This window comes from Dendrobates tinctorius, unplaced genomic scaffold (genome assembly GCF_039654945.1).
Source record: "Dendrobates tinctorius isolate UK_male_01 unplaced genomic scaffold, ASM3965494v1 ptg000054l, whole genome shotgun sequence".
NCBI classification, from domain to species: domain Eukaryota; kingdom Metazoa; phylum Chordata; class Amphibia; order Anura; family Dendrobatidae; genus Dendrobates; species Dendrobates tinctorius.
This window is the reverse complement of record NW_027361722.1, coordinates 16,945,544-17,017,632: the sequence shown is the minus strand read 5'-3', so window position 1 is coordinate 17,017,632 and position 72,089 is coordinate 16,945,544. Positions and strand designations below refer to the sequence as shown.

Genomic DNA, 72,089 nt, shown 5'->3' with positions numbered 1-72,089 from the left:
AATGGCACTGCGCAGCTGTACTTAGAGTTTTCTTCTGGACCCCACCCGTTCCAAGGTGGGGTCACCTCCGGCCGCTCCACCCATTTCCTTACATTAGGTAGACAGGGGCGAGGTCTTTTTCTCTTCATCTGCACCCACCAGGGGCAGACCGGAGGATGTAACCCAGCCTGTTTTGGCACCAATTCAGCATCAGCACGGCGAGTTGAGTTAATGCCAGAGAGCTCAATTTTTGTCTCATCTGACCACAGCACCTTCTCCCAATCACTCACAGAATCATCTAGGTGTTCATTGGCAAACTTCAGACGGGTCTGCACATGTGCCTTCTTGAGCAGGTGGACCTTGCGGGCACTGCAGGATTGTAAACCTTTACGGCGTAATGTGTTACCAATGGTTTTCTTGGTGACTGTGGTCCCAGCTGTCTTGAGATCATTAACAAGTTCCCCCCGTGTATTTTTAGGCTGATCTCTCACCTTCCTCATGATCAAGGATACCCCACGAGGTGAGATTTTGCATGGTGCCACAGATCGATGTCGATTGGCAGTCATTTTGTATTTCTTCCATTTTCTTACTATTGCACCAGCAGTTGTCTCCTTCTCACCCAGCGTCTTACTTATGGTTTTGTAGCCCATTCCAGCTTTGTGCAGGTCTAATAACCATGTATAAGTATATAAGGGGACAATACAAATATCTCTCCGAGGATCTGTTTATACCAAGGAAGGTGACGCTCACAAGGGGGCATTCTCTGCGTCTGGAGGAGAGAAGGTTTTTCCACCAACATAGAAGAGGATTCTTTACTGTTAGGGCAGTGAGAATCTGGAATTCCCTGCCTGAGGAGGTGGTGACGGTGAACTCAGTCGGGGGGTTCAAGAGAGGCCTGGATGTCTTCCTGGAGTGTAACAATATTGTATCTTACAGTTATTAGGTTCTTTAGAAGGACATAGATCTGGGGATTTATTTTGACAGAATATAGACTGAACTGGATTGGCACATGGCTTTTTTTGGCCTTGCTAACTATGTTACTATGTTACTATGATCTCATCCCTGAAATCCTTATAAAGCTCTTTGGTCTTGCCCATGTTGTAGAGGTTAGAGTCTGACTGATTGATTGAGTCTGTGGACAGGAGTCTTTTATAAAGCTGTCTTTAATGCAGGTAACGAGTTGATTAGGAGCGTCTAACTGGTCTGTAGGATCCAGAACTCTTAATGGATGCTAGGGGACCATATCCTTATTTCTCACTGCAAAATGCAAATAAATTTATATAATTTAAACAATGTGATTTTCTGGATTTTATTTTTTGATATTCTATCTCTCAATGTTAAAATTAACCTACCTTTAAAATTATAGACTGTTCATGTCTTTGTCAGTGGACAAACTTACAAAATCAGCAAGGGATCAAATACTTATTTCCCCCACTGTATATATTCCAAAGGATGAGACCCTTGGGTTTAGCACAATCAAGTCATGATGGTACTTACTAGATGTATGCATTCCTAGTGTCATTTCTTCTGTGCTGTATCAGTGTCTGAGATTCTTTTTTTGGAAGATGTGATGTCTGAAGCTATATAAGACACCGCAGCGCTACATTAATTCTGCTGATACCGGTGGAGTAGAGATTAGTGAATCCATTCATATCAAATCAAACTGGCAACAGATTTTCCAAAAATTATGGCAAATGATAGGAATCCCTCAAAATGTATGGTGTAGAAAATGAATACAAAATTATGCTCACTTGTCTGCCACCGCAGCTTCCCAGCAGGTTCTCCGCTTGCTACTTCCGATCTTCATATCTTCCGGTGATAGCTAGGTTCCATGGTGGCCGTCATTGACATCAATGACATATGTCGTAGCCTACATGACTGTGGCGGTCTAGTCAGTGCCGGAAAATACAAAGGCCGGAGGGAGCGAGCAAGTAGCTTAGGAGCTGAGGAGGCAGCACAGAGGAGGTTGTCGGTCTAGGACCTAGAACAGTTGAGTATAATCTTTTATTATTTTTTTTTACCCCTTCCGCCTCCTCTATTTATTACAGTTTGCGGTTTTAAAGAGACCTGACAGCATCTTTTTGAGAACAGTACACTTTGGATTCGGATCCAATTTATTTAGACCAAATCAAATCTGATGGCCGAATTGAGAAAATATGGCCAGGAAAAAGAGTTTAATAAATGACTCCAAATAAGAAGAACATTTAGGGAAAAAAAAAAAGAAGTTTGCACTTAGATGGAACTTTAAGAACCGCGCAGACTTCCTGTAACCTGAGCTCAACGCAAATATCAAAGACTCGCTGCAGCCCCGCCCAGGATGGTACCAGACCACATCAAGGTGCGTTAAGAATTCATATTCTTCACCCACAATGACACCATGCTATATTTCTCTGAATACATCCCACTCCCCACTCTCGTGTCATCTGGTCCTAAACAACATGCAGTCAAAATTATTCACCCCCCCGCCATTATAAATTTGATTTCTTAGCAAAATGTACAAAATTTTCAACTGTTTTCAATAAACTAATGAACAAAAAGAACAACATAAGCAACTCAAACACAACTAATATAACAAGTGGTTTCTCCAAATGTCACTTTTACTGACTCCCGCAGTCTCAGAATTATTCAACCCCCTAAATAGAGTCCTTCATAGGAGAGCACATTTGGAAATCAGATTTCATGTCTTGTTGCATCAGAAGCTTGAAAACAACCGGGCTGGCTAGGTGCTTTGTGGAATTTGTCATTTGAAAATAGGTATGTTTTTAGTTTTTTTGGGGAATTTCATTAATTTTAATGGGGCAAAAGAGGGGTGAGTTGAACTTTTTTACTTTTTTATTTTTTTTATATTTATGAAAACTGTCATGATACCAGTGCTGGGTGACCGGCACTTCTGGGGTTAATGTTCTGACCTCAGTGCAGACTCTCACTTGCACACCTGGGACCTATTATGGTGGCCTCTCATTGGTTCTGGGGAGGCTTCTTATAGCCTCAGGACGCTCCCATCCCTGTCAGTTATACTTTCGCCCTTGGCATTGTGTGGTGACCCCTGAGTGTGTTAGTGCTGTGTTCTGGTTACTTGATTCTCTGTGTATGACTCGGTCGGTTCTCTGGATATCGCTTTGGATTCTGCCTGGTACCTTATACGTCTGTTTGGTTTTGATCTCTGCTTGGCCCTGACTATCCGTTCTGTCTCATCCCTGGTACTGTACTGATATCTTGTGTATGACCTTTGGCTTTGTCTGACCTTCCGTCTGTTTATTCCTCCTGTACCTCACTTGCCTGTATTGTGCTTGACCTCTGCTTCGCCTGACTCTGAGTTTTTTTACCTTCTCTGAAAGCAGGACGCTAAGCCACGCCCCCTTGCAGTCACATGACCGTTCACATGACCGTAGGTCCTGTGCCAGCTTGCTAAACTTCTACATTCAGGTCCAGTGCATCTTTATTTTCCGGCTGTTCTTGTCCCCAGGGGTCCCTAAGGTGCAGGTGAGTCCCTGCTTAGCGGAGGCTGTACGCCGGCACTGTCAGGACCCTGACAAAAACTTTTCACTGTATTTGTTAGTCCTCTTAGGGGACTTGAACCTGGGGTCATCACCTGGGAATGCCATTGTAATGATGTATATAGCAAAAATCACAGTCTCCTATAAATGCCACCTACTAGATGGCTTTCACAGGATTACCATCATGACAGGCTTGGAGATCTTCAGCATACTCCTGGCCATCATGTCAACTAATCATCGCACCGCAATCACATCACTGGAGCACTTTTTGACGCATAGAATGATGCACCCCCCTCACAGCTTGCTGTAAATGCTGATGTTAGAGATTGTCGGCGGCATTTAACAAGTTAACAGCCGCGGGTGGATCTCCATTCAATGCACAGCTGTTAGAGGAAGAAGATGGCTGAATATCACAGCCATCATCTACCAGGAAAGATGCAAGCTCAGTTTCTGAGCCCGCATCTAAGTCAGGGAGCCAGGATATGACATAACTGTACATCATATGTCAATAAGGGATTAAGGAAACTAAGATAAAAATGTAAGAAACATTTTCAAGAAATCTAAAAAAATTCAATTACCTCCTAAAGTATAAAAGTTAAAATCATCTACCTTTTCCCCACCCATAAATAAAAAAAAATTAAACATGTCCAAATGAATAAGATATAAAATTATTTATCCCATAAGGTGAAAGGTAAAATGAATGAAAATTTAAAAATAACATATGTACCCCAATTCAATAAAGCTCGGAGCACAACAATCAAATCCTCACACAACCTCATTGATAGAAAGATGAACAAGTTATGGATCTTAGAAAATTACGGTACGTTTTACATTAAATCTAAAAAGTTTGATATTGTTATTATACTATCCTGGAAAACCCTTTTTGCAATGTCATTTTTACCATATAGCAAAAGCCGTAAAAACAAAATTTAAAAAACAATGGCAAAACTGCATTTCATTCACCGTTTCATTGTACTTTTTTTCCCTCTTTTTCTATACATTATGTGATAAAGTGAAAGTTATAATTCAAAACTACAACCCTCGCTTGATAGCACAATACCCTCAGAAAGATTTAGCAGACTCTGGAGTTGTGATACACTGTTCTATTATTCAGAGACAACTGCACAAATTTGGCCTTCATGGAAGAGTCATCAGAAGAAAACCTCTCCTGCGTCCTCACCATACAATTCAGCTTCAGAAGTATGCAAAAGAACATCTAAAGAAGCCTGATGCATTTTGGAATCAAGTCCTGTGGACCAATGAAGCTAAAATAGAAATTTTTGACCCCAATGATCAAAGGTGTGTGTGGGGAAAAAAGCAGACCCCCAGCTGTCATGACAACCCATCGGTGCCCTGTGATCACATGATTTTCTGGTGTAAGTGCTGCTGTTCTCCTGAATCCTGTGCATTTTTTTTTTGTTACTGCTCTCTCTTTTCCTGATATATGACCATCTCTTCCTTATATGCAAATCTGGATTTGTTAGGCAAGTGGGTGTGGTTCTCAAGAAGACGCCCAAGAAGAAGAGTTGGGTATCACGCCCACTTGGCTAAAAAAGATTAGAGGAAGGAGGCTGCCATATCTCAGTAGCAGAGGGGCGCAGGAACAAAAGAAAAAAAAGGAGAACAGCGACATTTATACTTCTTTCAAAAAATGACATATTTATGGCACGTTGTATGTCTTTTATTTGGAATCAGGCATTAATATGTTCCTTTGCGTTCCTCCAAACATACAGTAATTACCCCCGGACACCATTTTTTGCCTTTTCTGGGTGATTATCACTTACGTCCTTAGGCTGAAAAGCAAAACAAGGGAGATATTTAGAAATTTTGCTCTGAGGATTAAAGTCGAAAACGACCCGCGGCCATGAGCCTGTTAATAATGTATGTGCATGTGTTCTGCATGGATGTGAGGTGGACTCTCCGCGTCATGTGCCAAATGGACCCTACTCCAATATCAAAAATTGGTCCTTGTTAGATTTATGGCTGAGTAATTCTTGATCTGTTTAGATAAAACTTTGAGCGTCGGGATGACATTGTTATAATGACTCGTTTATATGTATTCCGCACGTAACGGTGGAAGTGCGCCATCGTGTGGCCAATCTAAGGACTGCTGATATTTTTAATATTTCACTTTGAGATGAATTCTCTGTACTCAGTGAGGTGCAGCGGTGCTCGTGCCTCCACTCAGCAGCCAATCTGAAGAAGCAGAGGTGTAATGTCAGGGATGGGGAAAGTGGGAGATTTAGAAATACTTTCTACTAGACATTGTCTTTCAGCGAGGTCAATAACTATATCTGTGGCCCAGGACTTGTGTGACTGTGCCCACCTGCAGAACACGCCGACGTAACATCATTACACAGCCATCTCCTCAGGCACGGGCGCTTGCGGACCCCTTCCTCTGAGACCGTAATCGATACACCCCTGATGGTAGTGTAAGGGGGAAGACCGGGCTGCAGGTTCCTGCTTGTCGGGTCCGGAACTGTTGAGGCTGCATCCCCTGTGCCTGGGGGAAGAAATGAAAGGCCGGACCAACCTCGTGACCTGGGTAGGCGGGGTGAGATGAAAAGCAGCAGGGAGTTTAGCGCCTACCCGCAGCAGCGCGCAGTCAGGTGAGCGGCACGCTTCATCCCCCCGAGTCCCGGCGCCGCGACAGGCCACATTGGTTTGGCCCCACCGTCTGCAGAGGGACCGCTGCGCTGAGAGGTGCCGTGCATTCTGCAGTAGCCAGGGAGAGGAGTGCTCTGTCCCGCGAGCACCGGCATTGCGCAGACCAGCGTCCGTTGACTCCCGCCGCCAACAGCGAGGACTTGAGTGAGAAAGGTGAAATGTACCTGGTGACTACCAGAGAGCAAGGCGCCGTACACTCCGTATCCGTGAGTACACCGCACGTGCCACATAGGAGAGACCGGGTGCGGGACAGACACTTGCGCCCTGATTTGCCAGTTTTTACTTGCCGGCCTATGTTGGACCCGGACAGCGCTGCTGCCTTAATTGTCTCGGCAGCATCAATTTATGGACTAGGGGCTCAGCGGAAGGTACCGGAGACCAACCGCTGCCACCAGAAGACGGATCCTCATTGTTTACAGGACCTTCCTGGATAAGCACCGCACCAGCCGTTGTTGGCGCTATTGACTTCCCTGCAGAATTCACACTCTGAGGAACTTCTGACACGTTAAGTGATTCACAAGAACTGCTGTTACCTGATTCATTGTTCCTTTACTCTGCAGATCCTTTGCAAATTGACCTGTTTATCTCCCCCCCCCCATCCTTTGCCGTCCAACCCTTGTACTTCCTGCAGAATGTCAGTCTGTCTTTGATATTTTTCTTGGAGAAAAGTGGCTTTGCTGCCCTTCTTGACCCCAGGCCAGTCACCAGCTGTGAAGCTCACAACTAAGCCTCTGTCTGAGGAAAATCTCATCATACTCAATTTGGATCGCACTCGGCCATGCAATTCAATGAGTCCGTGGAAATCATTGGACTACACTCGGATGACATCCGAGTGCAGTCCGATTTTCATGCACTGACAAAATGGAGAAGATAGGGAGAAATTTTTTTCCATTTTCTACTCAACCAAGAAAAAAAGATCACACTATGATAAGAGCGTCCGTTTAATAATCGCCCCAATACTCTCAGATGAGTGAATACACGGTTGTCTGCACCTGCCCTTTTAAGAGGCTCCGATTTTCACTATACAGTATACTGAAATACTGTTATATTGTAATACACCGTATTAGAAATCAGACTTCAAAAGAGCTGAGAGAGAAAAAAGTTTTAAAAATTTTTTAAAAAATATATAAAAATTAAAATCTCTCCTCTTTTTCCCCCCAAGAAATGCTAAAAAGTATATATATATATTTGCTTTTGCCATGTCTCTAAAAGTCAAGTCTAGAAAATTATAAAATTAAATAAACCATACAGTAAACACCCTAAGGAGAAAAAAAAATAATAATGCCAGAATAGCATTTTTTTTGTCACTACACTTCCAGAAAAATACAATAAAAATGATCCCAATGTTGTACTTACGGCAAATTAGTATTAATAAAAACGTCAGAAAAATAAAAATGTTACAAATTTCCGAATATGGTGCGACAAAAGAAAAATTTTTTACAGACTTTTATATTACAATTTCACATCATTCTGAAATATCAAGTTAAAAATGCCCTAAAAAAACATAATGAAAAATCCCAAGTAACTTAATTAGCTAATTGATGCTGAAATGCTGAACAAAATCTGCAACATCAAAAACTCAGCAGATTTTTACCGTGGTAATGAAGTGCAACGTTTTCATCTCAAAAATTTACCCAGGGACTTTTATTTTTGGTAGAAGTTGCTAATAGCTATAAATAATAATATGATTTCCTGTAAGAAAAAAAAAAATCTCCCAAAGAAAAGCCTTATTATGAAGATTTAGTCATGGTGACATTTGATATTTGATTTTTATCTTGTGAGTCATGAAAGAAAAAAAAACCTCATTCGTTTTGCCATATAAATGACTGCACTGCATATCACTACCACTAGGTGGCAGTTGGGTAGAGTCACATTAACTCTACCCAACTGCCACCTAGTGGTAGTGATATGCAGTGCATTTCGCAATTGGAACCAAAGTCATCAGTGAGTGGTTCCGAAACATTAAAAACAGGATGTCTGTCAGTACAGCCGACCGCGAGAGGAGGGGACCTGCTCTATCTGTATCCTCTCCTGTTGTGGTTGAAGATCTGCAGCCATTAGCCCTTTTGATTCTGCATGGCATGTGTGTGACCAAAACAAAAGGGAGGAGACTCGGTCATCAGCTCAATATTAGAGATGAGCAAATTGATTCCTAACAAATAGAATCTATTAAGCATGACCGGAATTTTTGTTTGTGATTTGATTCATTCAAGTCCGAGCAAAATTGCAGCCAGCCGGATGTCACTTTGCTTTATTCTGAGGGTAGCGAAGGGATTAAAGAAAAAAACACAAACAAAATACTGTTATACTCACCTTGGCTTGCCCCATACATTTCCCACCACTTTCAGGGCATTTGGAGCAGCCATTCTTCAATAAACCCCCAGAGGACACATAGGGCGAAACACGTCATTGAACAGGAGCAGCAGAAGCCCCTGAAGAAGGAGCAGACAGAAGATAGAAGATAGAGGAGCCGATTGGAGCACAGGCAGAGTCAGAGAGGTGGAGCTTAGTATAGTACTTCTTTTTAACCCTTTGCTGACTTTCATAATCCCCAAAAAATAATGCACGGCACGTCGCCATTTTGCTGAAAATTACGCAAATTGCTCATGGGCTAAACATATCTCTCATTATCCTCTTTAGTAAATCAAACCCATTCTATATCTCACTAATTCCTACGCCGAGAGCCCTGTTTCATCCGTCCAGAGATATCTATTTTTTAATACCGTCCATATTTTTGCAAATATATTTTTGCATTTTTATACTGCATATTTTTGTATAATTTACGTTCATTTTTCGTGGTTTTTTTTTTAGCTTTAGTTTGTAGTTTTATTTTTTCACCTAACACATTTACAAGCAACGTATCACAACAAATGTAGAGATCGAGCACCACGGACTGAGCCATGTTCACGTAAAATTACAAGTTAGTTTTAGTATATTTTTAGAGATATTTTTTATGTTCCTAGGAGAAATATGAATCTTTCATTTTTTTTCCAGTTTATAATTTTTTTTTATGTTATAAAATCTTGGATTTCTGCTGTTAAGTGCACCCATAGGAGCGGAAATCTAGGACACTGCTGTCTGTTGTGGCGGTAACATGATTTCTTCCTCGTGTTCTCACGCTCTCAACATTTCCCGTGTCAATTATTAGAAGAGGCTGACAGTTCCCGCGTCACCGCTGGGTTACTGAGGAGCAACGGACACGAGGTCTCAGACTCAATTAGGAAAGTATTTTAAAAGTTTTGTCTTGAGACACAATGGTGCTGGAAAGTCTAAAGTGTAAAGTTTTATTTTTTTTGTTTAATGTTTTGCTCAGATTGGAAAGTTATGAAACTTTCCAAATCACTTTATGATGGGATTTGTCTTCATTCCTGTAAAGAAAATTGCATGTAAGTGGCTCCCAAACCTCGGCTTTTCCGAAGTCTATTTGCTGTATCAGTGAATTTCATCAGATATTCATTAGTTTTATCGGAGTTTGGTGCAAGATTCATCAATATTTCTCCATCTCCTCCTATATGTCGCTCTGTGAAAAATGGACAGCACTCAATCGATGGCATTTTTCCAATTTTTTTCCCGGACCCATAGACTTGCATTTCCGATTTTGATTACTCACATGTCTCTGAAATTTTGCTAAGAAAATTATGGACTGAACAGAAAAAGGAGTGGGTTCAAGATGGAGTGGATTCAAGAAGGAGTGGGATCAAGAAGGAGTGGATTCAAGAAGCAGTGGGATCAAGAAGGAGTGGATTCAAGAAGGACTGGATTCAAGAAGGAGTGGGTTCAAGAAAGAGTAGGATCAAGAAGGAGTGGGTTCAAGAAGGAGTGGGATTAAGAAGGAGTGGGGTCAAGAAGGAGTGGATTCAAGAAGGAGTAGGTTCAAGAAGGAGTGGATTCAAGAAGGAGTGGATTCAAGAAGGAGTGGGTTCAAGAAGGAGTGGATTCGAGAAGGAGTGGGTTCAAGAAGGAGTGGGTTCAAGAAAGAGTGGGTTCAAGAAGGAGTGGATTCAAGAAGGAGTGGGATCAAGAAGGAGTGGATTCAAGAAGGAGTGGGTTCAAGAAAGAGTGGGATCAAGAAGGAGTGGATTCAAGAAGGAGTGGATTCAAGAAGGAGTGGGATCAAGAAGGAGTGGATTCTGTCAGGAACACCGCACTGAACTTGCTCACTGAGCCAGTGCGTGTGTCCTGAGTAAAGCGAACTGTGCTCAAAGATACCTGTGGAACGGGCAGCAGCCGAGTAGATGCGTACTTCAGAGCAGCAGGACCTGAACCACGTGACTGCTAGGGGCATGGCCTAAACTCCAGAGAGCTAGGAGCTGCAAGAGAACTCCTAACAGGGTAACTGCGAGACAAAGTTACCAAGGGGCATAGACAGGGAGGATAGTCAGGACGTAGCCAATGAGTCATACACAGAGATAGCTGCAGGGTACAAGAGGGGCGAGCAGAGAGTAGTCAGCTCACAAGCAATGAGTCATACACGGAGAGGGAGGCGCAGTACAGAATCAACAGGCAAACTCACCACGGGGAACAGAACCGGGTCAGAACCATATAATCAAGCTATAACAACAAACAGGCACAGGCACACAGAGGTCACCACACTCGGCCAAAGGCAAAAGTATAACTGACAGAGACTGGAGCTTCCCAGGGGTTTAAGAAGCTCTCACAGAACCAGAAAGAGGCCACAATCATTAACCCCAGGTGTGCAGGTCAAAACCTGCACTTAGCTCCAGACATTAACCCCTGACGTGCAGCTCAAAACCCTGCACTGGGATCATGACAGATTCAAGAAGGAGTGGGATCAAGAAGGAGTGGATTCAAGAAGTAGTTGGTTCAAGAAGGAGTGGGTTCGTGCAAACACTGCCTAGCCATGGACTAGGGTAATAAAACAGTTACAGAAAAAAAACACAAAAATGTAATTAAAAAATAAGAAAAGCAAAAATATCCGTAACCATAACATATTGGTGGCAACTTGTGAGATATCACAGAGTGATCTGAGGTGAGCAGTCATCCCTGTCACTAAAAAACTTGCACAATCCCTGCAAGGTTTCTGTGCAGAGTTTTGAGGATCGGACTCAGTGTTTATTTATACCTGGGACAATATTGTGCATATAGCAATTACATCCCTCCCCCTCTTTTGTTTTTCTGTCCTGTCTTTTATTTGGCAGTCATGGCTACAGCTGGGAAGGCCTGGTACAACCAGCTGAAGAAGGATGCACTTGCTGCCATCTGTATAGTCAGACAGATATACTCCACTTCCAAAAAACAGTCAGCAAATGATCTCTGGGCTGGTGCGACAGGACGCGGAGCGAGGTTGTCACTCGAGCCAGCAGGTCATTTGGGGTCTTACCTTATGTTCCAGCAGCCAGCCTGCATCTGACTTCCAACGGTGCTATACCTGTGACTGAATTGGTCCCATCAGCCTCACCTTCCCAGAGAGGCAGAAGAAAAATTCCAAATCTGAGGCCCAGGACTGTAATGAAGCAATTCTTTTTGTGGGTAGGGTAGTTGTGAAAACTTGCAACCGGTTTCTATGGGCAACATTGTCACTATGGGGTTAAAGAACACTGCTGCAGAATGAATATTTGAATTTGTGTTACCTGAAGAACTTATCCATGGGAAGCCCATGACTGTCACCAGAATAGGGGGTGTTCACCGACCTTTATGTATGCCCCGGGTTTTCCTAGACTGGGGTGCTCGGAGGGCGTTGAGGGAAGTGAGGGTGTCCGAGAACATAAACACAAATCTTTTATTGGGGTCCGATCTGGGATAGTTGGTCACACAGTACGTCCCTGACAACCCTCCCAGATCTGGTACTTCATGTGTTTTAAATGTTGATAACATGAATGTCAATGATGATAATGACAATGTGTTTCGTGGTACAGGAGAACTAAGACATGTCATGCTGCAGGGTGATATTGCTGAGGATCCCCTGAAAGGAGCAAAATAAAATAGTGCTAAGGGCAATGGGGACAGGGACAGGGATCATGAAGCAGATGGTCCCGTGCAGCTGACCAGTGTCACAACGGACTGTAACATGGCTGGCGATAGTTGCTCCATGATTAACACTGCTCCTGAGGTATCAGGGGTAGTGGGGAAGGTTTTATTCCCAACCCGTTAGGATTGTGACAAAGTGTGTCCCACAGCCTGTTAGGGTGATGGGAAAGTGTTACCCACAACCTGTCAGGGTGATGGGAAAGTGTTACCCACAGCCTGTCAGGGTGATGGGAAAGTGTTACCCACAGCCTGTCAGGGTGATGGGAAAGAGGAACCCATAGCCTGTCAGGTTTGTGGGAAAGTGTGTCCCATAGCCTGTTAGGGTGATGGGAAAGTGTTACCCACAACCTGTCAGGGTGATAGGAAAGTGTTACCCACAGACTATCAGAGTGGTTAGAAAAAGGTACCATAGCCTCTACGGGTATTGAGAATGTGTTACCCATAGCCTGTCAGGGTGATGGAAAAGTGTGTCCCACAGCCTGTCACTATGGTGGGAAAGTATCATGCCCAGTCTGTCATGGTGAGGGGAAAGTGTTATTATTCCCTGGGGAGACAGCCTACATAGCCGCTGTCACTCGCAGTCAGAGCACCCAGAACACAGGTAGCATGTTGCCTTCTGGACCCTCTGGACCCTTCTGGATCCAGTGAGATAACAGAGCCATTTACTGACCCAGGGCAGGTCTCAGAGGGTCCCTGTGAGGTTGGGTCCATAACCTCACCTCTGGCTAACCAGGAGTTTCAGACTGCAATACCCATAGATGCCAGTCTTGAGGTGTTGAGTGACCTCACGGAGTAGTGCATCTCTGAGTCCAAGAAGTAGAGGGTATTGTGGGATCCTGGGTGATGGGCTTGGGAGATGATCTGTAAATAATCTCCAGAGATGGGACATGTTACCCTCACATGGAACATATGGGATTAATTATAACTGGGGAAGTGAAAAAGAACTAACTCCTGCACTGAAGTAGGGACCGCCTGCAGTGATCAGGTAATTACAACAGGAAGATTTGCTCTGGGAACCAGATACCAAAATTGGGATTCATTTATTCCGAGGCAGAGAAGTACAGGGGCTTCCTCTGATCAAAGTACTGTCTGAGAATTTTTGGGGCCAGTGGTCAGTGATGAATATTGAAGTCTACATGAATCTGATATTTATGGTAGATATCTTTTCGATATTGTAATGAAGACAGAACGCATTCACATCACATCACCGTTAGTCTAACTGAACCCATCCATCTTAATTTTGGTCCGATGGATGATGCTATTCAGTCAATCTTTCATCTCTATATAATGGAAAAATCACAACAAGAAACATAACGCCAATGTTAGTGTCTGTGTTTGATCATTCTGGAAGACATATATTGCTGTCAGAGTGTTCCACTTTCCTAATCAGAGCACTTCCCTGCCTAAATTTAATAGTCATTGCTACAACATCAAGTTTAGTAATTTTCTTTCATTATTCCTTTTTACTTTATGTAATTAATTATATATACAGTATTGTCTGTTCCCATTCTGTCTCATCTTGTATGTTTTTATAAACACTGCCTATCTTTCCAGATAAAATATATAAAATGTAATAGATTTGTTCCTCTTGCTCTGTAAACCGCACCCCTGCAGCCAAACGTTACCTGTAATTGGTGTCCAATCAGCCTGTAGAAATGATTGGTGGTGGCAGCTAGTAGTGGTTCTGCTTTTTTGTTATTATGTAGCTAGCAGTGACCGTACCAGGGTATATACAGTGGGGCAAAAAAGTATTTAGTCAGTCAGCAATAGTGCAAGTTCCACCACTTAAAAAGATGAGAGGCGTCTGTAATTTACATCATAGGTAGACCTCAACTATGGGAGACAAACTGAGAAAAAAAAATCCAGAAAATCACATTGTCTGTTTTTTTTTCATTTTATTTGCATATTATGGTGGAAAATAAGTATTTGGTCAGAAACAAAATTTCATCTCAATACTTTGTGATATATCCTTTGTTGGCAATGACAGAGGTCAAACGTTTTCTGTAAGTCTTCACAAGGTTGCCACACACTGTTGTTGGTATGTTGGCACATTCCTCCATGCAGATCTCCTCTAGAGCAGTGATGTTTTTGGCTTTTCGCTTGGCAACACGGACTTTCAACTCCCTCCAAAGGTTTTCTATAGGGTTGAGATCTGGAGACTGGCTAGGCCACTCCAGGACCTTGAAATGCTTCTTACGAAGCCACTCCTTCGTTGCCCTGGCGGTGTGCTTTGGATCATTGTCATGTTGAAAGACCCAGCCACGTTTCATCTTCAATGCCCTTGCTGATGGAAGGAGGTTTGCACTCAAAATCTCACGATACATGGCCCCATTCATTCTTTCATGTACCCGGATCAGTCGTCCTGGCCCCATTGCAGAGAAACAGCCCCAAAGCATGATGTTTCCACCACCATGCTTTACAGTAGGTATGGTGTTTGATGGATGCAACTCAGTATTCTTTTTCCTCCAAACACAACAAGTTGTGTTTCTACCAAACAGTTCCAGTTTGGTTTCATCAGACCATAGGACATTCTCCCAAAACTCCTCTGGATCATCCAAATGCTCTCTAGCAAACTTCAGACGGGCCCGGACATGTACAGGCTTAAGCAGTGGGACACGTCTGGCACTGCAGGATCTGAGTCCATGGTGGCGTAGTGTGTTACTTATGGTAGGCCTTGTTACATTGGTCCCAGCTCTCTGCAGGTCATTCACTAGGTCCCCCTGCGTGGTTCTGGGATTTTTGCTCACCGTTCTTGTGATCATTCTGACCCCACGGGGTGGGATTTTGCGTGGAGCACCAGATCGAGGGAGATTATCAGTGGTCTTGTATGTCTTCCATTTTCTAATTATTGCTCCCACAGTTGATTTCTTCACTCCAAGCTGGTTGGCTATTGCAGATTCAGTCTTCCCAGCCTGGCTGGGGCTACAATTTTGTTTCTGGTGTCCTTTGACAGCTCTTTGGTCTTCACCATAGTGGAGTTTGGAGTCAGACTGTTTGAGGGTGTGCACAGGTGTCTTTTTATACTGATAACAAGTTTAAACAGGTGCCATTACTACAGGTAATGAGTGGAGGAAAGAGGAGACTCTTAAAGAAGAAGTTACAGGTCGGTGAGAGCCAGAAATCTTGATTGCTTGTTTCTGACCAAATACTTATTACCATAATATGCAAATAAAATGAAAAAAAAACAGACAATGTGATTGTCTGGATTTTTTTCTCTCAGTTTGTCTCCCATAGTTGAGGTCTACCTATGATGTAAATTACAGACGCCTCTCATCTTTTTAAGTGGTGGAACTTGCACTATTGCTGACTGACTAAATACTTTTTTGCCCCACTGTATGTACATTCCATCTGTTGTAATTGGAGGTGTATATACCATACGCTCACTGTGAGTTCCCCAATAACTGTCCTAGTGGTGGAAGCAGCAGCGATCTCATCCATCACCCGTCAGTCATTTGCCTGATTGTGCTGATGATCGGAGACAGCGGAGTTGCGACCCCTGGAAAACTGGTGACAGTGGTGGGATCTGGGTGATCTCTCCAGTGTTATCCATAAAATACCCCCACAAAGGAATTTTATGATTTTATGTCAGCACAAAATTTGCAAAATATGAAAAGCACAAAACTATAATTGCATGGAAACCACAATTGAAAAGTAACACTTACTGTAGTGCTCTCAATAAAAAAGCAACGTAAAAAACAAGTATTTTATATACAGGGTGGGCCATTTATATGGATACCGGATACACCTAAATAAAACGGGAATGGTTGGTGACCCAGATCGGCGCGCTGAATATGCAGAATGGGCAAAACAAAAATTGGAACAGGACCCTCAGTTTACACAGAACATTATGTTCAGTGATGAATCAAAATCACATTTATTAAAAAAGGGAAATGTGTCTTGCCACGAATGGGGTAAAATAAACTGGTCGTAAACTGGTTAAACAATTTTCGCGGAACATTGTATTTTTCTATTTATTTTTGTGCAGGTTTTCTATATAGTCATAACTTTGATTGCTCTTTTGTTCATTTTTACGATCTTGAAATGTGACATAATATTATTCTTTCCTCTACATTTTAGAAACTTGCCTGTGTTTTTTTTCTCCACCCGAATTCTCTGATATCAGACTTTGACAAATGCCAGGTCCTTTGTTAGGTGACATCCGGGCAGAGTGTTTGGACGCATGTGTCTGTAATCTGAAGGATAATACATGAAAATTCTCATTTATTATGACACAGAAAAGAGAAGATAAGATCCCCTTTTTGACTTGTTTCGCATGGTCAACAAGGTCACACTTTAGAGGCCAAATGCTGGGTATTCTTCAGGTCATAGGGTTCCATGTTTCATTTGGTTCACTAGACCCCATAGTTGTGAGGACATTGAGGTGCCATTACAGAGGCGGAATTTGTACCACCAGATGAAGAAACATCCAGGAATCTGAGATTATAGGTCTCCACACACTTTGGGCTGAAGTCGACAGCCTAATGTGTATGTATGTAGGACTCCGATTTCTCCTCTGAAAGATATTGTCGTGGTAGAGAAGGATCCATCCTTTTAGATTGAAAGGACAAACTTTTTAGTTTTGGTTGGAGATTGACCACCGTGGAGTCTGGCGGAACCACTCATTAGAACATTAGACTAAGGTCAGCCAACCCTCCCAATATCGATGGGTTTGGCCAACAGTGTAATGTGTATGGTGGGACCAACCGACCGATGGCAGGGGGAGATGCTGATTGGGCATGTCCGATTTCAGATTGCCGATCCCAGATATAACGCCAGCCTACGAATTATTGCAGCAGCCATAAATCAAGACACTAACACAGCATGTTGCTGTCAGAGGTTGCAGGCGGACAGCACACAAGCAGCGTGTCAGCCGCTCCGGAACAGTGGTGTTTCATCCCACAGCTCAATGCTTTATCACGGGTCCCTTGTCAGCCTGATGTGAGTTTCCTGGCAAGTTCTTATTAACGACATGTCGATTCCCTGGGTTTCTACTTCACTCACCTCTACGATCTGATCATATTTTTCTCTACACTAACGACAATGGCCCCGATTAAAAAAATGTTTTGATTTTTTCTGTTTTGCACTTTTTTTTTGGTTTGCACCAAACTAATCTTTCAGTTTTCTTATTTTAAGTTTCTTTTATGTGTTCATCATTTGAACATTTTCAAAAAGTTGCTAAATTTGTAGCAAATCAACTCCAGCCCCCTCTAAAACCTGGGAGTGATTTTTTTTTTTTGTCCAACAGAAATTTACAAACATCTTTTGCAACATTTTTCAAAATGTGCAAATTTTTGTGCTAAAAAAGTTGTAAAAATGGTTAACGACAGAAAAAAAAGGTAAGTTTTGACAGTGCAAAATTCATGAACAGTGTGTGCCAGTTTGATGAATTTTGCACACAAAAAAAAATCAGCAGATTTCAAAAGTCAAAAACATAAAAGTGACAAGAAAAAGCACAAATTATGAATGGGTCTCAATGCCGCCTGCTGCCAGTTCTTGGGACTGACACCAACTACCTATTAGCAACCCAGATCTGATTGACCACATCTTAGAAACTAAATACCTACAAAATGAAAAAAAAACATATTAGATGTACAAATGCAGCACACTAAAGCCCCTTTACACTTAGCGATGCACCAGCGATCCCGACCACGATACGACCCGGTCAGGATCGCTGGTTGATCGCTAAATGGTCGCTAGTGAGCTGTCACACAGGCAGATCTCACAGCGACGCAGCAGCGGTCGTTACTTACCCTTCAGACGCGGCGATGATGACGACCTCCCGCCCGCGTCCACACGTCACATGTCGGCGCCAGCAGGAAGCCCAGCAGGAAGCAGCTGACGAGAAATGGACGTGGACGATCTCGCGCGATCAGCGATAGCCAGCCGGGGAGCCGGTCGGAGGTAAGTGTCACATGTAGCGATATCGCTAGTGATATCGCTGCTGCATCACAAAATTGGTGATGCAATATCGCTATGTGTAAAACCCCCTTAACTTTACAAACATAAGGCATCCCCTTCAGGCTTCGCTTTGTTCTGTATCTTTGTCTTTTAAGCATGTATTTAATCTCATTTCCTAAGTCATCTGGAACAATAGAAGTGATGAAGAAAGGAAGCTACTGAAGTGTCTGCATCTTTTACAAGTAAATGTTATTTCTGGAACAGGGCAGTAAGTTGATATCGCTACTAATGTTTTTCCAGACTCCAGGAGCAAATCATGATCATATCTCCAAACAGTAGAGAAATAATCTAAATGTCCTCCAGGTTTATTAATGTTCTACATCTATAAACACTTACTAGAAAGCATCAGCACTGTCCGTGAGTTTTTCTGTTTCTTTCTCACTCTGCTCCTTCCTTTCCTTTCATAGACTAGATAAATGTTTACCTTTCCACAGAGCTGGATTCACAGCTACACTGTTTAGTTCTGCTGTGTAATGTCCTCCATGCTGCTGTTGCGGCCTTTGATCATGTGTTACATAAAGAGTTGAGAGCAGGGTGAACAAACCAATTCACCTGTTTTGTCATTTTGTCAAGTTCTGAATCCTGATATGTAAAATATAATGGAAATATCCATTCACTTATCTTTCTCATGTTTTCAACAAAAGTAGAGATGTGATAAAATATTTCTGCAGTGCATGGAGAATATTATTAATTATCTGCCATCCAATAAGATGTCCCTGTGTATTATGCAGTCCAGATAAAGGAGGAGGATACAGCCATTTGTAAATAGTTATCTGCAAGAGGAGGACATGGCTGCTTCTAAATGGTTAACCTACTAGAAAAGGAAATAACTGTTCCTAAATAGGGGGACAGAACTGCTGCTTTTCAAAAAGTTTTGTTACTCGCTCCTCCTGGATCTAGAGCCAGGCAATGGTTTGCTCCATTCTCCCTGGTTCACTCAACTCTGTTGTGCTCTGCGTCAGGCTTTGCAAGTGTCCCGCTGTGCTCCCATGTGATCATCTACCTATGCCTAATCTTGGTAATAATACTCTTAATTTCATCTGTATTCTGTCTGCCTGGGACCTCCAGTGCTTCAAGTACCTGCTGCATATCTGCTTTCCGGTGTCTGAGTTCCCCATTGATTCCAGTCCTTGTATCCCATGTATCTTACCTGCGGCACTGATGCCCATGGCCTCTATGCCCACGAGAATCAGGGGCTTGGAGGTTCCACTGTCATGATCCCAGTGCAGGTTTTGAACTGCACGCCAGGGGTTAATGTCTTGATCCCAGTGCAGGCTCTGACCTGTGTGGGGAAGGTGACCTGACCGACGGACTTGTCAGCAAGAAGAAAGGATAGTTTGTGCACTGTAGGTGTATGTTTGTAATTACACTAGGGAAACAGCTGGGAAAAGTGAAGATTGAGTGCAGTATCTTGGGTTGACAGGTGAGAGTGTGAGTTCAGGACTTGACAGCAGCTTATGGCTTGAGAAACCGTTGGTCATGGGGGGTGGAGTTATAGGGAACCGGGAAAGTTATAAATAGGACAAGAGGGTTCCAGAAAGTTCCAGTCCCGGGAGGAGCTCAAGAGGAGAGGAGTCTGTGACGAAGTGTGTGATGTGTGGAGAGCTCAACTAGGGGACTGAGGAGAATGGAAGTCAGGGGGGTGGCCACGACACGAAGAACCGCAGAACAGACGAGGCCCCGGGGGAAACATACCAATTTGACGACGACCTCGGACCAGTAAATTACTGTTGGTGAACAGGCCTAAGGCGGCCACAGTGACCGAGCTGGGAGGAACGTCTCTACGCTAAAAGTACGGTGTATGTACCTGGGCCTGGAAACGGAGGGCTGTGGAAGAACTGCGGTGTGCTGCGGAGGTCGTCAGGCGGACGACTAAATAAACTTGGACCTGTTATACCCGAAATCTGCCTCCATCTTGTGTTTGTGACGTCCGTGCGCGGTAAACAAGGGACCACCCCCTAGTCCGGCCCTCCCCTACTACACCTGCACACCTGGGGTTAATATTTGTGGCCTCTCTTTGGTTCGAGGAGAGCTTCTTATAGCCCTGGGAAGCTCCAATCTCTGTCAGTTATACTTTTGCCCTTGGTTGAGTGTCGACCCCTGTGTGCCTGTGCCTTGTGCCTGTGTTCTAGCTTGCTTGTATGGTTCTGACCCAGTTCTGTCCCCCCATTGTGAGTATGTTTTTTGATTCTGTACTGTGTATTTGCTTCTCTGGTTTTCTGACGCCTGCTACGTCCCTGACTATTCCTGATTAGCCCGCTCCTTGTGTACCGCGTTGCCTCTCTCATTTAATGACCGCGGCTTGTCTTGGATTTCGTCTTCCTCTGGTGCCCCATCCTTCCCCTGGTGTCCGGTGGCCCCCTTTCCCCTCTCCTCTGCTCCAGGGTCCCTGTAGGATCCTGCACTCATCTCCAGCAGCAGGACGCTAAGGCCCGCCCCCTGTGGTCACGTGCTGCAGGTCCTATCAGTACACTCACCACCCGATGTTCTGCTCACTCCAGCCCTGCAGTATTGCTGTCATCTTGCCCAGTACAGCTATCACAGGCCATCAGAGGCTGTCACTGTCAGGGCTGCTGAAACCGCTGGTAAGTGCCCACCTGGCAGTTTCTCCTGACATCCACCTAACAGCATGAGCTGAAACACATGCTGCATAAGAAATGGTGATCTGGACAAAGAACATCGAAGATTCACCTTATCAAGTGAAATATAACAGGTTTATTGTCTCTCATGCACAGAGTCCAAAGGCTATTTCTTCAAATCTCCTCTTCCTGCTTCTCGATATTACACAGGAATACATCTTTTATTGTTCTATGTATTATACATCCAGCATGAAGACAGCAGCACAGATCCCTCCTGTGATTAAGTGCTGCTCACAGTGGCATCTATCAGTCCAGGGGCGGGAAGTCTCACATAGCTGCTGAGATAATGAGACAGTGGGGGGCCAAGTTCAACCCCCCATCTCTTCAGGACATACAGCTTATATTCTACATTAGTAAGGAAATGTTTACTTTTCCTAATTATATATTATATATATTTATGAAAAACTTATATTTTGGTCCCATTTCAGCTCATTAATTTTTCTTTATTTTACCAACCAATATCTGGGTGGGTTGGTCGGTAGATTTCCTTGTAGAAGAGTTTGTTTCCTGGGGGAGATGCCATGTCAATCCTATTGATTATATCACCCAGCATTCTCAGAAATGTAGATATCTAACGTTTATCTTAAGGGGAACACATCTCTGTTCTGCGAATCAAAAAGGTTAAAACTTGTTCCCCTGTGTCCAGAATACAATGGATAATTGTGACTGTTTCTATTGCAGCTGCCACGGGAAACGGGGTTAAATCTCAATAAGCAAGATGAGAGATGGAAGGTCCAGAAGACTGATTTATGGGCGGTCGGTAGCAATAGACATGTTATTTCTATAGCGAAGATTAATGGTCAGTGACATTGTTAAAAAAAAGGAAATGGAGAGAGGTCTGGCACTGATTCTGGACGTACATGGGAAGTGTGGTTCCTGCGAAGGAAATCCTGTGTGGGGGCAGCAGCTATGTACAAGGGCCATACTCCGAAGCGAAGCCAGAGAATACATAGTGACAAAGTCATCATCAGATTTCCAACACAGACATTACAACTATGATCCATAAGCAGCTCCGCGTCTATGGAACGCCCGATAACAAGTCACATTGACAATTGCTGTAAATTCCATCATAAAGGGTGTGTATCAGAGAGGTAACTAAGGATTTTGGTCCACGGAGGGGTGTGGGGGGCCCCTAACCAGGTAACCTTGACCACAATTGGGTGATGCACCCTAATAGTGGATGTAGGAGAACCTCAGCAGATGACAGAGCTGTTAGCAATAGAAATCTCTATACAAAGACCAACACTGATAATACCGCCATGTAGTGACCATATAGTGGTTGATACAAGTCCGGCAGTACATACAAGCGATTACAGTACAGTTATAGATGGTGACTTACCGCTGACGTTCTTTCTGATGGAATCGTTCACTTTTCCCGTCTTTTCCATCTGGCCCAGACCGACAAGATGACTTCTCCAGCCAGGACTCAACAGCAGAGATTACAAAAAAGACATCTCACATTTCCTGCACCGTCTCCATCTATCCCCAACCTGCACAAACTCCTCATCCGGCTTATACCACAATACTGAGAGGCTGCTGCCGCCTGTGTCCCTATTACTGCACCTGATGGGTGGTCCTCTGTGCCCTCTAGATGGTAAAGCAACCCTCTACAATATAGTAATGCCGGGTGCAAGTGCCCTAGAAAACAGTGCCCACATTTTGTCCCCTAGAAAGTAATATTGCCCTGTGTGTGCATCTTTGACAGTCACAGTTACTTGAGTTCTCCTATAACAATAACTGCCCACTTTACATTTAATAATGTCCTGAATCTCCCCCCTGTACACAGTATAATGCCCCCTCACAGTATAGTACCACCCACACAGTATACTGACCCCTTCGTAGCCCCTAAACTGTTTGATGGCTCCAAAACTGTATGATGGCCCCCTAAATAGACTACATATAGTATAATGCACAAGATAGTCCTCAATATAGTATAATGCACTCCCCATAAGACTCTATAGTATAATGCACTCTCCATAGGACTGTATAGTATAATGCACTACCATATTCATCTCTAGTATAATGCACTCCCCATAGGCAGACTCTATATAGTAAAACGCCCCCCCATAGGCAGACTCCATATAGCGTAATGCACTCCCCGTAGGCCTCTATAATATAAAGCACCCCCATAAGCAGACTCTAATTAGTAAAATACACTCCCCATATGACTCTATGGTATAATGCACTCCCACATTCCTCTCTAGTGTAATGCACTCCCCATTGGCAGACTCTATATAGTATAATGCACCCCCCATAGGAAAACTCTATACTATAATGCATTCCCCATAGGCAAACTCTATATATTATAATGCTCCCCCATAGGCCTGTATATTATAATGCACTCCCCATAGGTCTCCATACAGTATAATGCACCACCATATGCAGACTCTGTATTGTATAAGGCACTCCTCATAGGCCTCCATACAGTATAAACCAGCACTTAGGCTTCCATACAGTCTAATGCACTCTCCATAGTCAAACTCTATATAGTATAAAGCACCTCCATAGTCAAACTCTATATATTATAATGCACCCTCATAGGCAGACTGTATATAGTATAATGTACTGCCCATAGGCCACTATAGTATAATGCACTCCCCATTGGCAGACAGCATATATTATATTGCACTCCTTGTAGGCAGACTCTATATAGTATAATGCATCCCCCACAGGCAGATTCTATATAGAAGTATGCCTGTTTCCATCTTGCAGATTGTCGTATCCAAAGCTGATGACCTGCAGAGAAATCCACCAAAATCTTTTAACTTTATTTCATATATAGAAAAGGAAGTGTAAAATTTCCACATGTTGATAATAAAACACTTTAGAGTGGATGCTGCAATCCCTGACTCAGCTTCTATACAGGCTGATAGACCCTTCTGATTGGATGTGGGTATTTGGGTATTGTGGGAAAGCTCACCTAGCCACACCTGAGGTCATATAAGCCTTCTCAGGCTGATTCAGTCTTTAACAACGTGTAAATTTGCAATGGCGATTCATAACAATCAAATCGCAAATCATCCGAATTCATCAGAATCAGCAAATTCCTAAAAATCTACAGTAACTTCTATTATCTTTGTATGAATTCCCTCATCTCTAATGTGTGCAATAAATATTTTTTTTCTCTTTTTCAGAATCAGTTTAGTTTATTTGTTATGGCTCCCCCTGGTGTTACATACTTGTTATGGCGCCCCCTGGTGTTATATACTTGTTATGATGCCCCCTGGTGTTACATACTTGTTATGGCGCCCCCTGGTGTTACATACTTTTTATGATGCCCCCTGGTGTTACATAATTGTTATGGCGCTCCCTGGTGTTACATACTTGTTATGGCACCCCCTGGTGTTACATAATTGTTATGGCGCTCCCTGGTGTTACATACTTGTTATGGTGCCCCCTGGTGTTACATACTTGTTATGACGCCCCCTGGTGTTACATAATTGTTATGGCACCCCCTGGTGTCACATTCTTGTTATGGCACCCCCTGGTGTTACTTTCTTGTTATGGCGCCCCCTGGTGTCACATACTTGTTATGGCGCCCCCTGGTGTTACATACTTGTTTTGGCGCCCCCTGGTGTTACATACTTGTTATGGTGCCCCCTGGTGTCACATTCTTGTTATGGCACCCCCTGGTGTTACTTTCTTGTTATGGTGCCCCCTGGTGTCACATACTTGTTATGGCGCCCCCTGATGTTACTTTCTTGTTATGGCGCCCCCTGGTGTTACATACTTGTTATGGCGCCCCCTGATGTTACATACTTGTTATGGCGCCCCCTGGTGTTACATACTTGTTATGGCACCCCCTGGTGTTACATACTTGTTATGGCTCCCTCTGGTGTTACATACTTTTTATGATGCCCCCTGGTGTTACATAATTGTTATGGCACTCCCTGGTGTTACATACTTGTTATGGTGCCCCCTGGTGTGACATACTTCTTATGGAGCCCTCTTATATTACATACTTGTTATGGCCCCCCCCCGGTGTCACATACTTGTTATGGCACCCCCTGGTGTTACTTTCTTGTTATGATGCCGCCTTGGTGTTACACACTTGTTATGGCGCCCCCCAGTGTTACATACTTGTTATGGTGCCCCCTGGTGTTACATACTTGTTATGGCGCCCCCTGATGTTACATACTTGTTATGGCGCCCCCTGGTGTTACATACTTGTTATGGCGCCCCCTGGTGTTACATACTTGTTATGGCTCCCTCTGGTGTTACATACTTTTTATGATGCCCCCTGGTGTTACATAATTGTTATGGCACTCCCTGGTGTTACATACTAGTTATGGTGCCCCCTGGTGTGACATACTTCTTATGGAGCCCTCTTATATTACATACTTGTTATGGCCCCCCCCCGGTGTCACATACTTGTTATGGCACCCCCTGGTGTTACTTTCTTGTTATGATGCCGCCTTGGTGTTACACACTTGTTATGGCGCCCCCCAGTGTTACATACTTGTTATGGTGCCCCCTGGTGTTACACACTTGTTATGGAGCCCCCTGGTTTGACACACTTGTTATGGCGTCCCCTGGTGTCACATACTTGTTATGGCGCCCCCTGGTGTTACTTTCTTGTTATGGCGCCGCCTTGGTGTTACACACTTGTTATGGTGCCCCCCAGTGTCACAAATATATATTTGTTGTGGCGCCCCCTGGTGTTACACACTTGTTATGGTGCCCCCTGGTGTTACACACTTGTTATGGCGCCCCCCGGTGTCACATACTTGTTATGGCGCCCCCTGGTGTCACATACTTGTTATGGCACCCCCTGGTGTTACTTTCTTGTTATGGCGCCGCCTTGGTGTTACACACTTGTTATGGCGCCCCCCGGTGTCACATATTTGTTATGGTGCCCCCTGGTGTTACACACTTGTTATGGCGCCCCCCGGTGTCACATACTTGTTATGGTGCCCCCTGGTGTTACTTTCTTGTTATGGCGCCGCCTTGGTGTTACACACTTGTTATGGCGCCCCCCGGTGTCACATACTTGTTATAAAAAGAGTGTTTGCTGGTCAGGCAGTGTGTGGAGGTCAAACCTGAGATGTCTGTGTTCAGACCTGGTTGGCCTTCATCTGCACCTGCTCCATCTGGCTGCACGGGAGTGATGCAGATATGCTTCAGGTATGGATTGCATTTGATATGGTCTTGCTTTTAAAACATTTAGGAGGCCGCAATGGCACAGTGAATAAATAAAAATGTAGAGTAGGACCCCCCATATGAGATTGCCTTGGCGTGGCGGGGTGGCTCAATATATTGATCAATATTTTGCTAAATGTCTCATTTTGAATGCAGTAAGATATGTGCATATGCACCTCATGTTATGCGTTCTGACCACTGGCAGTGCTGGCTCTTTTCTCTTTTTATTACATACTTGTTATGGTGCCCCCTGGTGTTACACACTTGTTATGGCGCCCCCCGGTGTCACATACATGTTATGGCGCCCCCTGGTGTTACACACTTGTTATGGTGCCCCTGGGGCCCCAGTACCGGACACTTCTTTCCTGCAGTCAGGCAGTTGCATCAGAAACCTGTGATAACTCGACAATGTCACCGGCTCTTGCAGTCAGAATGGGGAGAGGAACATTCTGGAGTAACGTGGTTTCTATAATCCCAGCGGTCCTCTGAGAACTGCTAGTGATCCAATGGTCAGCAGGCAGAGAGTGCTGGGAACACACATTGTGTCATCACTGCCTCCTCCCGACACTGAAGAAAAAGGTGCAAAAAAATGATTACAAATAAAAAACATAAGCAAAAATAAAAACACTAGTAAAAAAATAAATATCAGCTCCCCAGCCTTACTACACTTACTTGGAAATCTATGGAAATCCGCAGGAATAAAATCGTCACCTTTATAGCATGTTGTGTCGAGGACCCCAAAAATATAGCAAATCCAAAAGTATGAAGCATTATTTCTAACGCATTTAATGGGAACATGTCAGAAAGATTCTGCAACCCCAACTGAGAGCAGAATAATGTGAAGACAGAGACCCTGATTCCAGCGATGTGTCACTTGCTGGGATGCTTGCTGTCATTTTGATAAAATCCCTGTTTTCTCTGCTGGAGATCTAGCAGTGCTTCAAATACTGAGCTGTCTATAATCCCACCCACATCATTGATTGGCAGCTTTCTGTCTATGCACAGTGTACACAGACAGCATCCAATCAGTGGTGAGGGCGTGGTTATACAGAACTCATGGATATGGAGGACTACCTGGCTGAGGTTTAACGTTCCTGTTACGATACACCACGTAGTGGCTGTTTACCAGTACTGCAGCTCAGATCATATGCATTTGAACAGGAGATGATCATGGGGGGGTGGCAGGTGTCTGATCCCCACGATCTGTGATTAATGACCTTTTCTATGGATAGGTCAGATCATCGATATCATAAACTTGGAAGACTCCTTTGAAATTGAGAATCATTAGAAGATCGAAGGGATGCAGACCCTATTAAAATCCCACTTGTCGTGCAGTGTTAATGATTTTTTTTAAAAATCTCCAGTCTTGTAATTTTCTCCTTATCCAGCTCAACGGTCTTGTGATCTACTCCTTGTCCAGCTCAAGGGTCTTGTGATCTACTCCTTGTCCAGCTCAACGGTCTTGTGATCTACTCCTTGTCCAGCTCAACATTCTTGCAATCTTCTACTTATCCAGTTCAATAGTCTTGTGATCTACTCCTTGACCAGTTTAACGGTCTTGTGATCTACACCTTGTCCAGCTCAATGGTCTTGTGATCTTCTACTTATCCAGCTCAACATTCTTGCAATCTTCTACTTATCCAGCTCAATGGTCTTGTGATCTACTCATTGTCCAGTTTAACGGTCTTGTGATCAACTCCTTGTCCAGCTCAATGGTCTTGTGATCAACTCTACTGTAATCTACTCCTTGTCCACATGCACAGTCACATCAGAATGTGTGTAGTGAACATAAAAGGGGACATCCACGACTCCATGAATGGACCTGAAAAACTTGAAACATTATTTTAGGAACATAAAGATGAGCATCAAGAAGGCAGGACCTGTTCAGCAACAACCAACGCGTTTCAACCGCAAGGTCTTAGTCACGGTTATGGTAACCAGGGCTTGCAGTCGCACCTGGGACCTGGAGTCTAGGGAAGACCAAATGGATATTTTGGTCCATATTGACAAGACCAATACTGTTACAGACCCATGCCAGTGAGCGTCTCTGTTGGGGATTTTGCTTCATTTTTCGCCACTGGTAACTACTCAATCTGAGGAGCTTCCTCAAGATGATGTATGTGAATTACAGTGGGAATTCAAGAAATGCAGTGGATATGGTGACATTTTCCTGGGACGGGACTTTCTTTTCACTCCAGTGGAAAGTTCCAAATGATCTTATCTATAGAGGAAACCAATCCCTACCTACCAGAAGGAAATGCCAGAAGCTGGCGGGGAAAGTACCAGTGTGTCCCTTTTTCGGAGAGAGAATGTCCTTTACAGGGCCATTCAAAAAGGAAACATTAGTCCCCTGTTCTGGCGATCGATTGGAACTGATTTAGAAGTTACCCCCTCTCCTTTAGACAGGTGATAATGTCTTATTATCGCAATACCCCTTTATGTTTGTATTTTCTGAACTATCTTTAAAAGAAATTTACATATTAAAGGGGGCAAAATGGTGAAAAACTAATTTTATACACAATCCAAAAGCTGAAAAGGATCTGTCATGGGATCAGACGGTTTTTATTCCATGTGTTTCCAATCCCAAAAGTGCTAGCGTGAAAGAGCTTCCTACAGTTTTTCAAGATGTGTTTAATTGCGAGGAAACCACTACGATCTGTTAACGAGGCGTGTGAGACTCCAGAGTTCTTACACATGGTTTAGCCACATCTTAGCAATGTTTGTTCTTATATGTCCTGGAACACAAATTAGAAGGCAAATCAGACTCGTATCTGATATTGTGCTGAAAAGTCCTTCAAATTATTGGCCCTCTCTAACAACTCTTCTTTCTATAACCCTTCAAAATTCCATTAGCTTCATGGCTCATCTCGGCAGTTAAATGTCTGATTCCTCCGTTTTGGTAGCAATATTCCACTTCTGCAGTTTCTCAATGGAAAGTCTTCAGTTTCTGATTTGATCCCATGATAAGCTTCTATAGATGTGGAAGCCGTGGACCCAGTTCATGTCTCAGGTGTTGCTTGCAATGTTTTTGTTCTTTTCAAAGTTTTCAAAGTTCTCTTTGAAGTTCTCACTTTTGTTTGTAAAGTTTCTTCACTGGTCTCATTTCTTCTCCTATACGTCGAGTTGCCTATGCAACATGATGGCAGGACATCGCCAGAGTATTCAGGTAGTTGCTATTGTGGCACCCCTGAGGCTCAGTCGCCACAGAGGTACTGCACCTTCTCCTATGGTGTAGTGCCCCACCATCCAGGTAAGGTGTGAACTCCTTTCCGCACTCCAACACTCGCATCCCACACAGCAGGGTAGTTCTGCACATCCACATTGAGGTGTCTCTCTCCTCCTAGACATTAGGAGTGCCTTGGTGGTTCCCTGCATGGAACACTGATGTTCTGGGAGGTGGGTGGAGTGGAGATCCATATAAAAGGTTTGGAAGGTTTGGAATTGGAGATCAGTCTGACGGAAGGTCAGTGAGGAGTGAAGCCACTCTGGAGAAGTGGGGATCCCTGGAGGAAGGGATGGAGGGAGTGCTGCAGCTGCCTCAGTGATCTGAGCCAGCTGACACGGGGAAGGAACAGAAGGAGAAGGACGTAGAACTGCAACCTAAGCTTCCATAGGAAAGAGGAGTAGAGAGAACAGAGAGGAGTTGTGGGTTGGAAGAGGAACCCTGCCTATAGGTTCTCAGCGCAAGGCCGGGGCCCGGTCCCCGAGGTTGTATGGACACTTATGGTTCTGCAGCAGACACCGGTGGAGTAGTTGGCTGTAAATGCACTACTCCCATCTAAGACTTGGGGCACAACAGCAACTGAATAGAGAACCTGGACTCCGGAGAAGGGAGTCCCCGAGAGAGGCTACAGCTGTCTGCCATACAAGTAGAATTGATAGGAACATCTGACAGGAGGAACTCCAGAGTATGACGGTACTGGAGCTCTTCACACTAAAAGGCGCAATAGAGGAGTTGTTCAGGAGAGGTACATGTTGGCGGAGTGTTGGAGAGGAGAATCCTGACTTGCCCGGGAGGTTGATTGAGTCTCTGCCCCGGAGGACACGGCACGGAGGCAGGCACCAGTGTGTACCACGGACTGTGAGTAAAGCTTTGGAACTGCAAGCCCTGGTGTCTTCTATTCATTTGTGCGCTAACCCCATCAGCACCGCTTCCTCTGGGTACCAACATTCCTCACACCACCTGAGCCTATTCTCATCTATTGCAATTACACTGCCCTGGGGTTACAGCTTCACCTGTGGGGAGCTACACCATCTATGCTGCAACACACCATCAGGCCCAGAGGATCTGCACGCAGCGTTGGCTTAACATCTTGCTTGCTAAACACCACAGGTGGCGTCACGAACTATTCCATTCCATTAACCACAAACCACCATTACTTGGGTGCCCAGGGCCACAGACCGGGTCACCGCTGCTGTGACACATCCCACTGACACCGTCCCGGTACCGAGTACCCCGCAGCCCTGGGAGGGCGATCCACTATTCCTGCCACTATACAAATCTGCTACATCCAAGTGTTCATCAATACAGTTTCTCTGCTATACTTGGCTACATACAAGTCTCCAACACTTCGTTTATACTGCAAAGCTCTGCTGCTAAATTCAAGGCTCCACTACTCCAGCCCTGCTTCATCCGAGTCTCTATTGCTCCAGAATTACTGCTAGTCTCTGCTACATCCAAGTCTTCACTAATCCGGTTTTGCTACACAGATCTGCTAAATCCAAGTCTCTACTCCTCTAGATCTGCTTCTTGACTCTTCTTCAAGTCTCCACTAATCCAGATCACAGTTCAACTTTACTACATCTAATTCTCTACTACTCCGGTTTCGCTACACAGTTCTGCTACATCCTGGTCTTCACGGGCTGACCACTTGGTTCTCAGGTCTGATGCATCCAAAGTTCTACCACTCCAAGACGATGTTCGTAACTTTAACATTGCTGGCAAATCCTTAGGGTAGGTCATCAAAGGCTGATCGATGAGGATGCACCACTGTTCCCGGTGTCGCCGGCGGTCTAACACTTTCTTAGGGAGGGCACATTCAGACGTCCGTTTTTCACGTATGTGGTTTTTATGGATAGAACACATACCTGTTCCACTCTATGGGGCTGTTCACATGTCCGTTTTTTATTTGGAGGAGGCGACCTGTTAATTGGAAGCCATGGCAGGTGATGACCTGATGAGGGGGGTGTAAAAGAAGGGTAACCTAAAATGTAATATACATTCTTCCTTGTTGTGGTCTCCATATTTGCTCCTTCCTTTGTGGTTTTGCTGCCTTCAGTCTGAACCTACAATGTGCACAGTCCAATAAGAACAAGCAAAACCATTGCAGGAACAGGGGCGCCAAAACTTATGACCGGTAATGTAAGTATCAACATGGATGCACAGCTTTGGGGTCCTTCCAATGAGAAGAGTTTTACAACTCCTCATATCTCTGCTTGTTGTCAGTGAATGTATACAGTCTTGTTTCCATTCAGAGACAGTAACAAGGACCGTACCGTCCATAGTAGCAGCCCACGTGACCGCTATGGGGTCCGTGAGTCAGGAGCCTGTGTTGCCCCTTCTCCTCCTCCGTCATCACAATTTCAGCGGTACCTGCCTCCTTAGGACGTGTATACCGCTGAATAGAAGGTGGATCAGGGAGCCAATGGCGTCCTCATCTACCATTCAGCCTACACCCGTGAGTCTGAGACACTGTGTACTTCAGGCGGAATGGCGTCATTACATTGCGTCTGTAGTGTGGAGCCTCACTACTCACACTGCACAGAGCGGAGCAGCGCGCTGGGGGAACAGGACGAGGTGAATGTCTAATTGTGGGGGCATCATACTGAGTGCGGGGGCTGAGAGGGCAATTATTCTGAGTGGGAGGGTGATGGTGGCCATTATACTGATTGTGGCACTGGTGTGGGCCATTATACAGAATGGGGGCTGGTGGAGGTCTTTGAGGACTGTGGGATAATCCAAACTGAGTGGAGGACTGTGGTGTGCTGTGTAGGACCTCATTCTGCGTGGGGGCTGTGGGGATCCTCATTCTATGTGAGAGGTGGTGGTGGCCCTAATACTGTGTGAGTGGTTGTGCAGGTCCTCATGTTTCGTGGTGAGCTGTTTGGGCCATTATACTGAGTGAGGGGCTGCTGGAACCCTCATACTGAGTGGGTTAGGGCTATTATACGGTGTGAGGGGCTGTGGGGTACTCTGAAGTTCCTCCTATAGGAATGAGAACTGTGAGGGGATGTGGGGATGTGGTGGTGGCCCCTAGTACTGTGTGAGGGACTTTGCTCATACCATGCTGGGAGTTGAGGATGCCATTATACTGAGAGGAGGGCTGTGGGGGGTCCTCATTCTCTGTGAGGGTCTGTGGGGGCTATTATACTGAATAGGTGGCTGTTGGGAATCCATAGGTGTGGGGTGGTTGTTTTTATCAGTAGTTTGCACCTGTGCTGCCCCTTGCCTTTATTAGTGGAGGCCCCGCTGCATCCTGCTATGTGTGCATTTGTCATCAGACAGGGTTTTGGGAAGGCCATATCTTGTGGTATGGGTTTTTTGAATTTTTCTATGTTAGCTGTTTTGATATTAGTGTTAGGGACCTGCAAATTATGAGGAGCCTTGACGTGGCTTGCAGGTTCTATCTATTTTGGCCAAAATATTAACCAATACCTCATTTAATGTACTCATTGTATGCATTAATTTTTTGCACTTATATCATTTTTTGCAGGATGCAGCCGGGCCTCTATTTGTTGGCTTGGTCTATTGGGGCGTCTGTCACTGTGTGTTTCATATTATAGTGCTGGAGCAGCCCGCCGGATAATACTATGGGCGTCATTAATAGGTTGCAAGCCAGACACTTTGCATCACACTTACAGTCATATGTTAAAGTTTGGGCACCCCTATTAATGTTAACCTTTTTTCTTTATAACAATTTTGGTTTTTGCAACAGCTATTTCAGTTTCATATATCTAATAACTGATGGACTCAGTTATATTTCTGGATTCAAATGAGGTTTATTGTACTAACAGAAAATGTGCAATCTGCATTTTAACAAAATTTGACCGGTGCAAAACTATGGGCACCCTTATCATTTTCTTGATTTGAACACTCCTAACTACTTTTTACTGACTTCCTGAAGCACTAAATTGGTTTTGTAACCTCATTGAGCTTTGAACTTCATAGCCAGGTGTAACAAATAATGAGAAAAGGTATTTAAGGTGGCCACTTGCAAGTAGTTCTCCTATTTGATTCTCCTATGAAGAGTGGCATCATGGGCTCCTCAAAACAACTCTCAAATGATCTGAAAACAAAGTTTATTCAGCATAGCTTTTCAGGGGAAGGATACAAAAAGTTGTCTCAGAGATTTAACCTGTCAGTTTCCACTGTGAGGAACATAGTAAGGAAATGGAAGAACACAGGTACAGTTCTTGTTAAGCCCAGAAGTGGCAGACCAAGAAAAATATCAGAAAGGCAGAGAAGAAGAATGGTGAGAACAGTCAAGGACAATCCACAGACCACCTCCAAAGACCGGCAGCATCATCTTGCTGCAGATGGTGTCACTGTGCATCGGTCAACAATACAGCGCACTTTGCACAAGGAGAAGCTGTATCGGAGAGTGATGCGAAAGAAGCCGTTTCTGCAAGCACGCCACAAACAGAGTCGCCTGAGGTCTGCAAAAGCACATTTGGACAAGCCAGTTACATTTTGGAAGAAGGTCCTGTGGACTGATGAAACAAAGATTGAGTTGTTTGGTCATACAAAAAGGCGTTATGCATGTAGGCTAAAAAACACAGCATTCCAAGAAAAACACTTGTTACCACAGTAAAATTTGGTGGCTTTGGGGCTGTGTGGCCAATGCCGCCAATGCCGGCACCGGGAATCTTGTTAAAGTTGAGGGTCGCATGGATTCAACTCAGTATCAGCAGATTCTTGACAATAATGTGCAAGAATCAGTGACGAAGTTGAAGTTAAGCAGGGGATGGATATTTCAGCAAGACAATGATCCAAAACACCGCTCCAAATCTACTCAGGCATTCATGCAGAGGAACAATTACAATGTTCTGGAATGGCCATCCCAGTCCCCAGACCTAAATATCATTGAACATCTGTGGGATGATTTGAAGCGGGCTGTCCATGCTGGGCGACCATCAAACTTAACTGAACTGGAATTGTTTTGTAAACAGGAATGGTCACAAATACCTTCATCCAGGATCCAGGAACTCATTAATAGCTACAGGAAGCGACTAGAGGCTGTTATTTTTGCAAAAGGAGGATCTACAAAATATTAATGTCACTTTTATGTTGAGGTGCCCATACTTTTGCACCGGTCAAATTTTGTTAAAATGCAGATTGCACATTTTCTGTTAGTACAATAAACCTCATTTGAATCCAGAAATATAACTGAGTCCATCAGTTATTAGATATATGAAACTGAAATAGCTGTTGCAAAAACCAAAATTGTTATAAAGAAAAAAGGTTAACATTAATAAGAAGGGGGCTGGGGGCCCTCATACAGAGTAGTGAGCTGTGGGGGTCCTCATATTGAGTGGGGGGCTGGGGGCCCTCATACAGAGTAGTGAGCTGTTGGGGCCCTCATATTGAGAAGGGGGCTGGGGGCCCCTCATGCACAGTAGTGAGCTGTGGGGGGCCCTCATATTGAGTGGGGGGCTGGGGGGCCGTCATACAGAGTAGTGAGCTGTGGGGGCCCTCATATTGAGTGGGGGGCCCTCATACAGAGTAGTGAGCTGTGGGGGGCCCTCATATTGAGAGGGGGGCCCTCATACAGAGTAGTAAGCTGTGGGGGCCCTTATACAGAGTAGTGAGCTGTGGGGGCCCTCATATTGTGTGGGGGGCTGGGGGGCCCTCATACAGAGTAGTGAGCTTTGGGGGTCCTCATATTGAGAAGGGGGCTGGGGGCCCTCATACAGAGTAGTGAGCTGTGGGGGTCCTCATATTGAGCTCCCTCTAGTGGTGGCTGTATAAATCTGTATGTAGTGAGCTCCCTCTAGTGGTGGCTGTATAAATCGGTATGTAGTGAGCTCCCTCTAGTGATGGCTGTATAGATCTGTATATAGTGAGCTCCCTCTAGTGGTGGCTGTATAGATCTGTATATAGTGAGCTCCCTCTAGTGGTGGCTGTATAGATCTGTATGCAGTAAGCTTCCTCTAGTGACTGTATAGATCTGTATGTAGTGAGCTCTGTCTAGTGGTGGCTGCATAGATCTGTATATAGTGAGCTCCCTCTAGTGGTGGCTGTATAGATCTGTATATAGTGAGCTCCCCCTTGTGGTGGCTGTATAGATCTGTATGTAGTGTGCTCCCTCTGGTGGTGGCTGTATAGATCTGTATGTAGTGAGCTCCCTCTACTGGTGACTGTATAGATCTGTATATAGTGAGCGCCCTCTAGTGGTGGCTGTATAGATCTGTATATAGTGAGCTTCCTCTAGTGGTGGCTGTATAGATCTGTATGCAGTGAGCTTCCACTAGTGACTGTATAGATCTGTATGTAGTGAGCTCCCTCTAGTGATGGCTGTATAGATTTGTATATATTGAGCTCCCCCTTGTGGTGGCTGTATAGATCTGTATGTAGTGAGCTCCTCCTTGTGGTGGCTGTATAGATCTGTATGTAGTGATCTCCCTCTAGTGGTGACTGTATAGATCTGTATATAGTGAGCTCCCCCTTGTTGTGGCTGTATAGATCTGTATGTAGTGTGCTCCCTCTAGTGGTGGCTGTATAGATCTGTATGTAGTGTGCTCCCTCTAGTGGTGGCTGTATAGATCTGTATGTAGTGAGCTCCCTCTAGTGGTCGCTGTATATATCTGCATGTAGTGAGCTCCCTCTAGTGGTGGCTGTATAGATCTGTTTGTAGTGTGTTCCCTCTAGTGGTGGCTGTATAGATCTGTATGTAGTGAGCTCCCTCTAGTGGTGGCTCTATAAATCTGTATGTAGTGTGTTCACCGTAGTTGTGGCTACTGTATATTACAGATGATATATTAGTTCATCAGCACATCTTTTTGTCTTTTTGAACATTAATACAGAAAGAACAGAAACTTTATTAAGGCATAGCACATTTTTCACAGGGAGTAATAGGTAAAAAAAAAAGTTGAATAAAATATGCAGGCTGAATAAATACACATAAGACGATCCAGTGTTTCTTGACCTTTCATTGCTCAGTCAGTAACTATTGTAGCAGCATCGTGTGGGACACTTGATAATGGAATTGTACAAACATCGGGGCCCAGAGATCAGGGATCATTGGGGCGCACATATTTTCTCAAAATGCCGACACATATCACTGTCAGCGCACTTTTGGCCTCTAGTGTTTTGAAACAACGTGTTCACAATTAGCTCTTGCATTGATCCACATGTCCATCATTCATTCCTCCTAGTATTCATTCATTCATTCATTCATTCATGCATTTCTTTTGTTTATTCATTGATTTGTTCTTTTTTCACTTGCATCCATGTAGTTATCATTCATGTATTAATTCATTACTTCAATCATTTATCTATCTATCCATTTGTTTGCTCATCCTCCTCTTCCCATACATTCTATTATTCATTATTTCATTCATTCATTCATTTATCCATGTATGTATTTAATAATCCATCTATTTATTTGTTCATTCATTCATCTCCCTATCCATCCTCTCTATCTATCCATGGATTTATTCATTTCAACATCAGTCATTCATTCATCTATATATTAATTCATCTATCCCATTATTCACCCATTCATTCCTGCTTGTACTTATTCCATCATACATGTTTTTATTCATTGATCTGTTTTGCCGATACAAACATTTATTAATCATTCATTCAATTGTTTCTACATTAATTTATCTATCAGTTTGTTTTCTCATTTGTTCATTCATCTACGAATGAATAAATGAATGAATAAATGAATGAATGAACAATTGGCTTTATGCATTCATTTACCTACCCATGTAATCATTCATCCAACTATTCTTATGTTCATTAATTCACGTATATACTTGGCCCTCCATTCTCACTATCAATTTATCTATCGGTTCATTCATAGATTCATTCATTCATTCATTCATCCAATTATTAATACATCTGTCCATACCCTTATTTGTCTATACATCCATTGATTCATTCATTCATCATTCATCATTCATTCTTCAATCATCCCTTTGTCTGTAATGAAGTAAATACGTTCTATGACTAAGCACACATCATCGTGTCCTTTTTAGAAGCTCATAAAAATCATTTTTGACACCAGTAGACCTATTATGAGAGGATGGAATTGGCACCGAGTACCTAAAAGGCAAAAAAAAAGAAAAAAAGAGAATTAACTACATTCTCTTAGGATATACATAAAAAATACTGTATCTATGCCTGTTATTCACACGTGGAAACTAGAATCAGTGCATCCCTTTACTTTCTCCTTGCTTACCTTAGGACAGGTAGAGTGTAAGGATGAGCGAATCTGCAGAAAATTCTAATTTAGAAAATTCGCTCAGATTAGACAATGAAATTTTTGATTTGCATCAAATTTATTCGATGCAAATCGAATGTGAACTTTTATTCTCCGAGGTCTCTCCAGACACCACAGTGTGATAAAGGGGAAACAAAAACAAAAAAAATTTACCTATCCAACCTTCACCCACCGGTCTGGTCTTCTTTTCTTGTTCCATCCCCTATGCTGTCTCTTTGGTGTCTTGATCTTGAAATAATTTGCTCATCAATAATGGCTAAATAATTACATTAAAATAAATAATCTATCTGTCTTTGAAAAAAAACAAACAAACAGCAATAAAAATGTTAAAGTGAGGAAATAAGGTTTCACCTGTATGTGTGACTTGTTAAGCGTGAGAATTGCCCTACTTAACTATATATATATATATATATATATATATATATATATATATATATATATTACACACAGGTTTACAAAGGCTCCACTTTTCATCACTTTAACTTGTTAATCTCCACTGTTCCTTTTCTTAGTTTCTCTCTATGTGTTTCTCATATCTACATGTCTCATATCTGTCTCTCAGCAGGGAGAAAGTAAAGGACTTCAATTCTTATCTCTCTCTCAGCAGGGAGAAAGTAAAGGACTTCAATTCTTATCTCTCTCTCAGCAGGGAGAAAGTAAAGGACTTCAATTCCTTTACTTTGCTTTTCAAATTGGTTACTTTGTTGTGTAAACAGATGGAGCTGAAAGAGTTTGATTGTCTTATATCTAAGGATGATTTCCAGTCTATTTGTGTGACTTTAGAGCTGTGATTACAGCAGCATCAGCACCGATTCCTGCAGCCAATCTCACACTGTCTAACTCTGACATGTGGAAAAAGGTTAGAGTAAAGCATAAGTGTAATGTGAGACAGTGACCATGACTGGTTTTCATGACATGGCAGACAATAGTAACTTCCTGTGAATGAATAAGAAAAAGAGTCCAAAAAGGAAATACAGGTACAGGCGCAGGTAAAATAAGCAGGTAAAATAATGTTCACACTCACAGCAGATTTAAAATCTCTTGGACACATTACCAGCAGATCCTGTATCAGCTACTGTATACAGAGGTGTTATCGGTCATTGTACAGGAGGAGGTGAGCTGTGACATCACCTATTGTGTATGATGGATCCTGTGTTATCTACTGTATATAGAGGTGTTATCAGTCATTGTACAGGAGGATTAAAAACACATGCGACATGCACAAAAGTGGACAAGTCGGTAGGACAATGTTCACACCACCCAAAGACTGAAACACAGAAAAAACACAGTATAACAAACGTGCAAAAATACTCTGTTGTCAAAAATATACATAACAGTAAACAGCAAGTGCTAGTAAAAAGATAACAAAAACAGGGTATTTAGTGTTGCAAAAAATGTATACTAAGCCACTTCACCAACGTCACGGTATACCCTTCTCGGAGCAGGCCTATCTAATGTATTTAAAACCTGATCATGCGAACAATACCTATATGAGCAGGATTCAGGATTTTTTCTGTGTTTCAGTCTTTGAGTGGTGTGAACACTGTCCTACCGAATTGTTCACTTTTGTGCATGTCTCATGTCTTTTTAATCTATTAGTTTCTTGCTTATGCAAGTTTTGGGAGTTTTCCGCCCCTCTCTTGTGAGACATGCACATAAAAAGCCGTCTTGAACGGTGTGTCCACATCGGGCAGCGCCTTTCTGAATCCTGCTCATATAGGTGCTGTTCACATGGTCAGGTTTTAAATACATTAGATAGGACTGCTCCGACATGGGTATACCGTGACGTTGGTGGAGTGGCTTAGTATACATTTTTTGAAAAAAACGTATGAAAGAAATACCCTGTTTTTGTTGTCGTGTTTTTACTAGCACTGGCTGTCTACTGTTCTATATATTTTTTATAACAAAGTATTTTTGCACGTTTGTTATACTGTGTTTTTTGTGTTATTGTACAGGAGGAGGAGGTGAGCTGTGACATCACCTATTGTGAATGGTGGGTCCTGTGTTATCTGCTGTATATGGAAGTGATTGGAATCATGTTTCTGATTTGGATCTAGCTTTAGTCCTATTGAACAGTGTGAAAATTGCAAGAGTTCAAGTTTTTTTAGATACTGAAATAGTGATATGGAAAATTAAAAAATATGTTAAAAAATTACATTGCAATTTATAAACACATTAAACTTGACTTGAACAACAAGTTATTTTCCAATGACACATTCCTTATAGGTGAGGACAATAATCTGCATAATGCTCCTATGACAACACTGAATAAGCAGGATGCAAGAGCTGAAGTTCTGTTATGGGGAAGAGAACACACCACCAGCAGTATTGGAACATTAGTCCAAATAAAGATAGGTTTACCTGTGTAACTATCAATTAATTGAAGTAATTGTGACACCTTTATAAGTTAGAATGTTAGTAAGGCGTGGTCAGAAGCTCAGACTTCTGGCTTTAATATCACCTAGGGGACTTTGGGGACTTTGCTGGTGGGTCACTCGGAAGTCCATCGGTTGCTACCTTTCTTTGGAAGAATATGATATGACCTGTATGGGATTTTTTTGGTCTTCCATTCTTTACCTGCAGACACCCTGAATATAAATTCTTCTCCTAAGTAGATGACTTTGCATTTTGGCGTTTTCATCTGCTGGGGGTCCGGACTTCTTATCAGTATCCAGCTTGTAGCAGTCAGGAATCCATCGTAATTGACGCCATTAAGGGATCCCTCATCTACATCCGCCCAAGAAATCACAGAACGGGGCCAACTACGGGCCACGCATGTTATTCTAAGACACCCGGTGTCATGATCCTTCAACACTGTTACGTTCAAGGGCTCTGGAAGAGAGAAAACAGAGAATCCATTTTTTTTAGCCGTGTGACCACAGACCAGACAGGGGCAAACTGCGGCTGGAGGACAGAGACAGCAGAAGAGCTGAAAACAGTGACCCACGGTCTGCATCGTGCCCTCTGCTGCCTCCATCCACATATTACCGCTATACGCGGATACAGTCGGCGGTGAATACATTGGCAGAGGAGTGAGCCACCAGCTCCTTCTTCCACCAATCGTGTGCGACTGAGCCCGCAGACTCCATGATGTCATTTCATCGTGTCTGTTGTACGGTGAGTCGGTGCACAGGTGACTGGAGCAGAGTGTCGGGGGGATGGGAGCGAGGTGAGTATATGTGGGCCTGGTGTCTGTATATAGGGGGCTACGGGAGGGCTCATATATATACTGTATATGAGCCTCTCTATATACAATATGAGCCATGACATAGCCCTATATATATACACAGCTCTGATAAAAATTAAGAGACCACTTTCAAATTTTCAGTTTGTCTGATTTTTCTCTTTATATTTTTTAGTAAAATTTAAATTGCTCTTTTATTCTATAAACTACTGACAACATGTCTCCGAATTTCCAAGCGCTAAATTTTGTATTTTTTTTCTGAAAAATAGAAATGGTCAAAATAAAAAAAAACAAAAAAAAACAAAACAGTGCTTTCAGACCTCAAATAATGCAAAGAAAACAAGGTCATAATAATTTAGAAACAACAATACTAATGTTTTAACTCAGGAAGAGTTCAGAAATCAATATTTTGTGGAACACCCATGATTGTTAATCCCAGCTTTCTTGTGTCTTGGCTGCTTTCCACCAGTCTGTCACACGGCTTTTGGGTGACCTTATTCCACTCCTGGTACAATAATGTAAGCAGTTCTTCTTTGTGTGATGGCTTGTGGCTGTCCATCATCCTCTTGATTACATTCCAGAGGGTTTTCAATGGGGTTCAGGTCTGGAGATTGGGCTGGCCATGACAGGGATTTGATGTGGTGGTCTCTTATTTTTTGCCAGAGCTGTAAGTTTGTGCCCCAAGTACTATACGTACCAGCTGCCATCTTCTTCTGTTCTTGGTGCCGCTTTGGTCTTCTTCTGCAGTGTGTGACCTGCTGGAGCGCTCCACTGTTTGCTGGTAGAGCAGAAGGTCACTCTAATCGCTCTCATAGACTTACATTGAGAGCTTATGACCATTACCTCAAACTTTTGGACAGTCAGACTCTGCGGTCACAAGGTGGAGAAGAGACTGGAGCGGCGGCGGGAAGAGCGGAAGAAGGATAATTTTAGGGGTGGGGAACATGCACTAGTGACAACAATCTAGCGGTGACAAAAAAGCCACCGACTGGTGCTTTAACTCAGTTTTTTGGAGCAAGAGAAAGGTCTTCTTTAAATTTACCTACCAACTAAATGTATGTGCATAAAAACTTGAGCTGGGACTGATGTTTTAGGCACAACAACTATTTTTTGTAATAGAAAACCCACGTATTGATTTGCTGCAAATTAAAAGTACTCCAAAACATCCAAATGCCCTGATAAATGTGTATAATGCTATTCTCTATTTTTCAATTACTAATCTTTCCGGATGTGCTGTCACAAACACTATCTGTACTGTTTAGTTAGTTTTTAACAGATTTTTCACCCTATCTGTATGCCTCAGCTGTGAACTGTGATGTACTTTCACTATCCCGTTTCACTCTAAAATGGCTAAATGGCTGCTGCATTCCTTGCCTCAGCTTTTATACAGGCTATGATAATTTCTCCTGACCAGCTCTGACAGACCATGTGATGTAATAGCAGGGAGTGATTTGTGAGAAAGCTAGGTCTAGCTGCACATCTTGTAAGCCTTCTCTGGATGATGCAATTTTCTATAATGTGTTAAATATCCATGTCCAGTTTACACAAAGTAAATCACAAATCAGTGATTTCCGAAAAATGTTAACACAAATTTGTTTGGCTTTGAATCAACTTGCTCATCTCTAACTACACCAGGACATTTTAAATTCAGGTAAAGTTTGCAATGTTTTTTTTTACATTTTGTAGAAAAATTTGTTGTGAGGTGGACATAGTTGTGAAGAGCAACCTTTGTTTTATTTTATTTAATTTTTTCATAAATCGATAGTGCACATGAAAAGAAAAAAACTTTGTAATATAATCAGAGAAATCTGGTTCTTTCTCCTCCTGGACTGATCTTTCATTTTCAAAATTCTAAATGTGTGGGTAAAATCTGTCCTTGGTGAATACAGAATTTCCCATTCCTGAGATAAGGGATGACTGTTGGTGTTCATAGAGTTCCATGGAACTTACAGTAGAATGTCTGTGTTGTTCTCTAGTTCCTCCCCCTCTCCATAGAATGTCTGTGTCAGCCTCTAGCTCCTCCCCTCTACATAGAATGTCTGTGTCAGCCTCTGGCTCTTCCCCTCTCCATAGAATGTCTGTGCCTACTTCTAGTTCCTCCCTCTCCAAAGAATGTCTGTGTCTACTTCTAGCTCCTCCTTCTCCATAGAATGTCTGTGTCTGTCTCTAGCTCCTCCCATCTCCACAGAATGTCTGTGTCTGCTTCTAGCTCCTCCCTCTCCATAGAATGTCTGCATTGGCCTCTAGCTCCTCCCCTCTCCATTGAATGTTTGTGTCTGTCTCTAACTCCTCCCATCTCCATAGAATGTCTGTGTCTGCTTCTAGCTTCTCCCTCTCCATAGAATGTCTGTCTGTCTCTAGCTCCTCCTCTCTCCATAGAATATCTGTCTCTAGCTCTTCCCTCTCCATAGATTGTCTGTGTCTGTCTCTAGCTCCTCCCCTTGCCATAGAATGTCTGTCTCTAGCTCCTCCCCCTCCATAGAATGTCAGTGTCTGTCTCTAGCTCATCCCCTCTCCATAGAATGTCTGTCTCTAGCTCCTCCCTCTCCATAGAATGTCTGTGTCTGTCTCTAACTCCTCCCCTCTCCATAGAATTTCTGTCTCTAGCTCCTCCCTCTCCATAGAATGTCTGTCTCTAGCTCCTCCCCTCTCCATAAAATGTCTGTGTCTGTCTCTAGCTCCTCCCCTCTCCATAGAATGTCTGTCTCTAGCTTCTCCCTCTCCATAGAATGTCTGTGTTTGTCTCTAACTCCTCCCCTCTCCATAGAATGTCTGTGTCAGCCTCTAGCTCCTCCCTCTCCACAGAATGTCTGTGCTTGCCATTAGCTCCTCCCCTCTCCATAGAATGTCTGTGTTTGTCTCTAACTCCTCCCCTCTCCATGGAATGTCTGTGTCTGCCTCTAGCTCCTCCCTCTCCACAGAATGTCTGTACTGGCCACTAGCTCCTCCCCTCTCCATAGAATGTCTGTGTCTGTCTCTAGCTCCTCCTCTCTCCATAGAATGTCTGTCTCTAGCTCCTCCCCTCTCCATAGAATGTTTGTGTCTGTCTCTAGCATCTCCCCTCTCCATAGAATTTAAAAAGCACCAACTGTCATCTCCTATAGCAGTAATGGAAATGTCTGTGGTCACTGAATGCAAATTTTACAGATTTTACCCCTGATTTGAGAGTAAAATATCAGTCCAGGAGGAGAAAGAAGCAGATTTGTTTGAGATATATTACAAAGTTTCTTATTTTCATGTGAGCTCTTCATTTATGAAATAAAAATTAAAACATTTACTCTATAAATTGAACCTTTAATGTTAAAAGCCAAAATAATATTTGAAAAAAGCACCTTATACCGATTTCTCATACCGTAGACTTGTAAGGACGTCTCCCCTGCAGCCGATCCTCCAGGAAAGATATTGAACAGACATTTGTACTTTCCTTCATCGCTCACATTTACCCTTGACAGTGTGAGCAATGCTACGTTCGAACCTTCCATCGTCACACTGATGACTCCTCGATATTCCGGCTCAATTTTCTCTTCATCTTTGTAAGTAGCAATATTTTTGTCATTTTTCTGCCATGATATCTGTATGACTTTTTCGTTATCACCAGATTGCTTTCTGTTGATGCACCTCAGTGTCACAGGTTGAAGGAGTCTCCCCATGTGATGTTTCTCGATGAGCACCTCGCCTGTGGAGGCAATGAATTTAAAACTTATTGTAAAAACTGGAACAAGGCATCGTTAAACGGGTTTTCTACCATTCCTCATTTGGCCTGACATCAGCCATGTCCCCCTCTGGCTTGCTGGCATCAGCATCGAGTGGAAGGTATCTCATGATGGCTGCAGCCAATCAGTGACTGCTAGCAGATATAAACTACTGCTAGCAGCTATAAAGTCAATAATGTCATTAGCTGCAGCCATCACGTAAAGCCCTCCTCCAGATTTTGATGTTGGCAGACCGATGGGCGACACATCTTCAATAGTGGAGTCCCCCAAGGTTCTGATTTAGGACCCCTACTCTTCTCAATCTATACACTTGGTCTAGGGCAACTCATAAAGTCCCACGGATTCCAGTACCACCTTTATGCTGATGACACTCAGATCTACCTCTCTGGCCTAGACGTCACCTCTCTGCTGTCCAGAAACCCTGAGTGTCTATCAGCCATATCCTCCTTCTTCTCCTCTCGCTGCCTCAAGCTCAATGTGGACAAATCTGAACTCATCATCTTTCCTCCATCTCACAGATCTTCCTTACCCGACCTAGCTATAACAATTAATGACATCACGCTTTCCCCAGTACCGGAAGTCCGCTGCCTCGGAGTAACCTTTGACTCTGCCCTGTCCTTCAAACCGCACATCCAAGCTCTTTCTACCTCCTGTAGCCTCCAGCTCAAAAATATTTCCAGAATCCGTCCTTTCCTCAACCCTCAATCTACTAAAATGCTTGTGCATGTCCTCATCATCTCCCGCCTTGACTACTGTAATATCCTCTTCTGTGGTCTACCAGCTAACACCCTCGCACTTCTCCAGTCCATCCTTAACTCTGCTGCCCGACTAATTCATCTCTCTCCTCACTACTCCTCCACTTCTCCCCTCTGCCAATCTCTTCACTGGCTCCCATTCCCTCAGCGGATCCAGTTCAAATTACTAATACTGACCTACAAGGCCATCTATAACCTGTCTCCCCCATATGTCCCTGAACTAATCTCCCGATACCTTCCCTCACGTAATCTCCGGTTTTCCCAAGACCTCCTTCTCTCCTCCACACTTATTCGCTCCTCTCCCAACCGCCTCCAAGACTTCTCCCAAACTTCCCCTATCCTCTGGAATTCTTTGCCCCAACAAGTCCGACTATCAACCACATTTGGATCCTTCAGAAGGAACCTGAAAACCCACCTCTTCAAGAAAGACTACAGCCTGCAATGACCCCGCTACCTCCTTCTCTCTCACCACTACCGGAGATATCACCTCAACCAACACCGGAACTGCTGCAACCCACCAACCTACTGTCGCCTTCCCCACCATCCTGTAACATGTCAGCCCGAAAGGGCAGGGTCCTCTCCCCTCTGTATCAGTCTGTCATTGTTAATTTTTTTTACTGTAAGTGATATCTGTAATTTGTATGTAACCCCTTCTCCTGTACAGCACCATGGAATCAATGGTGCTATATAAATAAAAATAATAATAATAGCGGAGAAAGGTAGGTACAGTGGCTGTTTTTTTAGATTTTGGAGTTTACTTAAAATGGATTTTACTTAAAACTTAGTGGTAATAATTTTTAATTTTTCCAAAAAATATTCATCTATAGGTCAAATCAGGGATTGATCTCATCTAGGCTCAGTACCAGTCAAAAGTTTGAACTCCCCTGTTCATACAGTGGTAGATTCAGACTGATGGCAGCAAAGCACTTATTTCACTGTTTTGCCTCTACTCTGCATCCAACTCATCCCGAACCATCTCCATTGGGTTGAGGTCAGGTGATTGTAGGGGGTCATGTCTTGGGACGCAGCCTCCATCCCTCTCCTTCATGGTCACCTTGCCTTTTCAATGCCTTTTTTAGGTCATTGTCCTTGCAATACAAATGATGTAACCAGAAATGTACCATCACATCGCTGCCCCCATGCTTCATGGTAGGCACCACACATGTATCAATCGTCCGCTCACCTTCTCTTTAGCAAACAAAAACATGGTAGTTGGTCCCAAAATCTTTCATTTTGACTCATCTGACCTCAGTAAAGATTTTCACTGATCTCAAGACCAGTTCTTGTGTTGCTTGGCCCAAACAATTCTCTTCCACTTATTTGTGATCCTCAATAGCGGCATCTTTGCAGTCATTTAGCCCTAAATCAACTTCTTGCAGTCTCCTCTGGATATGTTCAGATGTTTCTGCTTCTTGATGTATGTACATACTTTATCAGGGCTGATATTTAAAGTGTTATCAATTTGCAGTTCATGAGCCTGGAAACTTTGTTGAGCTTATCCTCTGCAGCAGAGGTCAGTCTAGGTCTTCCTTTCCTCATGACCGCCAGTTTCATAATAGTGATTGTTGGTTGGCATAATTGCACTTCAAGGGTCTACCAATTTTCTGGATTGATTGACCTTCATGCCTTAAAATAATGGTAGTCTGACATGTGTTTTTACATAGTTAATGGTCCTTGCCATATTCTGGCTAAGAACAGTTGTGGAATAGGACTCAACACTGTTTGGAGCTGTGGACCAACTCTGACTCTACAAAACAAATCTGATGATCACAAAAACTTTCTAAAGGTCAGTGATTCTAGAAATGAAATTTGTACAAGGCCACCTGTTCAATGGAAGCCATTCTAGGTGATGACCTGATGACCTGATGAAGCTGCTGGAAAGAATACCAAGGTGGTGTAAAGCAGCTGGTCATCAGAAGAAAAGGGGGTATACTAGTTTGTTTCACGTGCCTCTTTACTCCTTGTCTCCATATGTGTCTCTTCTTGGTTTTCAGTCTGAATCCACAATGTGCACATTCCATTAAGAACAAGAAAAACCATTGTATGAACAGGTGCATCCAAACTTTTTGGCCGTTCCTTTTAGAAAGAAAGCTGACATCTTCTCGAAACAGCCCCCTTTTCTGTTCTTGGCCCATCTTTGGTTTTGCACTTTATCTCCATTCGTGTGAAGAAGATTGAGCGCAATACTTCAAATATCTCCAATACATTTGTGTGGTTTTATTCAAAACAAACAAAAATAGCCTAAAAAGAAAAATTGCTGGCAAAACTCTTGGAAACCTTACCAGGAATAGTAAGACAGGCTTCTCCCATTATTGACCCTTTGGGGAGGTAATTAAAAGTACATCTGTAGCAACCTTCATCCTGAATACTGGCTTTATTAATCGTGATCGCCGTTTCATTAAGGCCTGAAGTGCTCATCCAGAGACGATCCTTGTAACCTTCACTGATTTCAGCTCCGGAGTCTGACGTGTACGTGGCTACAGTGGTTGTTCGGCCACTTACTTCCCTTGTCCATGTCACTTGCACGGGAACAAAGTGCGGATATAAAATACACTTTATTGTTACACTTTTCCCGTATTCTACTGGACCATATTCAATTTTCACATCTGCAAAATGAACAAAAACTTCTCTATGAATTGTCAGAACTTCTCTTTTTGCATTTGGCAGATACAAAAAGAACTACAAACGTTTATACATTCCTACAATGAGTTACAAATAGAAGGTAGAGGATTTGTTTTTCAGGAACATTTTCGTATACATAGCGCCATTAAAATTAATCATTCATCAGAACATAACGTACCGGTTAAAACTTATTTTAAAGATATTTTGTGTAGACAATTTAAATAGGATCACACCGCTGACAATAGCACAGCTCTCCCTCCATCTTCCAGCTTTATAACTATTGCACAGAGAATGCTCGCTACCCTCTCCGAAGAAGTTAGTCATTTTACCAAAGTACCCGGCAGTCCAGCCCGTGAAAGTCACAGTCACAAAGGCATTTTTTCCTGTGATGAAATCTATTATCACTTGGCGGTAGAGAAGAGGGGATGTGACAAAAATTCAAACTTGCCTGTTCGTATGGATTTTCCCTGGAAATTTGACTCACAGAGAAGTTATTGAATGTTCCCTATTCTGCTCTCAGTTCTCTCCAGACCTCAGATCATAATAAATGTAAGATGAAAAAAAACTTATACTTATGTAATAAACTGCAGGAACGCGGGATGCAGTCACACACGTGGAGGCAGAGCAAGGGTTAAACAGGTTTATTTACAGGGGGATGTGATCCACGCAGGGAGTGAGGGATTGCAGGGTGACGGCGAGGAATGGGGCAGAACTGGAAAGTTGGCAGGGTAGGTGAGGGACGAACGAGGGTTCAGTAATAAAGAGGTTAAACTTATCGGACTGTAGTCTTTTGTTGTGAGGGAGTACAGGGTTCCAACGGTGGCACCGGCAACAGTGGTGCAGACCATGCATGCAGGTACCCATGGTCCTGTCCACCTCCTTACACTTATCTCAACTCACATCTTTCCAGCCACTCCTGTTTTTCCCTGAGTAATGAGCTCTGTCTGGTCCTTGTTAGATTGTTAGAAAAATACGCATTCTGGGGAACTTGGATTTTTTTTTTTGTAATTTGCTCAGCGCAAATTCAGCAAACTGGTGGCCAGACGTCATCTTTATGAACAGTGGAAGGCAAGAAAAAGATTAAAAACATGTTGCATCTACAGCCCTTTATTTACTCTAGACTGGAACTTCTGGACTTGAGTAGGCCCTGGAACATGCTCAGAGAACTCCAAGGCCTACTCACGGGTGAAAGCCTCAGCCAAGAGCGAAGACTAGGCCACAACTTCTGTCCGCAGGCCCCGGAGGTCATTTGTAGTTAGCTCCAGGGTCTACTCACAGCTCGAAGCCCTGGCCTCCAGTGAACACCACACCTAAGATATGGTGCAATGGAGGACCAGATAGGTCCTGCTTCAGGCAAGGAGCAGTGGAGGGCAGTCAAAGAAGTAAGTGGCTGGAAAAAGATTAAAAACATAAACATACTCAGCTCACTGCTCACTTTTTCAGCCATCCCCTCTGCTCCCTACTTGTCCGATTGTCAAAGCCTTGGTTGCATCACATCTTCAGCCCGGTATTCATTCTAGGCGGGGTCTTCCACAGTTAACTCTGGGGCCTTCGTGCGGCCATAACCTCCCGCCTAGAGTGAATACCAGGCTGTAGGTGCAACATGTTTTTAATCTTCTTCTTGCCTTCCACTGTTCAGAAAGATGGCGTCTGGCCACCAGTTTGCTGAATTTGCGCTGATCAAATTACAAAAAAAATCCAAATTCTCCAGAATGCGTATTTTTCTAACATTCTATTAAAATTCGGTTCCACTTGACTGAATATGCCCATCTCTACTTGGCGACCATTTAGATGATTTTATAGAACAGCCTTCCCAAGAACCCCCTCTATGATGACTATGCTCCTTTAAAAGGCATATGGAGAGAGGTTGGGATTCTGAGACCATCCCCCTTAATGAGGGTATTTTTTGTGTCATTGCGTTAAAGCAAATCAGGCAAGATAATCATGGATAAAAAGAGTATAAAAAAACAGAAGAGAAAATAAAAATAAAATAGGAAAAAAGTTTTCAGCATAACTTTTTAGATAATAAAAAAAAATGATCTACAGTAATATTCCCAAAAATAATCTTACTGCTGAGGGTCTTAAAATGTGGGATGGGTGGCTACAGAAAATTTCTTGGATATAATCGCCTTTGGAATATAAGTGGTAAATAAGTAATAAGAACAATCACTTGTTTACAGTTATTTTGGACATTTTTGCTGTTGAGGCCTTTTTCCCAATAATTCACAACAGTAACAATAATAGTAATAGGATAATATGTGTAATAGCATCTTACAAGAAGAGAAACGGATCACTCGTGACTGCAGGATCAGACTACACACATGGATTCTTTGTAGTCTGTAACCATGGAGACACATAGGTTTGCATAGACCCAAAAATGTAGGAGATGTAAAACCATAAGTTGTTTTAGCTTTTGTATTAGATGAACAGGGGCGATAAAAACGTGACTTATACAGTAAATAAGGATGCAAATAGAAAAGTCTTCTACTTACCAGAACCACAGGCAAAGCAAAGTAAAATCAGGAGCCAGACAAACAAAAAATATGACCCCTAAGGAAAAAAAAAATAAGATAAATAATTGAATGTCCATAAAACAGACTTTTATCTATAATCCATAAAGTGAAATGAATCCATAACCTGACAGTGTCAGATTAGATTACCTTGAGCCCACCAGAGAACATGAGACGTGGAGCCCATCATCTGGATATATAGGACTGATTCTTGCCCCTTTAATTGCTGGATCCCATTTGCACCATTGTTGCTATGACCCTATACATTTTCGGAGTATGAACACTCTTTAGGAGCCTGTTTTTAATTAAACCAATCCAACACTGAAACTTGATTGATTGCGGATTTTATGCTAGCCCTTTGTTTCTAAGCTATTGTCCTTTGGGTCCTTGAATATTACAGGTAACCTTAACTTATGTTTTTGACTTTTTGATAATCCAGGATTCCTGATAATTTAGTAACTTTCATATCACATTCTTTAAATTTTACTATACAAGGTAGCAAAAGCTATGGGGGAACCTAGCATCTAGTGCTGTTTCCCTGCAGCGCACCCATAGGTGAAATTAAAAATCACACAATTATCAATTTTTAAATCACTGGATACTATCTATTTATTCCTGTTGTATTTTGACAAGTTTTAATAAATTAGCTCGCACAAAGAATTTATGAAGCTCAGATTCCACATGAGATATCTTGCGATGTATTCAGTACTGAAGCTTGATTGATTACAGATTTTATGTTAGTCCTTTATTTCTGAGCTTTTGTCCTTGGGGTCCTTAAATCTTACATGTGACTTTTTTTTTTTACTTTTTTGACTCTTTTATAATTGAGGATTAAGAATTACACCTTAACTCATGTGAAGAATTTCTGAAGCTCACTTTCCATATGAAATATCCTGTAAATGAATTCAACACTGAAACTTGATTGATTGCTGAGCTTATGTTAGTTCTTTTATGGCCGGGATCACACATGCGATAAACACGGCCGAGTCTCACATATTAATACCCGGCACTCAGATCGGAGTGTGTCGCCACATAGCAATGCAAGTCTGAGCTACAAAAGGGAAATGTGAAAGGAAGTGTTCTACAAATAGTCCTATATTTACACTGCGTTATCATTACTGGGTCAAAATACAATGATAAAACTGCTCCACACAGGGCACAGATTTACAGAATCACTAACAAAATATAACTGCATCGTTTTTCTTTTATCTTACAAAAATATATTTTTTTCTTGCAATTATTATTATTACGTTCCTTAGTAGCATTTGTAGTAATTATATCACCCCATCGCTGCTGAGTCTTAGCTGACACTGATCTGCAGGCAGGCAACTAAATCTGCCCTATCCATTATTTGTAAATTTTACAAAAAGTTCTCATCTGCTCAAATCCGAAATTTCTTGAAAATCTGCTTAACCTCATAAGAACCGGCGATGTTTTGTTTTTGCACTTTAGTTTTTTCCTCTACTTATTCCAAGAGTCAAAACTTTTTTTTTTTTAAATTTTTTTGGTCAATGTAGCCGTATGTAGATTTGATTTTTACTTTTGAATGAACCCATTCAATTTATCATACGATGTACTGGAAAGTGAGAAAAAAAATCAAAGTATGGCAAAATAGTAAAAAAAAAAAGTGCAATTCCACAATTTTTTTTTAAAATTTATTTTTACAGCTTTGATTTTATGGTGAAACTGTCCTGGCAATATGATTCTGCAGGTCAGTTTGATTGCATAGATACCAAAAATGTATAGCTTTTCTTTTATTAACGGTAAGTGTTGAAAAAAAAATCATGAATTTTAAAAAAACTAAAAAAAACAAAACAATTTTGTTTGTGTTCCAAAAGCCATAAAGTTTTCAATTTTCTGGATATAGGGATGTGGAAGGCCTTGTTTTTTGGTGCCCCGATCTGATGTTTTTGTTGACATCATTTTGGGGTAGATACAATGTTTTGATCGCCGGGTATTACATTTTTTTCTGTTGTTGCAGTAGCCGAAAAACAGCAATTCTGGCATTTTAATTTTTCTTTTTGTTACGTCAATTTACATATCCAATTAATTTAATTTCTATTTTGAGAGTTCGTATTTTTCTGAATGCAATGATACCATTTATGCATTTTTTTTATTTCTTACATTTCAACTCTGGAGGGTGATTTGAACTTTTATATTTTTTATTTTTTAGAACTTTTTTTTTGCTTTTCACTGTACTTGTTATTCCCCTTAGGAGACTTAAACCTGCAGTCATCTGATTGCTTGGACTATATACAGCAATACTGTGGCATTTCTATACATAGCAGAGCCTCCGACGAATGTCAGCCATAGACATGCAGTAATGACAGACACAGGGGGTCTTTAGCAGATCCCTGGCTGTCATGTCAACACATCGACATCACACGATCACGTCTTGGGAGCACCGATGACGGGATAGAACGGCACGCCTCCCTGTCAACATGCATTAAATGCGGCTGTCACAAATTTTCAGCGGCATGTAACTGGATAACAGCAATGGGAGGAGCTTTGCTCTAGCTGTGGCTGTTAGAGACATATGATGGCTGAATATCAGATCCATCATCTGCCGGAAAAGATGCGAGCTTGGCGTGCGAGCCTGCATTAAAGGCAGTGAGCTGTCATATGATGGACCTATTCAGTCATAAGTCATTAAGGGGTTAATCCAAGAAAATGGAAACAGGATGACAGCAATATTGCTGGATTCTAAAAGGATGGTAAGTTGTTAAAAAAGATAATACCTCTTTCCATGCCCTCATCTATCCCTCCACATAGCTCTCCACCAATTCCTTCAGTCCTTTTTTAGGTACCTTCTGGTCCTCTTCCAGGTGCCACTGGTCTACTTCCATCTTCACAGTGAATTTCAGCTCCTAAAGAACTGACTTGGTCTCTTGTCTATGTGTTGTACGCCATCATACATCATGACCTTGTTTGAGGCCTAGTTTCTCACTAGTCCTCATATGCTAACATGATATGTGCAGAAGGCATCAAAGACCACATGAAAGAGGACTGGCAGTACGTGGAAGAACACTGAAGGACCAGACAGGAGATGAGTTTAGTGAAAGGTGAGGACATGGGAGACATGAGTATATATATATTTTTTTACGTCTGTGTTTGATATACTCTAAGGTCTGAAGAATAATGCATATTCGATTCACACTGAGTAGATTCAGCGCAAATCAAATTTCCTGGCCAAAATCAAGCAGAATAACTCATCTCTATTTCCCCTGTAACTGGGGCCAATATGCCATCCCCAGGTACAGGGGAAACAGGGGAAATCAGCCATAAGAATGCATTTAAAAAAAAAGCCATCGTCAGTCCAAAATGCTATTTCTAACCCCACATTTGATGAAAAAACAAAACATATCTGATGTATAAAAATAATTCTAATAGAACAGAAGTTTAAAGCATATTTTACTGCCACTTTTGTGCTCTTAAAGGGCACCTACACTAATTATTATTTATATTATGTGTCACAGCATGAAATGCCCTGAAGATCGACGGGACCCTGCCGATTGCTCAAAACACTTGTTATATGTGCAATGCTTGGGAAGCAGAGTTCTCTGTGAGATGGAACACTGACACTGACACATATATGTGTGCGTGTTTTTGCAGCAGCAAAGTCTCAAACAAATGTTTTCAGCAATTCATAGGTGATTCAAAACCTGATCCTCCACTGATCTACAGGACATTTCATACGGTGCCATATAATAAAAATAATAAATCAGTGTAGAATAAATATAGGGAAAAAGACTAATTTCCTATTTTTACTTTATATCTTCCCTCCGACATCGGGATAAAAAATAAAGAGTAAAAATATAAAAAAGGAACGAAAAGTTTGAACTCACATATAAAAAATAAGAGACAAAAACGTGTTCAATGGCAAATGAGAAAAAAATTAGAGCTCTTAAAATCGCATGTACGGAAAAAAAGAAAATGGCAAGGACTTGAACTGGTTAACAATATCCGTAAAAACAATAGTAATAACAATAAAGCAAACTCATTGAGCAGCTAAAAAGATAATATCTAATATTAAAGGCTCCTAAATACATTTTCAGAAGAATTTTCTTCAATTGTTATACGGTATGGGCTAAATATATTCACACAGGAAACTCAGGGACCCAACAATTATTACGAATTTTGCAAGCTGAACTTTTTAACCCCTGGTGGTGACGATTTTCCAAAAATGATTTTGATTCTTTTTTCATATTAGGAATATTATAAATTAAAATTAAAATGAAACATTTGTTCAAAATTTTTTTTATCAGTTTTTGGGCACCAAAAAGTTACATATGTTGTTAAACTTTGTGCAAAAATGTTTGATTTCCGATTTTTGGGGCACTTTTGAAATGTGAAAATGAAGGGAAGATCTTTGCAAATAAGTCAGATTTATAAATTGCAATTTGGTAAAACTTTGCAATTCTCCCTTCTGTAGGGGGTGGTGTAATAAATGGTGAAACATTTTTAGAATGTTATATCTAAATAGGCCCAAAAATTTGTCAAACATCGACTAATACTTTAATAAATTTGACACAAATAACAGGCAACACGCCCCAAGCAAAAGTTGCTTTGTAAGTTCCCTACGTGATAAATTCCCTTCCTAGTCTTTACTAGGCTGATGTTCTTTTTCTTACAGACACGGCTGCAATCGTTCAGCTTCATTATCTCACAAAACTAACGACAACAGAAAGCAAAATTAAAAGAAAAACAGAAAAGTCGTAGCCATCTCACATCTTACCGTCTTATCCATTGTAAGCCTCACATACTTCTGACAGCTACTTCCTCCGGAGTTCGGAATTCAGTAGTAAGACCTCGTACTGCCATCTGCAGGCCAGTGATTCCTAGAGACTCTTGGTGGGTTGAAATCAGGGAAGCTGTACTACATGAAAAAAGTGTTGTGACCATGGATGAGTGGATCATTTGAAAATCGAATTAGCAGGTTTTGATGAATTTTCCCTAAAAATGTTAATCACTTCACTGAAAAACCTCTAATTGCCATGAAAATAGGTGTATTAGTACTCCGCTTGGAGATCAAGGTGCGTATTGAACCCATTTTTGAGCTTTTTAGAGTTGTTAACCAAGCCAAACAGCATCCTATTGTCATTACCGAAAGTGTTGGCACCCTTGCAATAGTTTAAAAAAATGAAGTATTTCTCCAAGAAAATCACTCCAATTACACATGTTTTGTTATACACATGTTTATTTCCTTTGTGCGTATTGAAACAACACAAAAACAACAGACAAATAAAGGCAAATTGGACATAATTTCACACAAAATTTGAAAAATGAGTTGAACAAAATTGTTGGAACCTTTCCCAAAAATTGTGGGTGAATAACTTTATTTTAAGCATGTGATGCTCATTCAAACTCACCTGTGGCAAGTAACAGATGTGGTCAATATGAAAATCACACCTGAAACCAGATAAAAAGGGAGAAGTTGACTCAATCTTTGGATTGTTTCTCTATGTGTGTCACACTAAGTATGGAGAACAGAAGGAGAAGAGAATTGTCTAAGGACTTGAAAAGCAAAATTGTTGAAAAATAGTAATAATCTCAAGGTTACAAGTCCATCTCCAGAGATCTTGATGTTCCTTTGTTCACATTATGCAGCATAATCAAGAAGTGTACAACCAATGGCACTATAGCTGATCCCCCTGGACTTGGACGGCAGAGAAAAATTGATGAAAGGTTGCAATGCAGGATCATTCTAATGGTGGATAAGCAGCCCCAATCAAGTTCCAAAAAAATTCAAGCTATATTTGAATGAAATGTATAGCTGTGGTAGGAGACCCCTGAGAACCTCACTGCTGACAAAGAGACAAAAAGCTAGACTGCAGTTTGCCAAAAATCTACATGAGTAAGCCAAAATCTTTCTGGGAAAGAGTCTTGTGGATAGATGAGATGAAGACAGAGCTTTTTGGTAAATCACATCATTCTACTGTTTACCGAAAATGTAATGAGGCCTACAAAGAAAAGAACACAGTACCTACAGTCGAATATGGTGGAGGTTCAAAGATGTTTGGGGTTGTTTTGCTCCCTGTGGCACTGGGTGCTGTGTGGAAGACATCATGAAATCTGAAGATTACAAACAGATTTTGGGTCACAATATAGTGCCCAGTGTCATAAAGCTGGGTTTGCATCCTAGGTCATAGGTCTTTCAGCAGGACAATGACCCCAAACATTCTTCAAGAGGCATCCAGAAATGGATGGAAATGCTGGAGAGTTCTGAGGTGACCAGCAATGAGTCAGGTTCTAAATTCCATTGAACACCTGTGGAGGCATCTTATAATTGCTATTGGGAGAAGGCGCCCCCCCTTCAAATATGAGAGATCATGAGCAGATTGAAAAAGAAGAATGGTCCAAAATTCCTAGTTGAGAGGTGTAAGAAGCTTTTTGATGGTGTGACAGTATGAAGCAATTGATTGCAATTATTTTATTCCAAAGGGTGTGCAACCAAATATTAAGGTGAGGGTGGCAACAATTTTGTCTGGCCCATTTTTAGGGTTTTGCGTGAAATAATGTCCAATTTGCTTTTTTTCTTTTTTTTGTGTTGCTTCAATACACACATAGGAAATAAACATGTGTATAACAAAAATGTGTAATTGTAAACATTTTCTGGAAATAATACTTAATTTTCTAGAACAATTTTAAGGGTACCAACACTTTTGACCATGACTGTATTTAACGAAACAGTGAGGTTTTAAACTTTGCAGGCTACTCGTAAATAGTATCAACAGTATAAAGAGTCCAAAAATTATCCCTTTTTGGGAGAAGGCGCTTTTTTTGCTAGTGTTTATACACATGCAGTGGAAATGGAAGTAACTGCAACATTTTAAGATGGGAAGTGCAGTAATTAGTCCTGTTGGGGAATATCAAGAGCTATATTCTTTACAAAATGTAGTAGTGAAGGTTTTTTTTATACGATGTCCCTTTATGAAGGGAGACAAAACGTGTTCGCTTGAATGTGAAGAAATAATGGCTTCTCAACTGTGGAGGGAGATGATCCCTGTTTTGGTATCCAATGGTTAGCTATTCGAAAAACGATTGAGCAGTTGCAAAATTTGTATTAACTCGACAAAAAATTATCCTTTTTTTAAGGGAGCATGAACAGCCAAGTTGTTTTCAAAGTGAAGAAGAAATGACTTCTCCCAGGAATTGTGCCACAGTGTACAGCAACTTTGCAGCTGCTAATGATCTAGCACAGCGGGTAGCCAGTTGGTGTATGGCTGGTGTGGCTCTACAATGCAAAGTCAGTGGCAGAAGCTGCATCATAGAAAATTAGGATGTGAAAGATAAGGAGATGCCTGGCAGTGTATGGCCAGCAAAAGCATTTTTTTTTATTTTTATGCATTTTTTTTATTTTAACTAACCATCTTTCAACAAAAATGCAACATAAGATATCTAACCCTTAAAATGCTATGTTACAAAGCAGCTACATATCGGTTCACGACCGGAAATGGAAACGAGGTAACAGGATGCAGTATGGTGATGGGGTATATATTGTACAGTTGATAAATTGGACAATTAAAACAGGCATTCAAAAACTAAAATTTGACTTTTCATTAAAAGATTTTAAAAACAAAACAAAAAAAAAACACATCCACATCCCTTTACAATACAAGACTTAGGGCATATAAAATCTAGGAAAATTAATGTCCCAAAAGCAAGCTCCTGCTACAGGCTGCTGTATTAAGGTGGAATTTATGTGTGTGATATTAGACTAATAGAACAATTGTTGAGGAGAGCCTTAAGATCAAATACTTAATTAACCTCAAGACATAAGAGATTGAGAGGAACTACCCACTAAGTGTATTATTTCACCTTACATGAGCTTTTTCAGATCAAAATGTGACACTAAAGATGGCTGCCATCTCCTGCTTCACCACACACCATGTGCTCCATGGATCCACCAACGATGACGCTCACCCTGATGACCTCATGGATCTACCCACGACGATGCCCACTCTGATGACCTCATGGACCAACCCAGCCTGATGACCTCATGGATCCGCCCACAGACTAGCTTACTGCCCAACCCACTAACGAATGGAATACATACGAACACTCCCATTTTAGAGTTAACAAAGCCCCCTTACAGGGGATATATAAGCCTATGTTTGGATTAATAAAGCTCTCTCTCTTCCTCTTGGAGCTGTGCCAAAGATTGGTTAAAGAGAGGTTACATCCGACTGTCTCTGGTATGATTTCCTTAGTGCGCACTGATCAATATCCATTGGGCCAGGAGCAGGCAACTAGTGAACATTTCTTATTGTTCAACCTAACACAACGAAGTGTGCCAAAAAAAAAGTTATTTTTACAATATGCACACTTTGTGAGTGGACAGTTTTGTTTAAATTTCTGGATTACTTTTCTTTTGTATGTAAGGAAAAAAAAGGGTTGCCCCTCCTACAATGCAGGAACCACACTTTCTGTGACACACAAGTCTTGGATAAAGGATTTTGTTTTAGCTGCAAAAATAACACTAAGAGGTTTAATACTGCCCCTCCTTGTTTGCAGTTTGTGAAAAATACAAAAAAAATGCTATTATTAAGGTGCTGTTGTTTCTGCAGTATATCTCAAGTGAATCAATTCACAGTGGCTACAGCTACAGCGCTTCCCTATACAGATATATCACTTGAATCTTTAAATAAATGGAAAGTTTGTGCACTGTATCCACTCTAACAGCTGATGAAGAAACATTAAGTGCCAGAGAAAATGTAAAATAATATTTTTTGCTTTTTGTCTGCAAGTTTCGAAATGTAACCCAGTTCTTCTTCAGGAATAAAAAACCATATAATATGGTTTGAAATGGTTTTGAAATCATAAGCTTTGGAGGATTATATGTGAATTCATTTTCTCACATTTGAGTGGAAATGCTTGGAAAATACCTTTATGGAATAGGGAAATCCTAACCAGCAGCTGTTTTTTGTAATCTCCATAATTGTCAGTAGAAAACTCTGAACAGGGAAACACTTCTAATGTTCCTTTGATGGGTGCTTGTTTCTACTGTAAATGGTTCATTTGTTGCTTTGGATAATGTGCGTGCAAAATCTTTTGGTCGGTGTTTCCAGTACACAATGTGGAAGTAAATGTTCAATTCCTGTAATGTGGTTGGCTGTTAGTTCTAAATAAGGCTTCCACAGACAGGCTTTATTCCAGCTATTCCATTTATTAGGTCTCTGGCCTTCTTTTGTACAGGGATTTGACCTTACACAGAGGCCATGAGTTGAGTCCTTGGAAGGCTGCTGGCTAGTGCAGCAGGTTGGCAGTGAATAGTCAGAAAGGCAAACTAATACCAGGAGATCAGGGGCAGGAATAGAATTGTCACGCAGAAGAATATCCAAAACAAGAGCTGAAGTCAGGAATAGGAATCAAGCTGAACAAAAGCAGAACATCAGGGGTGAACCAGATCAGGAATAAACTAATAAACTATAACTAGCTTCTATTTTGGGAGCTTAAATAGAGTGTGGTTAATTAGTCCTGCTGGACAGCACACACACCCATACTGCAAACTGACTGGCACTTCAGATCCCAGCCACACTAGAACCTCAGGCAGGACAGACACTTGATGGGGATGTGACAATTCCTTGAAAGGAATCTTCACCCAGACCTCCATATTTTTCAATTCAAGTAAGTCCAAAGTCAAATAATAGTTCTAAATCCCTTGTGTGCATATACAGTGGGGGAAATAAGTATTTGATCCCTTGCTAATTTTGTAAGTTTGCCCACTGACAAAGACATAAGCAGTCTATAATTTTAAGGGTAGGATAATTTTAACATTGAGAGATAGAATATCAAAAATAAAATCCACAAAATCACATTGTATAAATTATATAAATTTATTTGCATTTTGCAGTGAGAAATCAGTATTTGATCCCTCTGGCAAACAAGACTTAATACTTGGTGGCAAAACCCTTGTTGGCAAGCACAGCAGTCAGATGTATTTTGTAGTTGATGATAATGTTTGCACACATGTCAGGAGGAATTTTGGTCCACTCCTCTTTGCAGGTCATCTTTAAATCATTAAGATTTTGATGCTGTCTCCTGGGAACTCGGCACTTCAACTCCCTTCATAAGTTTTCTATGGGATTAAGGTCTGGAGACTGGCTAGGCCACTCCATGACCTTAATGTGCTTCTTTTTGAGCCAATTCTTTGTTGCCTTGGCTATATGTTTTGGGTCATTGTCTTGCAGGAAGACCCAGCCATGACCCAATTTTGATGTCTTGGTGGAGGGACACTCAGGATTTTACGGTACCTGGCTCCATCCATTCTCCCTTGATGCGTGAAGTACTGTAGTCCTGTGCAGAGAAACACTCCCAAAACATAATGCTCTTTGGGTCATAGGCAGCATTTCTCTTCCTCCAAGCACGGCGAGTTGAGTTAACGCCAAAGAGCTCAATTTTTGTCTTATCTGACCACAGCACCTTCTCCCAATCACTCAAAGAATCATCCAGGTATTCAATGGCAAACTTCAGACGGGCCTGCACATGCGCCTTCTTGAGCAGCGAGACCTTGCGGGCAATGCAGTTGTGGTGGTGTGATATGCTATGTGGGTATCATTTTGTGTATATTTCTATTTCACTTATTTTCATAGTGTTTTTCTTGTTGCCTTGTATGTCTGCAGCCTGACTGTATCTGTGTCTCTTGATGGGCCCCCTGTGGTGTCTTAATCCCCCAGGTACCTTTCGTCTGACTACTCCTGGACATAGGGAGGGGGCTGGAAAGGACAATTTCTGTGTGTAGAGCATCCTGTGAACTCAGCATGTCAGAGAGAAAGGGAAGGGTATGGACTTTTTATCCTCTGGCTGCTAGATTTTTGGACTCTCATCTCCCTGGACTTTTCATCCTGTTACTGAACTGCATACGTGTTCTGGACTATTGTATCCTCAGTGTGGTGGATTGTTTATAGACCTTCTAATTTTGCCTATAATAAAGGTCTTGGGATTGTTCACACTTCCCTTGCTCTGTAGATTGTGTGATACCGGAGAAGGACCCCGTGACAACTGGCGGCAGCAGTGGGATCAACAGAGTGTAACCCAATGGAGAACCACCCACAGAGTGAGAACAGAAATTGGACTGTATCCAGTTTACAGGGGAGAGGCAGAGACTTTGGCCTGAAATACCAGGGACTGACTAAAGAAGCCTTAATTGACCTACTGGTCGGTGCTAGCCCGGCCACCTCCTCCCAGATGTCTGAAGAACAAGCACTGGAGACAGGCATCTCCATCCAAAAAAGCCAGTGGTTGGTGTGGTACGAAGAAAAGATGGCGTTTCTGGGCTCAGGCATCTCTCAGGAGTACAAGGAGGAGGCTTCCTGCCGGGCACAGCGGAGACAAGAAGCAATGAAGCTTGAAAGAGGGAAAAACGCAATGCAGAGTGTAACCCCGACGATTCGGGAACCTGTACGGAAATCACCCGGACAGAGTTTAAGCCATTTGATGAGGCTCTCAGAGATGTGAAGGGGTTCTTCAAGGACTTTGAGCAGCAGTGTGCTATGATGGAGGTGCCCCACTCTGACTGGATGTGTTTGTTAGTGGGACTCCTGAACGGTAGCATGGCAGAGGTGTCAGGGGTGCTTTAGCAGCACCGCCACCTCTAGTAACAAGGACACAGATAGAGTGCACGTGGAGGACTCTTACCCGCAGCCACGGGAGTCCTGGCGTCTAGCGTGGGTAGGAGCAGAGTAGCTTGATGACCTGCGGGAGGTGGAGCAACGATCAAGAGCTAGGTGCGCACAGGACCTACGATCATGTGACCGCAGGGGGCGGGGCTTAGCTTCCTACTACTGCAGATAATATAGTACACTCGCTACAGGAATACTGAAGTAGAGGAGAGGGGAACTCAGGTCAGGCAAGCCAGGAGGTCATACACAGAGCCGGCAGCGAGGTACAGGAGGGATAATCACAGAAAGGTCAATACGTAGCCAGGGGTCATACAAAGAGCAGGCAGCGAGGTACAGAAGGGATAATCACAGAAAGGTCAATACGTAGCCAGGGGTCATACACAGGGTGGGCATAGAGGTACAGAGTCCGAATACAAGAGACGTTAACTGTGACAGGACCAAATCAAACACCAAGCAAGCATACGAAGACAGGCATGAAGCACAGACAGAACAGGGTCAGGCACACTCAGCTAGGAGTATAAATGACAGGGGACGGCTCCTCCATGAGGCTATAAGAACCCTCCCCAGATCCATAGAGAGGCCTCCCAGATTAACCTCTGCACCGCTTAACCTGGAGCCTCAGTAAACCATGACAGTACCCCCCTTTCAACGGGGGGCCTCTGGACCCCCAGGTCTCTCAGGATATCGAGCATGGTATGCTCTAACCAGGCAGTCAGCGTGCACCAATCTGGCTGGTACCCATGACCGGTCCTCCGGACTGTACCCCTTCCAGTGCACCAAGTATTGTAAAGACCCGCGAACCCATCGGGAATGTACAATGTGTTGCACTTCAAATTCCATATGTCCATTCACCAGTACCGGGGTTGGAAGGGAACCTGGATCCTCCACCACTGAACCTAAAGGTTTAAGCAGGGGCCTATGGAAGACATCATGGAGTTTTAATGATGAAGGAAGACGTAAACGATACGCTACCGGGTTAACCACTTCGGTTGTCTCATACGGCCAATGAATTTTGGCCCTAGTTTGGCGGAGGGTAACCTTAGGCTTATGTGTCGTGTGGAAAGCCACACCTTATCTCGGCACTGTAACGTCTGACCAGAGTCCATCTTATTATCTGCGAAATATTTATATTTCCCTTGCGCTCTGGAAATATTTAAACGAACCTTAGATCACAGATCACTAATCCAATTGATACAATCCTCGGCCCCTGGACAGTTGGAATCCAGACATGAAAATTCCCCGAAATGAGGGTTTAATCCGTAATTAATAAAAAACGGTGACCTAACCAGTAGATTGATTAATTCGATTGTTGAAGGCGAACTCCGCCAACGGTAAGGCATCGCACCAGTCATCCTTTAAAGTGGAAGTCAAACACCGGAGAATCTGCTCAAGCGACTGATTGGTGCGCTCCGTCTGTCCATTGCTCTCTGGGTGATAAGCTGAGGAAAAAGACAGAGATATCCCCAGCTTTTTGCAAAAGGCCTGCCAAAACTTAGCTACGAATTGCGCTCCCCTGTCGGACACAATGTTCATGGGTACTCCATGAAGACGAACAATCTGGGACAGGAAGAGTCTAGACAGGATTTCTGCTGATGGTAGCTTAGCCATAGGTACAAAGTGTGCTAGTTTGGAGAACCTGTCTACAATTACCCAAACTACAGTGTTATCCCGGGATGGAGGGAGGTTAGTAATGAAGTCCGTGGACAAATGAGTCCACGTCTTCTCGGAATTGGTAAAGGTACCAATTACCCGGCCGGCCGGCAATGAGAGCTCTTGGAACAGGTACAAACCCCACAAGCTGCGACATATTTCTTGATCTCTGCAGACATTAATGGCCACCAAAAAACTCTCTTTACTGCTTCGCATGTTGCTGTAATACCTGGGTGAGCACCCAATTTCGAGTCATGGAACTCCCACAGGAGTTTGGTGCGCAGATGCTGCGGAACAAACAATTTATGTACAGGTTTGGAGTTTGGAGCTAAAGATTGAGCTCCCACTATCTCCCGCTCCAACGATGACAGTTCCGCAATCACCACCCCGGGTTGAAGAATGGAGGACGGTGGGTCAGGGGCGGACAGCGGCTCAAAACAACGTGACAACGAATCTGCTTTCACGTTTTTAGACCCTGGACGGAAAGTAATAGAAAATTGGAATCTGGAGAAAAAAAGTGACCAGCGGGCCTGCCTGGGCGTTAGTCTTTTAGCAGTTTTAATATACTCCAAATTTTTGTGGTCAGTGATGACCGTGATGCCCCTTCCAAAAAATGCCTCCACTCTTCAAACGCCAATTTGATCCCAAGGAGCTCTCTATTCCCCACATCGTAATTTCTCTCTGCTGGAGAAAATTTTTTTGAGAAATAGGCACAAGGCCTGAGGTTAGTCAGAGTGGCAGGCCCCTGAGACGACCCAGCCCCTACCCCCACCTCTGAAGCATCGACCTCCACAATAAATGGCATAGATGGGTCTGGTTGAATCAATACTGGAGCAGACATGAAATGGTTTTTTAGAACAAGAAAAGATTGTTTAGCTGCAGAAGACCAATTCCTAATATCAGTCCCTTTGCACGTGAGATCAGTAAGGGGCTTAACTATCTGCGAGAAGCCTTTGATGAACCTACAATAATAATTCGCGAATCCCAAGAAGCGTTGGAGTCCTTTAAGGTCCTGAGGTTGGACCCACTCCATGATGGCCTGCACCTTCTTGGGATCCATTCGAAACCCCTGTGGTGAGATTATGAGCCCTAAAAATGTTAGTTCCTGGACAAAAAATGTACATTTTTCAAGCTTGACGAACAGCTGGTTTTCTCTGAGCCTTTGCAAAACAGTTTTGACATGCAGTAAGTGAGAGTCCTTGTCGGCAGAATATATCAGAATATCATCTAAATAGACAACCACAAAGCTGCCAATGCGATCCGCAAACACCACATTAATGAAGTTCTGGAAGACAGCTGGTGCATTTAGTAAGCCCAAACGGCATTACTACATTTTCAAACAATCCCTCTGTCGTAAGAAAAGCTGTCTTCCATTCGTCTCCTTCCCTTATTCTTTTCAGGTTATAAGCTCCTCTGAGGTTTAATTTGGAAAACCACTTAGCCCCTGAGAGCTGGTTACACAAATCTGGAATCAGGGGTAATGGGTAAGTGTTCCTGACGGTAATTTTGTTGAGTTCTCGAAAGTCGAGGCAGGGACGCAGGCCACCATCCTTCTTTTTAACAAAGAAGAACCCCGCTGCAACTGGGGACACTGAAGGTCTTATATGCCCTTTACAGAGACTTTCAGCGATGTATTCTTTCATAGCCAAGCGCTCAGGGCCTGACAAATTAAACAAACGGGCTTTGGGCAGTTTGGCCCCAGGAATCAAATCAATAGTTCAATCAAATGGCCTATGCGGTGGCAATGCCTCGGCCTCGCTTTCAGAAAACACGTCCTCAAAGTCCTTGAGGTACTCCGGAATACCCTCCAGACTGACAGAAGACTAATAGACAGATTTTGCAGGTGTCACACAAAAAACAGATTTATAACAACTACCTTCCTACGTGGGTAGGAGCAGAGTAGCTTGAGGACCTGCGGGAGGTGGAGCAACGATGAAGAGCTAGGTGCGCACAGGACCTACGATCATGTGACTGCAGGGGGAGGGGCTTAGCTTCCTACTACTGCAGATAATATAGTACACTCGCTACAGGAATACTGAAGTAGAGGAGTGTAGAAAAATATATATATATATATAGTCTTGAGCAGCTGTCCGGGTGTTCGAGAGTCTCAAGGGATATGAGATCTCCTGAACAAGAGTTAGACCGGCTTTATATACTATTCTGACCTATAAATTATAACCACATATGGTGGCTTGCCACTATGTTCAGAAGTTCTTCCATATTAAGTGAACCGTAGTTATTTTAACAATATGTATACAGTTATTTATGCATTACCTTAGTCTGAGATATTTAAGCCTAAAGTCTGAGATCTTTAGAACCATTCATTATCTCTAAATAGTCACATTTTGACAGCTTTGACTATCTTGACCTATACATTTGACAAGAGAGACAGCTGTGTGAGCCAAGGAATCCAGAATAGCTCAGTCACACTCTAACCAGAGCCTCTGCTAGCTGGACTAGACTCTGTATGAGAGAATTAATCCATATATTTTTTATTATAGAAATACTGATATTTTACAATCCCCCCTGATTATGATTTGAGAAATATCATAATCAATCCTAACTCATTCTCTCACCATTCGTATCACATTCATTCTTTATTCTGAAAACCTTGTATCACCATCTGCCCTGAATGTCATCTGAATTTTCAAACCTATTGTAAAAACAAAAATTAGATCAGAGAGTTATATTTTTTTCGTTTTAACATCTCTCTTAAAATATCATCTTCCTTTTTCATTTCTACCTTTATATTCTTATAAATACTCCTAATTTTACACATAATAATTATTTGATATATTATACACAGCAAAACTATGATAAATAAAATAACGATCGGATTAGACAATACATTTCCTGCTGCCATTTTCGCTGAAGACTGTGACCAACTGGTTACAGATTTTCCTAAATTTCTCCACCAAGATGACCCTGACATACTCGTCCATTCATGTTCAATATCATTTAGATTACCTTGTTCATGTCTAAATACAATTTCAGCTTCTTTTAATTGTTTTGTCAGCAGATTTAATAAACCCTTGTCTTTCTTTATTTCATTTGTCCACAAATCCCAAGGGAATTTATTGACTTGTGACAAATTGAACTGGATCAGAAGGATTTTCAGACGTCTTGAGCCTATTGACGTAATATTAATACTACCTTCCTTCTTTGTGAGAGTTTTAACATTTCCCTCAATACAATATAAACCCATTGTCAGATTTTCGACATGTACACAAGATGAGAAGAATGCAGAAACTGCTTCTTTTCCTGACATGACTTGGAAACAAGTTTTGTTAGCGCTTACTGGTGTCACCAAGTCATGTATCGTGTGGACATTCTCAACTCTGGCATGACAAGAAGTATGATTATGGAAACATGAATGATAAATGACTTTATCCTGTCCAGGTAGACACATTACCTTGGAAACAAAATTTAAGCATGACGAAATGTCTAATTGTTCAATGTTTGTACCATCAAATGCAAAATCTGTGTACTGTAATTGATAATATAACAATTGTGTAGGGCTGACAGGAATTCCCAGAACACCTATAGGAACCAGGGTTTCTTCTCTTCCTGACACTGGAATCAGTGATGTTCCTACACAAATGTTCTGTTCACATCCTAACCACTTATTTACCCACAAATCTGTATGGTTTAACGCAAAGTTATATTCTATGGGCAAATTTCTTATTAGCCCTAAAGGGGTAATTCCACTTTGTAAGGCTTGTGCAATCATTTTCAGATTGGTGGAATATTCAGTCTGAATTTCTAGACATGTTTTGGCCACTTGAGATTCCTGTTCACTTTCCATTAAAGCTAAAGTAGCATCTTGTAGATGTGATGCAGAAGATCCCAATACAGCAGCAGTGTTCAAAACCATCTTTTCAAGGACTTGATTCAAGCTTTTCTGAATCTTTACCCCTTTTCCTCCAATATACCCAATATTTTCCAGATCTGATTTAAGTGTATGAATGTCCATAGTGTTAATTAAACTTCCTACTGTTCCTAATCCCCCCAAAATACCTTCAAACACTCCCCTCTTACTTCTAACCTGTGTTGAAGTTCTTTTCCCAAACCATTGTTCTATTCCCATCTCCATGTTAGTGAGATGTGGTTGACACTGGGGATATCTAGAAGAGATTTTCCAGTTAGACATATTAAAGGTCCATACCATGGTTAGAAACACTCCATCTCGTAACAGAGGTTTAGTTTGGAACTGATTGATCTGAAAAGGAGTAGATGGTTGAAATCTTGTCTGTGTGCATACATTATCTACTGCTGACCATATATTTACCTTTACATCTCTACATTGTTTGTAGTTATATTTCGTTAAAATGCAACATTGGTAAAGTCCAGAATCCTTAGGAGATGGATTATCTACAGAAAAAATAAAATCCTTATTTAACCATCTCACGTTACCGGATTGACCTCTGTGTATAACATTTGTTGGACCATTTGAAAAACTTCCCAAAAATGATTTATCTTTGGTCCATATTAACAAAGATTCTGAAGGTAGCTCTAACCTCGTGCTGCATTTTAGTAATAAAGGAGACATATTTTCTTGACTATATACTGCTTGTGGTGTAACCCTTACTTCTGGAGCTATAGTATTTGAAACTGTAAAAACTACAGATACCTGTACTTGTACTGGTTCTCTGGTTATCTGAAAATTCCATGTTTTTACCCAATCCTCGTCTCCTTCTGTAATAGAAAGAAATGCAGGATCTAAAACTTTCCCAAAAAGTTGTGTCCTTAACCAAGCATCTGTTTTGGATGTTTCAACTTTCCCTTTTGCGATCATATCATTTGTAATATCTCCTGACCACACAGCTCTCTCTTCACCTCTTATCTCTATATTCCAGAATAACACATCTGTAGGACTACATTCCCATGTGCCTGTCTTATTATTGTGTATATAATCTCCTTGTAACTGTGTGAACTTCGTCTTAGGTCCTGTGGCTGCATGTAATATTATGTCAGTGTCATGTATAAAGTGTAGCTCAATACAGCATTTTGCACCAAAACCCATGCAAATGTTTCCAGTAATATCTACTGAATCGTCCGGTATGTCTTCATCTATTAAGCTTTGTAGATTCGTTCCTCTTGGTTTCCTTGGATGTAAAGTTCCTTTGAAAAGTTCCTTCACTTCACTAGTATTTGTTCCATGGTGTGAAATATCTTCAGCGTAGATCACAGTTGAAACAGTACAAAACAGCAGAAATGTGATTCCCATCAGATAGTAGCTTTTCCTGGGAAATGTCTTTTTCTCCTGAAGGATTGGTGTTGAATCCCTTCCATCAAGGACGTGGAGTTTCGTATTCCAGTTCTTATTGGAATCCATTTCTTCCTAAAAGAAATGCAGTATCATTATTTTGCAATATACAGTTTGCATTGATCAACATGTACCCACAATTTTTGTTGTCTGCGGGTATTTTTAACCACCTTAGATGCTCGTTGCACAAGTATCATCACTTGTCCCATGGTTTCGATAATTTCAAAGGGACCTTCCCAATTACTTTCCCAAGGTCCATTCTTCCTGAAAGTTTTAATCATCACTAGAGCCCCTTTCTTGAATTTGGATACATATGGTGGCTCCATTCTCTGCATTCTTGATGCAGCATGTGGAAGAATCGTTTTCAAATTTTCCTGTAACAATTGCAACCATTTGGACCTTGCAACAGCATCTTTTTGTGGTGTAGACAAAAATGGTTCATGAGGAAAAATCAATGGCATTTTTCTTCCTGTCATCAGTTCAAAAGGAGTAAACTGAGTTGTGGCAGAGGTTGTTCCTCTTACACTCAACAGTACAAAAGGTACTGCATCAACCCAAGTATTGCCTTTGTCCAATAACATCTTGGCAATTCTGGATTTTATTGTTCTATTCATCCTTTCCACAATACCAGCAGACTGTGGATGGTAGGGTACATGAAACTGTTGTCGTACCCCTAGAATAGCACAGACGGCTTGCATGATTTTTCCTGTAAAGTGACTTCCTCGATCAGAGGTGATCATTCTTGGGATCCCCCAAGTACAAAAGACATGATTAACTAATGCTCTAGCTGTAGACAAAGCATCATCTTTCCTGACAGGTAAAATTTCAACCCACTTAGAAAAAACATCTACTACAACCAATGCATACCTGAGACCATTTTTACCTGATGGTAACGGTCCAATGTAGTCGATTTGTAACGTAGACCATGGACCATCTGCAGGTGCGATTCGGAGTAGTGGCGGTTTCTGTCCTTTTGGTCTTGGATTAATTTGGGCACAAATGAGACATGATTGAACAACACTTTGCACTGTCTCTTCCATCTTTTCCCAGTAAAATTTCTCTCTGAGAATGCCTAACAATTTTTGTTGGCCCAAATGACCCAAACTTTCATGATTGTATTTTGTGAACTCAACCTGTAGATGTCTTGGGACAACAGGACGCAACTCCCCGTTTAAGTCATGACACAAAACCCCGTTTTCACAAACAAAGGGAGGTTTTGGATCAACCCGGGAAGCAACAAGAGATGAGTCTTTTTCTTGTTCTTCCGCAAAAGAAGGGATATGCGTGTCTGTTCTTTGAACTGCTGAAACCTCGAGAGGTTCAGGTTCAAACACCTCTTCTCCTGTCAGGGCTGCCTCTTTGGCTAGCATATCTGCGGTTGCATTTCCAACAGATAATTCATCATCAGATTTTTTATGGGCCGGAACCTTGACAATAGCAAAACCATTAGGGTTTTTTGATGCTATCCTGAAAATTGTCTTCAGTGTGTCACTGTGAACAAGAGTCTTATTAGATGAATCTACATAACCTCTTTTTTCCCAAACTGACAAGTAATCTGTCAGTGATCTTACAACATAAGAGCTATCACTGTAGATCACAATGGGACACTGATCATCTGCTTCATTCAGCTGTAGTACCATTTTTACTGCTTCTAGCTCTGCTCTTTGAGCTGAAAAATGACTCGGTAATTTGTGCTTCACAACCTGTCCTCTTTTGGGATAAAAAATGGCATATCCTGAATAATAGTGCCCATCTGAATAGAATCTGGAACCATCTACAAAAATTGGTTCGTCTGTTACCTCTGCTTTCCGTCTGAAAAGTGATGGACTTGGATCCTGAAAAGACTGTAAACAATCATGAGTTTGTCCTTCATATTGCATCAGCTGAGGAAGAACATATTTGGCCTTGTAATCTACCTCAATTTGTTTGGGAGACAATGACAATAACCAATGAGCAAATCTCTGATGTGACACACCTGGGATATTATTCTCAAAGAGAAGTTTTAGTGTAGAGTGAGGAGTTTGCAAAATGATTTTGTTGAACCCGACAATATGTTCGGTTGCTTTGACTGCAAAGTACACACCTACCAAGTGTCTTGCACAGGTCTCAAAACCTTTTTCAACAGGTGAGAGAAGTTTTGAAAAATAGCCCAAAATTCTCCACTCTTCTCCCTGTAATTGCAGTAATACAGCAGAAACAGATGTTCCCGATGTATGCACTTGCAAAGCAAATGGAGCCGAAGGATCTACTGTGGACAAAGCAGGTGCATTTTGTAAATTCATTTTCAATTGTTCAAATGAGGTTTGCTGTTCATCACCCCAAGGACCAAAGTAATCACTGTTTTCACCTTTCAAAAGATCATATAAAGGTCTGGCCTTATCTGCAAAATTCTCAATGAAATCCCTTGAATAATTCATAAGACCTAAAAAATGTCTCAATGCCTTGTGTGATGTCGGAATTGGTAGGGAAGCAATTGCCTCAATTCTTTCCTGCAGTGGCTGCCTTTTTCCTGGACTCAACAGCACCCCTAAAAATCTGACCTCAGTCTGCATTAATTTGACCTTTTTGGTGTTCAATTTCAACCCTGCATCATGCAGCAACTCAAACAATTCTGTCAGAAGAGAAACATGTGTCTCTTTATCCTCTGTAGACAATAAAATATCATCCACATATTGCAGAATGCAATCAGGCCTCGAAAATCTGGATAATACCTTTGCCAATGCCTGATGAAAAACACTAGGTGACAAATGTGCTCCTTGAGGTAACCTGCAAAACAGATATTGCTCGTCCAAGAAAGTAAATGCAAACTTATACTGACAACTCTTTTCAAGAGGTATACTGAAAAAACCATTGCTAATGTCCAGTACAGAGAAGTATTTGGCCTTTGCATTTAACCTTGCCATCATGTCATGAGTATCTGCCACAATTGGTGCGACATTGGGTGTATGCTTATTGAACATCCGTAAATCCAATATCATTCGATAAGAACCATCAGATTTCAAAACACACCACAAAGGATTGTTACTTACAGAATTAGCCTTTCGGATAACACCTTGATCTAACAATTCCTGTATGATCTTTGACATAGAGTCAATTGATTCTGGAGGCAATTTATACTGACGCTGTGGCGGGGGATCACGCCCCTCCACATTCACGATAACGTCTTTCATTGTTCCAACCTGATTCCTGAACTGAGCCCAAAGAGAAGGAAAAAGCTGTACAATTTCTGTCAATACCTCGTCATCATTAGTGTCAGGCCACAAATGGTCAGATGACACCACATCATTCAAGCAAATACTTCCAACATGGCTATAATCATTAGGGTCAATGACTACCGGTTTACAACCATTGGAATCTTTCCAGATCACTTGATTTCCTAGGTCAACTACCCATCCGAATTTCTGCATAAAATCTGTGCCAAGTATATTTTCAGAATCACGACAATACCAGATGT

General features: G+C 42.2%; 1 protein-coding gene across 1 annotated transcript; it reads right to left on the bottom strand.

Annotated features, from left to right (window-relative positions):
* Positions 1 to 35,885: 35,885 nt before the first annotated feature.
* LOC141091525 (OX-2 membrane glycoprotein-like) lies at positions 35,886 to 54,954 on the bottom strand. The gene is made up of 6 exons (XM_073577168.1): positions 54,834 to 54,954; positions 50,081 to 50,138; positions 47,249 to 47,572; positions 43,851 to 44,174; positions 39,892 to 40,146; positions 35,886 to 37,136 (listed from the first exon to the last, which is right to left on the bottom strand). Exons 1-6 carry the CDS (start codon positions 54,843 to 54,845, stop codon positions 37,066 to 37,068), a joined length of 1,044 nt encoding a protein of 347 aa, XP_073433269.1. The 5' UTR covers positions 54,846 to 54,954; the 3' UTR covers positions 35,886 to 37,065.
* Between the last annotated feature and the right edge of the window lie 17,135 nt (positions 54,955 to 72,089).

Coding starts and splice junctions, on each gene's coding strand:
- LOC141091525 (XM_073577168.1), bottom strand. Junction 44,175..47,248: donor AGCCTGTCTTACTATTCCTG/GTAAGGTTTCCA, acceptor TTGCCTCCACAG/GCGAGGTGCTCATCGAGAAA. Junction 37,137..39,891: donor TATATTCAGGGTGTCTGCAG/GTAAAGAATGGA, acceptor TTTGCCTTTTAG/GTACTCGGTGCCAATTCCAT.